Source organism: Megalobrama amblycephala, linkage group LG11, assembly GCF_018812025.1.
Source record: "Megalobrama amblycephala isolate DHTTF-2021 linkage group LG11, ASM1881202v1, whole genome shotgun sequence".
Lineage (NCBI taxonomy): Eukaryota > Metazoa > Chordata > Actinopteri > Cypriniformes > Xenocyprididae > Megalobrama > Megalobrama amblycephala.
In genome coordinates this window covers 21,176,856-21,248,944 of record NC_063054.1, presented here as the reverse complement: position 1 = coordinate 21,248,944, position 72,089 = coordinate 21,176,856, and the positions used below count along the sequence as shown (strand labels likewise).

General features: G+C 37.1%; 2 protein-coding genes across 2 annotated transcripts; both read left to right on the top strand.

The window, feature by feature from the left end:
• Positions 1-22,114: 22,114 nt before the first annotated feature.
• gsx2 (GS homeobox 2) lies at positions 22,115-25,221 on the top strand. The gene is made up of 2 exons (XM_048206675.1): positions 22,115-24,097; positions 24,374-25,221. The coding sequence occupies exons 1-2, from the start codon at positions 23,710-23,712 to the stop codon at positions 24,712-24,714; spliced, it is 729 nt and encodes a 242-aa protein (XP_048062632.1). The 5' UTR covers positions 22,115-23,709; the 3' UTR covers positions 24,715-25,221.
• An 8,179-nt stretch (positions 25,222-33,400) lies between these two features.
• Positions 33,401-64,665, top strand: pdgfra (platelet-derived growth factor receptor, alpha polypeptide). Its single transcript, XM_048206673.1, has 29 exons — positions 33,401-33,622; positions 36,114-36,192; positions 36,670-36,930; positions 37,020-37,271; positions 38,324-38,496; positions 40,421-40,583; positions 40,783-40,969; positions 41,548-41,663; positions 41,793-42,083; positions 42,235-42,501; positions 44,036-44,166; positions 44,299-44,467; positions 44,607-44,796; positions 44,993-45,108; positions 46,093-46,219; positions 46,420-46,602; positions 48,050-48,158; positions 49,379-49,511; positions 49,851-49,955; positions 52,378-52,488; positions 52,720-52,873; positions 55,716-55,876; positions 56,718-56,833; positions 57,709-57,831; positions 57,974-58,085; positions 58,183-58,282; positions 58,369-58,474; positions 61,695-61,936; positions 62,368-64,665. The coding sequence occupies exons 2-29, from the start codon at positions 36,135-36,137 to the stop codon at positions 62,510-62,512; spliced, it is 4,401 nt and encodes a 1,466-aa protein (XP_048062630.1). The 5' UTR covers positions 33,401-33,622; positions 36,114-36,134; the 3' UTR covers positions 62,513-64,665.
• Positions 64,666-72,089: the final 7,424 nt, after the last annotated feature.

Genomic DNA, 72,089 nt, shown 5'->3' with positions numbered 1-72,089 from the left:
TTTCAATGCATACAGTACATTTCCTATGAACTATTTTTTTTTAATGATTTTTTTTCTTTATTGTGGACAGTCTTATTTCCGTCTTAATCAACTGTAAGTGAAACAAATGTTCACATTTATTTTACATTTTTTAAATCAGTTTCTGTACAATAGAGTACCTCAGGGATGACATATTTTTGTAGGCCAACCCGGAAGTTAGCGGCGCACGAGTTCCATCGTTTGAAAGCCTATGCATTTTTCCCATAGACTTTTGGAAAATCGCAAAAAACAAGCTCATGTTTTGTCTATCAAGATAATCTTTACAAGTTAACACAACATTTATACATTTTGACCAAGCTTGCTCAAACTTGATTTAAAAACAACTTTATTTAAAAACATTCTCGCTGATTATGATCTGTGCTGTGTATGAATACTTTTCCACTTTTTCCCATGAGAAATGCTGTCCAAATGTCCTGTTTGTCATGATGACGTCTAAAGTCCCCACCAAAGATAGTAGTCCATTTTAGCAATTTGTTAGCAACCGCCATTTTTAAGACACAATAAAGGTTTAGAAAAATCACAAGCGGGTTATAACTGGTGTGTTTTATGTCATAGATCAAAACATGAAAAAATTTAGAGGCTTTGTTAACCACAGACCTTATTTCAGGCGATTAAGCAAAAACCCATTCAAAAAACCCATTGAGTTCGGGGCGATGGAAACGGAAGACCTAAAATGCTAACTCGCTTCCGGGTTTTGCCTACAAAAACACCTCATCCCTGAGGTACTCTATATGACTTGCTAGTGACTTCAGTAGTCTTTAGAGATGGACACGCATAAATCAGGGTTCCGGATTGATCTATGTCCTCTAGACAAAGTCATTGCAATGATTGTCAGCTGTAAAAACTGTCTAGCAGTAGTTGTTCTCTTGTTTTGGGGTTAACGATGCAAGGTCATGTGTGGCCCCACTGCTCTGGTAACATTTACACAGCAGCAGTGACAAAACCTGAACACACACAAGATAAGCAAGCAGAAACTTCCCTCCTGCATTCTAAATTTGCAGATTTTTATCGATAAATGTTTTTTTTATTATTATTATTCTGATTGAGTTGTAGCTGAACAACTGAGACAAGTAAAAAGTGAAAAATTCTGCAGGTGGGGTTGTTGGGGGGCGACTCATCATATAAAATCAGACGCATGTCATGACCTCTGACTTTTGGGTGGCTGCAGCTGGAGTGGGTGTCGACAGCTCTAGTTCCTGCCAGTTCCTTATTTAGCTGCTCTCTGATTGGCTGATTAAGATGGAGAATCCACAAAGTGGTTGCAAGATTAAAATCCTCTGCACATCTGGGCAGAGAAGAACATTGCAGTGTTTGTGGGACACAGGACGGAAGGGAGAGAGAATCATACAAAAAAATAAATAAATAAATAAATAAAACAGAAGACATAATTCATGTACCACTCTATAAGGGAAAACAGAAAACCATTGAGGTCACCATTCACACCATAACTGCAACCAAAAATTACAGAGTGACTGACAATGGAGGGGAATAAACTAGGACAGTAAAGAGATATGTGTTGAAAAGATGCCTGGAACATTTCATGTAATTATCCTGCAATCCTGCAACCTTTTTTAAGTTATTGCACTCACTTCATGCAAATGTAATTTGTGAATGGTTTATTGGCAGCTAATCTCACTGAGGCTAATTTGGTGACCTAATTCAATTGATAAAGGGATGATTTTGTACATCCAGGGGCATGTTGTATATTTAGCCGCTCATTATTGTAAAATAAGCATTGACAGGGCTGTATCACTTATAACATGACAGCTTACCAAATAAATAAACGGATATTGTTCTGAGTTTAAATTATTTTATTAAGTGAGAAGAAAAAGCCTGCAGAATGATACAAGACCGTGAACTATCACAGCAACACAGGTAATCAGTTTCCTGGGAGTCCAATAGTCAGTTATACAGTTTAATAGCCATTATATATAAATATTTGACCACAGATTTGTCTGCTTGATTCTGATTGGTCAATCACAGAATTCTGAGAATTCTGCAAATGACCAATCAGATTCAAGAAGAAATGTCACACCCATTCAAACTGAGAATGTGGCCCCTCGAATGTTTGACCCAAGTGGATTTTTCAAACTTTCAAAAAAAAAAAAAAAAAAAAGCAAAATAATAAAAAAAAAAATTCCTTCAGGAAATTCCAGATTTATTGTAGAAATTCCAGTTTTTGTGCACATTTTACAAAATATTTGTTAATGCAAGACCACGAACGAGCGTTGGCATGTAATGAGATATTTATTATTTTAATTAATATTATTTTAAATATCAGCATATCAACTCAGGTCTCCTTACATAATACATGAAAATAATACCACTAGACTATTATTATGCCTTACAATCGTAGGGGAAGGGGTGTCCGGTGATCAAAAAAAAGGTTCATGATAGCCATGGAATCAAGTGTTAATGAACTTTTTTATTATTTTAATGTGTTATTTTCTTTCCTTCAAGGCTGCAAGTGGAGCTGACAGATCTCCTGAAGAGTGATGGGTATTTCCACATACAGTGTTACTGGCACGAGCGAGGAGAATAGCAGCTCTCGCAAGTCCACCTGTGAGTGTTTTCTGAAGAGAGGATAGAAAATACAAGAGGAGTGGGTGGTCACTGTGCTACTCGGTTTGTGTGTGCGTCTCGGTGAGCCAGCTCCCATGCTTGGTAAAAATCACCTAATTTTTCACTTGAGTGGCTCTCTTTGGGTAGTCCCCCCCCCTCCATCGACCCCTTCAGAGTAAAATTCCTCTAGTGAGTGTGAAGACTGCACTCGCAGTGCCCCCACTCCCCCAGCACACACCGAGGGGCATTGAAAATGCATTAACACCAAATCAATGGAAAACAGTGGAAAAAAAGCAAAAAGAGAGAGGGCGAAAAAAATCTCCTTAGCAACATAATCTAGATGGCCTCACGAAAGGAGAGGGGAAAGTGAAAAGAAAGGGGAAAAGGGGGAAAGAGAAAGGGGAGGGGGTAGCTGAGCGTTTAGTGCAGAATAAGAGACTGAACACTCAGAGGTCTTGCACACAGACAGCGACAAAATGGAGAATTAACACAAGAGAAACTGTTCCTATTTAACACCAGGGGAAAAGCGACTATATTAACACCCTCCCATTAGGGGGTAGGGGGGAGGAGTGGAGGCTGGGAGGACAGGATAGACCCCTGAAACGCTCTCCCAAGGGAACAGTGAAAGTCATGAATAACTGATCTTTTTTTTGAGGTCTAAATAATATAAAGTATTATTAATATAAAACAATATTTTTTTTTCTTACTGTTACCTTTTCAGTGTGGAACTTATATTATATTATATTATATTATATTATATTATATTATATTATATTATATTATATATTATATTATATTATATTATATTATATTATATATTATATTATATTATATTATATCATATATATTATTATAATTTTTCCATATATTTTGGCTTGGATCATATATATATGAAAATCTATCTCTCAGAGTTAAACTGTGTCAGAAAAAAATAATTTTAATTATGTCAGATAACACTTAAGAAAAACATGGTCAGGTCAAAGTGTCTGAATAATTTTTGGTTCCAAATTTTTATCAATTTTATATAGTGGTAGTCCATATGTCACAGTTTACTTTATTTTGCTATCCTCACTTACATAAATGAACTATTGTGTCCTGCACCCACTAGTAAAATAATATAAAAAATTATATATAATTTTTGGTTTGATAGATAGATAGATAGATAGATAGATAGATAGATAGATAGATAGATAGATAGATAGATAGATAGATAGATAGATAGATAGATAGATAGATAGATAGATAGATAGATACTGATCACATTATATATATACACATATACATATACATATATAAACATAACATATATATGTTTATATATGTTATATGTATATGTTTATATGTTTATATGTTTATATATATATATATATATATATATATATATATATATATATATATATATATATTTAATATTAGGAATTTTAGGAATCATTCTGGGTATTATATTAGTTATAATAAGTCAGGAAGTTCAGTTCAGCAAATGTCCTACTAAATTTTATTTTAAAAACTCTCAAGCCATGATACCAGCCTTGGTGTCCCTCACTAATGGACAAGGCAGAGAGTAAAGGACAGAAGGCAGATCCATTATTTTGGTTGGGGATTGATAAAAAGTAATGTACTCTGTGGGAAAAAAGGAAGGATATATTCTGCAAATAGGTATTCCCAATTCAATTAGTTCAGTGGTGGACACTGGTTACCAGTCTCTATGTAAATGACCTTTAACCTCCACTACATGATCTGGTCAATGGTGGGAGGGTTAGACTTAATTAGAAGGTCATTAAAACCTGCCCCCTGCAAGCCATTAGCTTTATAACTGCCCACACACATACCCACAGCTGACCCTCGGCTGTAATGAGTCAGTTCAGGCAACTTCATCAAGAAACGTGCTGGATTCTTTCCGTTTCACTGCATCTGCACAGATCAGATCCGAGATCTAATGTCCATAAGTGAAGATTAATTTGATGATATTATTTCACTTCAATCGCTTGAATCATGTTATTAAATGATGAAGTAACATGTCATTGATTGATGAAGTGGAATCATGCGAACTAAAATGTCGAACTAGATTCATATTTTTAAAAGGGAAAAACACATATTTTCCAGCTGAGTGTTTCTGGAGCGTTCGGGCCATTATTTTCTAGGCTGCATTAAATTACTGTAGCAAAATGTGTTCCCATGCTCTCTGCCAAGCCGAAGTTAAATAAAATGAAAAATAAATTTGCGCGATAAGCGTACAGGTTGGTGTGTTATAGACTGCGTTGAGAATAAGAAGCTTTATAAACCTATTTGTGTACGTTTGTAGATAAAAGTTGGGCAACAAAATCCGGTTAATGGAAAAAGCGGTGGCGTTCAGGTGAAGATTCCCTGGCGTCACTCTTGTCGAAGGAATCTGGTGCTAAGAAGGCCTAATCTAAAGACTGAAAGATTAAGATAAAACAAGGGAGACTGAATGAGAAAGAGAGAATAAGTGAAAGCCGACAACTTCATCTACAGAGGCATTAACAAAGACAGTACAAAGGCGAAAGGAGAGAAAAAGGGAGAGAGAAAAGGGCCAGAGGTTAGCTAAGACAGAGAGAGATGGAAAAACAGCGAGAGAGAGACAAGGCGTAAAAGAGGGAGAAAAGAGAACGACTGATGTAGATAAACAGTGAAGAAAAGGAGAGAAAGAGAGATTAATAAAGAGGCAGAAGTGGAGAAAAATAGAAACTGAGGGAGAAAGAAGGGACTCCAGCGACTCTCTTTGTCCCAATCGCCGATTTCACACCGACACAAAGGGCTCGGTGGACGTTTCATCCTTTCATTAACGTTTCTCTGGCGTTTATTCAGCGTTAGTCTGTGACGTTATGAAGTCAGCCCCATTCAGGCCACATTATAAATCACCTCTGCCGCTGCAGAGCGTGGCCAATCGGCCAATTACGCAGTGTGGCCGCCCCTGAACACGCAGGACAATGGCATCACAAGGCCAATAAACAAGCCTCTAATAGGGCGGCGGGGAAAACGCGCCCAAAACAGGCCCCAACCGCCCGCCGCACGCACGTATTCCATCATCCCCATGCCCTCGCATTTCCTCCCTCTAACGCTAGTGCACACACACAGCTGTGGAGGGAGCGAGGAAGGGGCAGAAGGGTAGTACTGGCACACTGAGAGAAAAATGACCCAGCGCTAGTGCGCCATGCAAACCCCCCCATAGCCCTTTTCAGGCTGGGAGCCAGAACAAAAGCATACTGTTGCCATACTGTGACGTTCATTCTAGCCAGTTAGCACAGCTGCAAGAGCTCACCTTGCGCTAGCGACTATTGTTGGCCTGTTTTAGAGCCTCTTCCATCCATCTTCTGGACTGGATGAGACAAATACAGACAGAGAGAGAGAGAGGGTTCGGCTGAGAGAAAGTGCTCGGGTGATGCAGCTGCAGCGTGAATGAATGCGAGAGCGTAAGGTGAAAAGGGGAAAACTGGAGAGACGGAGAGAGAGGTGTCAATGTAACAGACCGCAGGGTGGTCCCACCCACTCACTTACAGAGCAGCTGCCTAGCAGTTAAACAGTAACCAAAGAGATCAACCCTCCAATGATATTTGCCACCTTTTTAGCTATTTTTCTGCTATTTTAGCACCATGAAAAGCTGAAGTTGGATTTGAATGAATAATCTGGGTTCAAAACAAGTTAGGCTCAATTGACACACACACACACACAAACACAAAAAACTTGTCCCTTGTTTTTTTTTAAAGATAAACAAAAATGAAGCGCTGACCATTGAAGTGAGTGGGGCCGGTTTTTTATGGATTTAAAAGCAAAAAGGTGCAGCATATAATTTTATAAAAGCTTACATTCTTTTTCTGTTTAAAGGGCCGTTCACATCAAGAACAATAACCATAAAGATAACCAGTGTTGGGGGTAACACATTACAAGTAACTTGAGTCACGTAATCAGATTACTTTTTTCAAGTAACACATTACTTTTTCAATTTACAACAACATTTCTAAGTTACTTTTTTAAATAAGTAATGCAAGTTACTTTTTTTTTTTCACATTTATTGACTGACCGCTCTCCTGTCCAAATGTTGGTTGTGTGCGCTGTTTGAATATGATGGTTATTGTAGTTCTATACTAAATGTGAACATGCATTTACTCATTTCACTTGCATGAAAATACTCAGTATTCCTCAAATTGAATAAAAACAGTGAAATGCAATCTCAGAATTTCATGCAAACCTGTAATGATTAAAGGTGCCCTCGAATGAAAAATTGAATTTATCTTGGCATAGTCAAATAACAAGAGTTCAGTACATGGAAATGACATACAGTGAGTCTCAAACTCCATTGTTTCCTCCTTCTTATATAAATCTCATTTGTTTAAAAGACCTCCGAAGAACAGGCATATCTCAACATCACACCGACTGTTACATAACAGTCAGGGTGTACGCCCCCAATATTTGCATATGCCAGCCCAATGTTCCCAACATTATGAAAGGCATTAGACAAGGGCAGCCAGTAACGTCTGGATCTGCACAGCTGAATCAACAGACTAGGTAAGCAAGCAAGAACAATAGCGAAAAATGGCAGATGGAGCAATAATAACTGACATGATCCATGATATCATGATATTTTTAGTGATATTTGTAAAGTTGTCTTTCTAAATGTTTCGTTAGCATGTTGCTAATGTACTGTTAAATGTGGTTAAAGTTACCATCGTTTCTTACTGTATTCACGGAGACAAGAGCCGTTGCTATTTTCATTATTAAACACTTGCAGTCTGTATAATTCATAAACACAACTTCATTCTTTATAAATCTCTCCAACAGTGTAGCATTAGCCGTTAGCCACGGAGCACAGCCTCAAATTCATTCAGAATCAAATGTAAACAATATAACAGTATACAATACTCACATAATCCGACGCATGCATGACAAACACTTTGTAAAGATCCATTTGAGGGTTATATTAGCTGTGTAAACTTTGTTTATGCACTGTTCAAGGCAAGCGCGAGCTCCGTGGGCATGGAGCACGAGAATTAAAGGTCCAGTAGCCCTGAATCAGCTCATTTATAATGATGCCCCAAAATAGGCAGTTAAAAAAATGAATTAAAAAAAATGTATGGGGTATTTTGAGCTGAAACTTCACAGACACATTCAGGGGACACCTTAGACTTATATTACATCTTTTTTTAAAAAGTTCTAGGGCACCTTTAAATATATTACATTGCAAAAATATACTTTATGTGTTTAATCTCACTTTATTAACCAATGTCTTTGCTGCTGAGCTTCAATGATCTAATTCAACCATTCTAATAAGCAGAAATTACTTTAGATTAGATTTAGAAATAAGAGTGTTGAACTTCCTTCTCCTGTATCCTATTCTTCTTTAATCCAGAATGGCAGCACAGCTGAAAGGTTAGTTTGAGCTGCGCCCTCTACTATACAGGTGTAAATATGCATTTCCTTCAGCCTTAGGCTTATTCATTTGACTTTTGGTGTTAACAGGCCTTAACATTTGCCAAAAATAGATTTTTTTTTTTTGTTATTAAAAAACAAAAAAGCAAGGTGAGAAAATGTAACGCAAAAGTAATGTAACATATTACGTTTCATAAAAAGTAACTAACGCAATTAGTTACTTTTTTTTGGGGGGAGTAACGCAACATTGTAATGCGTTACTTTAAAAGTAACTTTCCCCAACACTGACGATAACTATAACAATGACTATATTAGTGTCAGCACCAAAGCACGTTAACATTCTGTTTATTATAAGCAGTTATGTCGTCTGCCGCTTTAAATGCTAGACTCTTTTTATCATTCAGACTGAAATCAGTCTGAAAGTGATTCCAACCATGTTGTTATTGTTATGGTTGTGGTGTGGACTTCCCTATTCTCATAGAATTAGAACAATTATTAAAACTTTCTAGTTATAGTTATCATCCTCATACAGGATTATTGGAGTATGTTTTACAAGAAAATGCTATTTCAATCTTTGTACTTCAAAATGTCAGTTTGTGTCTTGCCATTTCTGTGCAATTATTTGTGAAATTTGATAGTAATTTCTCTGTGAAAATTATATTAGTGTACAGTTGTTTTAGGGTTTCTAGTCTTCTGTTTTCATAGCAACAAAATTGTAATGTTGAATATAACTTTACACAGAGTGAAAGTTTTTTAGTAAGATTTTTGTTTTTCACACCAAAATCACATTAACAGACATTATTTACATCTTGTGGCTAAACTGTTTTCTCCTATCCACAGTACATACCTCACTGTAACCCAAATTTTTGCTTTTTTTAAGGAAAAGGAGGTACACATGGAAATTAAGTTTTGTGGTAATCAACAGTACGCCACAAATGCTGTCGCTAAAGCTTAACTTGCATCGAACCTGGAATATTTAATTAAACAAGAATGAAAGCGCAGGGGTGCCCGACATTGGCCCAGCTGCAAGTGTGGAAATGAGAGACAAAGGTCATCGGCACTACAAACTATCCTCATGAACCCTCCCCATGTACCAACAACCCTTGCAGAAAAAACCCACCATCACAAATCGGCAGTGTCCCGTCCTCTTACGCCCCATACAAACTTCATCAACGGCCTGCGTACCTCCGTGAATGCTCCCTCTCTAGATGCTCTCGCTGAAGTGTCTGCAGCTGCTAAGAGAATGTTAGTGTCATCTATTGGTTGAGTGAGACTAATAGCACTTGGTACTATGACACTAAATACCCCTCGCACAATTCTACCTTATTCATTAAAAAGACCCCAGGCACGTTACTAACCGACTAAATATCTCCACCACAATGCCACTTGCGCACGAAATTTCCACGATACAAAAACACTCGTGCACAAAATCTTTCCAATACATTTCTAAAATGCCCACTCGAACAAATCACCCTGTAGGCAATACCAACCAAACAATACAACTTCACACTCTTAGATCTCTAGGCTTCGGTCCTCAATTGCGTCTGTTCCAACATTTAACTGGTTTTCTTGCAAAACAGGGGCATTTGTTAAGCTAAAGTATAGCTGACAATTGTGTAAGCGCTTGGATGAACTTATAAGTTTAACTGATTGAAAAAATATAGTGAAAAGGTCATTAAGACTTGTAATAAATTTAAACTGATATTAGATTTTTTTTCATGTAATGACAGATTTCCCAAACAATTCCCAATATAATCGTAAAAAAAAAAAAAAAAACTCAAATATTAACCAGTAGTTTATGGTATCGACATTTTGTGCACCCCTAAACAAAACTTTCACAGTCATTTTCAGACCATTTGCTGATTGCAGATATGGAATTTTGGACACAATCAAGTAAAGACATCCAACATTTCCCAACTCTCAAGTCTTTTTGTATTTGTCTTTCTAACCCCAACACATTTCAGCGGGGCGACTTGATTACCATTCAGGTGGACGTCTGGCTGCAGCTTGTACTTGTTGGAAGAGCTCTTCGGAGTTGCTTAGAGAAGTGTGTGTCTGTGTGTGTGCGTGTGGTTGGAGGGGGTGGTGGTGCTGAGGGATCGATTTGATTCTAATCGGACCATGAAAAGAACATGATCTAACTGCTTTCAGCTGGGAGTACATTTGGGCCCTCTCCACTATTTGCTCTCCCTCTCTACTCCCCTTTTCCTTTCTTTGACGCGCTCTCTCGCTCTGTCTCTCGCTCTTTGACACACAATGTCTCTGGACGATTCAAAAAGCCTTGAATGTCTCATTAATGACTTTGTGAATACTGGGGTAGAGAGATTTGAGGATGGACGTGGGGCGGGAGGGTGGAAAGAAAAGGGTGGAGAAAGCGTAAAAAATTCCAGGGTTGTTTAAAAGGCTGGCTGAGTCTTTGCCATGGATTATCATGACAGCGTTTTAGAGGCTCAATGGGGTTGACCCCTTTGAATGCCTGTGTATTGGGCCGGATAGACACTCGTTGGCTTTAACCAGGCTCACTGACTTTGAAAGTTTGTCTTCTTTCTGCATTTTCCTTCTGTGTCCCGTCCCAGCATTTGTAGTCTTTTTCTGTGTGCCTGTCTTTCAAATTTTATATCCCCATTTCCATCTTCCATTGTCACTCTCTCTCGCTTTCTCCCTGTCTGTGATATCATTTATCCATATTTCACTCCTGTTCTTCCATCCACTTGTCATTGGGTGAAAAATATCTCCTCACTGTGTGATTTTCTCTCTCTCAGGATAAATCTGTTAAAGTTCCCTCTGCTTTTCAGCTGCTCCTGTCATCAGGATAGTTAACACAACACTGAGGGCCATAAGTCAGAAGCCAAAGGTCAAAGGTCAAGGTGGTCCTGAGGCTCTCTTTTTCTAAATTTCTATTTTATTTGGCTTTTTTCCATGAATACTTCACACATAGTCAAAGTCAAGACAAACAGTCAGAAGTAAATTATTTTTCATTCCCAGAGTCAAAGCAGATGCTATTTAAGTCTCTCCACATAATACTTCTACACTGTAAAAAAAGAATTGTTGGTTTAACTTAAAAAAGTAAGTTACCTGGTTGCCTTAAAATTCATTGAAAAAAGTTCATTGAAATTAAAAATTTGAGCTAATACAATGAAGGCGATTGGTTTAATCAACAGAAACTCAAAATATTATGTTATCTGAACTACATTATCTAAATTGATTTGACAAAAGAAAAAATGTTATGATAACAAATCATGAAAATATTTTTTCAGTGTAATAAATTACATAAATAGGCAGTCTTAAGGATAAAAACAGGAAAATGTTGTTGTTTTCACTATTGTTATTATTATTATTACCTGATTTTGCTGTTTCTGACTTTTTGTTTCTGTCTATTGATATATTAAGTTTCTTGTACTTCCACATTTAGAAAGTTTTTTTTATTAATAGAAAAAAAATATTTATTTATTGTTTAGTAATAATAATAATAATATGCAAGTTATGTCCTATTTCATTATTAGTTATTATTTATACCCCATTATTATTATTATTATTATTATTATTATTATTATTATTATTACATGATATTGTTGTTTTTGGCTTTTTGTTTGTCTCCTGAAATGTGTTTCTAAAAAAGTACAAGAAACTTACAACATTTAGAAAATACATTTATGTGTTTATTTATTTATTATAGTAATTCATATATATATATATATATATATATATATATATATATATATATATATATAAACATGCATCATATATGTATGTTAAAATGTATTTTAATGTATTTTCTTCATTTTAGAAATTCTATACTCATGGTACAAAAATTGATTCACGCATAATCTAATACACACACCACTCAAAAAGGATGAAACTGTGAATATTTCAGTAGACAAACAGCAGAGACAGAGGAACCAGGTAGTGACCTTAGAGAGGGCAAAATGAAAGAGATAGAGAGGAAGAGACAGAGATGGAGGAGACTTAGGCAGGTGCTGTGAAGCCCTCACAGATCCACATCAGTCAGCTTAACTTGAACTAGAGTCGCTGCGACGAGCAGGTGAGGGGATACAAATTCTAGTGGGAATGAGGGGGACTCCAACTCTGTTGCTTGCATACAAATTTCATCCCCCTACCCCCAAAACACTCACACACGCACACAGACAGACACAAATGGACTAAGGCAACACAAAGACGGAGCCACACTCGAAAGTCTCTTCAGCTCTAGTTAAACAGGACAGAGTGCGAGAGAGAGGGGCACAGCACAGCCCTTTCAGATCTGCCCACTCCTCTCTGTACATGCACAACATTAAGGTCCTCTGGGCTATTTATGACACAAGGAAGCACAAAACTGCCACAATTAGTGAGACACAGGGAAAACACCTTATCCCAAGGTGGCTGAAACAGTGCTGGAAGCTTTCCATACAGCATTAAAAGGCTTCCTTATCCTCAAGCTTGTATTTGAGACCTAAAAGAGTTGTGATAATTCAATTAGTCCTTTTTTCATACAGCTTTGTCAAGTGTACCCCAGACTGTAGTGTAGAGAGTGAGTGCTTTTGTAGTGAGTGCTTTTCTCTACACAAATTAATTGGGCTGCCACAACAATCACAACTTTTATAGTAGCTAGTATTCAGATTGTTTAGTGCTAGATGTTCTTGCGATTTTAGCATGTCCTGAATGGATACTTGTAGAGTGTGGTTGCGTGCATTGGCGCCGTGAGGGTGAATGTTGCAGTGGAAAAGGACTGAGTGGGAGATGAAAGTGTTTTCTAAATATTATTCTTTTGGCATAGCTAACAGTTTATACATCGATCAAAAGATTAATGGTGTTTTTTGCCTTATAGGGAAGTAAAAAGTAAACCATTTAACACTGGAATGAGGAACATCCAATCAAAATATGGTAAATTGTAAATCCTGTAGATCGAATCTTTAAAGTCGCAATGTAATGGAAGTAACTACGGGTTTTTTTGTTGATTAGTTGGACTCAGATGAACAAGAGCACAGAAAGGGGTGTGGTTTAAGCGGACTAGATGATTGGACAAGTTTGGCATACGTCACCAGAGAGAAGTCTGTCGTTTAATGACATTTTGACAAAAAATTAAAATGCTAAAAAAAACAAAACAAAAAAACATGCATGCATGAATCATTCACACAAAAAATAAATAACATGAATTTAGAAAACAAATAGGGTGAATTTTCATGGCCACTTTACAAAAATATTATGGGTTAATTCAAGTTCAGCTCAATCAACTCACAAATAAAAATTTTGAGTTATAGTGACATAATGTTGATTACTTCGAAAAAAATTTTTTTTAAAAAAGGCAAAGGAGGTTACGGTGAGGCATTTACAAAGTAAATGAGACCAATTTTGGAGGGTTTGAAATATGAATTTTATAAAAGCGCATTCCATATTCCCTCTATTAAAGACCCCCTGTGATGAAAATCAAGTTTTTAAAGTTGTTTATGTCTATGTGGTGTTTTTAATGTACTTTATGGCAAACCATGTGCAAATTCATCAGTCAACACCATTGCTTAGTATTTTCTCCTTAACGTCCCCGTGTAGTCGATAATTGTATCCCTTAAAACTCATCTTTGATCACCAAAATGACACATTTAAACATTTGTTCCTGTGAAAAAAAATTGTTCATGCCTTAAAATAGCTTGAATGTAACTCTACACCCTTGCTTTATTTATTATATGCAGATCTATGAATATGCTAATTAGCCCCGCCTCCACTCACTTGCACGAGCTCAGAGATCCACTCGGTTAACTTACTGAGGTTAACGTTGCATCACTTATAACAATGTCGGACACATAACGGTAATTAATATTAGCCTTTTGCTTGACAACATTATCAAACAGCTGCTAATAAAGTGTTTTAAACGCTTTGAATACCTAACGTCACTGGAGAAAGGCATATAGCTCATCATAACATTGTTATACATCATACACCTGTTATATTGCTAAATCTACCCGATTTTTTATATCAACAGAAAAATATACCAGGATAACCTGGCTTCTTGAGACTCTCCTGCTTCAGAGCAGTCATAGTTAAGGATATGCTAAAGCCCACCGGCACGTTGATGTTATTGGTTACAGAGTAGTTTGTGATGTCACAAACACCAGCAATTTCAAAAACTGCATTTTTGAGACTGTCTTAAGATCTCTGCAGTTTTAAATAGAAAATACTCAGCAATGGTGTTGACTTATGAATTTTGTGCATGGTTTGTCTTAAAGCATATTAAAAACACGATATGGACATATAAACAACATTAAAAACTTGATTTTCACCACAGGGGGACTGAAGTGTACCAAAGAACGAGGTTTGAAAGCGTCTGTCTCTCCATTTCCTACCGTCACAAACATGAAATCAGTCAACATGCGAGGCAGTGCTTTAACACAGCGAGCACAAGAAGGGACAGGAAAAATCAGGTACATATAGCAGTATTAATATCAGATGAATTGTGTAGCCTATATCATGTATATTATAATGTTATGTTGAATGTTATGATTATAATGATATGCCTTATGATGTTCAAAGTGTTTGGATGAGATGGTGAACGGGAACATGGTTTGTGTAACATTAGCAATACATAGCTGTTTGATAAAGTAGTCAAGCCAAATCATATCAATTACCATTATGTGTCTGATGTTGTAGAGACATAAACACAATACCATTCGACTTGTAGACAACCCTGTAAGCTATAATTCACTCTTCCTCTTCTTCTTCTGAATCAGTTTCAAACATATATGGCTGAATTAAACCAATATTTCCACTTGCCATTGTGCAGCTTTTACTAGAGTTGACCGAGTGAATCAGGTATTCTGAGCAGGTGCGATTAAGTGGAGGCGGGGACTAATATGCATATTCGAGCCTTCATGGATGGATCTGCATACAGTAAACGAAGAAAGGGTTAAGAGTTACATTCAAGCTATTTTAAGGCATGAAGAAATTATTTCCACAGGAAAGATGTCAAAGATGAGGGATAAAATTATTGACTTCAAAGGGACTATTATATTAATCTATATAATATACTTTAAAAGTAGGCTATATTATTTTAGCTGTATGGCTTATCTCATCATTTTCATGGTAAATTTAGGGTTTATGGCTTTGCGTTATGTCAACAAAGTTGTAAAATGATATGTAACACAGAAAATGTTAGTAAGTTAATTGTTTGTCTTGTGGGTATACTACCGAAACAGTGAGTATTTAACGTTTATGGATTTGCCCCATTTGCTTCCATTGTAAATGCCTGACTGCAACCTAAATATTTGCTTCTTTTTTTTAAAGAAAGAAAACAAGGGACGAGCTGAAATTATTTTTTGATATTATCAACATAATGACACAAATTCGACTGAGCTTAACTTTTATTGAACCCACCATATTTCTTTTTACCATAAGTCTATTTAAAGTGAAGGAAAATTCCAAACCAAACTTGGTTTTTCTTTGACATTATCAAGTTAAGTCAGGTGAATCATCTAACTGCCATACATAAAGTTATGCCTTTGTTGTTCAATAGGCTCCATTAGAGTTATAAAAGTTGCTTTGATATCTAACAATCTCCAACATTTGCATCTATTCCTATTTGTGAAACTTATGTAACCATGTATTTTGGAAAATCAGGAACAAGAATGCATCAAATGAATAAACCAACAGCTCTGAGGATAAAATCTCTAATCTAGGAGGCATTAAGATGTCTGTATGCAGCTCTAGAGTAATTATGTCTGTATTAAGCACACCATGCTAAAAACACAAGCACTTTAGTAACTTACCATAGATTTGGCACATTATCCTGCACAGCTCAATTCATTCCAGAACTACTTATCCTGGCTTCAAAGAGGCGCCTATAGAACACACAGGTTACTAGTGTAGGCTGATGTTTATGTAAACACAGAGAACCTCAAATGACTCAATAAGCAGTACGACCCACTGACGCACGATAGGCCCGGCTAACCTTGGGAACTGGATTAGGCATACAAACAGAGCTGAACTCTGCTTGTAAAGCATCACACTGCTGACACAATCTTGTTGGTGTAGTTGGTGTAGTACAAAAAGATTTTAGGCTTAATTTTATTTTTTAGTTGAAGAGGTTCCCCAACATGTAATCATATGATAGGAAAACTTATATCTTAGTCAGTCAATTTATCAATTTAGCAACTGCTGAGATTACATAACTTTTGTGTGTATGGTCTGAGCGCTTTATTCTTTGCATATTTTAAAATTCAGCATGCACCAACACAATTCTGCACTGTAAAACCAAAAAGTGATATTAATTAAATCAAATGAGTTTCACTCAAATAATAATGAAAGTTAATTTTACTTATAGAAAAAAGTAGCTTGAACTCATAATTTCCTTGTATTTAGGTGAACTTAATATGATTGAGTTGAGTTGCAGCAGCTGTCTCTTTACTTAAAAGTCCCGTTTTTCGTGGTTTTTTGAAGCTTTGATTGTGTTTATAGTGTGCAATATAACATGTGTTCATGTTTCGCGTGTAAAAAAAACAGTATTTTTCACATAATTTACTTATCTGTATACCGCTGTTTCCACTGTCATAAAAACGGGCTGATGACTTCCTTGTTCTATGAAGTCCCTCCTTCAGAAATACGTAGCGAGTTCTGATTGTGCCAGCGGTTCCTGTGTTGTGATTCGACAGCAGCTTCTGCTCCATCTTTCAAGAATAATCTTTGTGTGAATCCGGCATTAAACTGATTGAGATTTAGGAAGCTGTCCTCAGCAAAATGTGCTGCACATAGTTTTACATGTGGATTATAATTTTCGGGAACCGAGTTAAACATAAATTGTAACCATTGATCTCTAAGTACAGCGTCCCTGGGAAGGCCAAACAAAGGTGATTGGACTGCGGGATGAAAATAACAGCGTTTCGACGACATGGCGACAAACACACTCTACAAACGCAACTCTTGCTCTTCTCCGTGGGAGCGCAACAAGACCACGCCCCCTTTTTTGTGTATTCCTGTGGGCGGAGGTTAGTCAAAAAACTGTTTTAGTGACGTCATTAAAGAAGGAAGTAGAGGGATGTAGTCCAAACTGGCCGTTCGATGTAGGCGACTTCTGTTAAATAAAATATCTCGCTTGGCATTGAACTTTGAGCTTTAAAATTTTACAGATTTTATTTATACTCTAACAACAACATTACACACTAACTAAAGTTTGAAACATGGGATCACGAAGAACGGGACCTTTAAATGTTTTGAGGTAATACGTTTCCTCAAATATTTTGAGTATTCTGAACTTAAGGAGTTTTACAGTGTGGCTGATACCACTAAGCCAATAATTATGGTCTGCAGTTTGTTATGGCTTATAACTGATAAAAAGCCAATATTAAAATTCTACACCTTTTTGTCTTAATAAACACAGACACACACAAATCAGTTGTCTTAAATGCTACAAGAGAATTTAGGCATCACAGCATTATAACATACACTGTGAAGTTGGATATTCTTTTTGAGATTTGCCCAACATTACATGTAAAAGCGTTATTAAATATTAAAACACTGAAGTATTATTATTATTATTTTATTTATTTTTTTGCATGTATGTCCCAAGAATGTCTAGTGGCTAGAACAGACGTTTTCCAAAGCACATTTAAAGAAGATTGAGGGGGTTTTGGTGGTGCTGAAAATACAGAAAGGGCAAAACACAAGAAACACAAGAAAGAAAGTAATGACAATCAGAGATTGACAAAATGCCCATAACTTTGACCAAATATGCTCTGAATGGCCTGATCTCAATTTATGGCAATATCATGACATTCCCTCTTCTCTCAAACTAATCTCTGAAAATCACCCTCACCACTAACACAGATAACACAGCAGATAATATGTGAAAATGGCAGAATAAGCTTGTTTATAGCATGTGTGCCCTGTTCATCCAGAAAGGAAGTGATGGGGGAAAGAGTGTGTGAGAGAGGGAAGGGTTGACGGCAGTCATTAAAGTCAACTAGTGCTCCCTAGTAGGGCAATCTTGTAAGAATGGTGTGTTTTTGTGTGTAAAAATGCGTAACAATGTGCGGTAATGAGCCATGATAAACATTACTGTAATTGACAGAAAAACACCATTCTTACACTCAAGCCAATCAATAAATTGTGCATCTGCTCACAAAAGAGTGAACAGAGGAACCCCTCATCAGAATAATGGAACACAAATGAACATCAGTGTCTGCCGAATTTGTGTTCTGCTAACTTTCTTGTAGTTCATTTCTGACAATAGGAAACGGACTGGCCTTCTTATCTTTCCATGTGGTATTGTGAGCTTCTGTTTTATGTTGTTTATTTTTGCATTTTATTATTTTTGTAATTATTATTATTGAATTATTAAAAAAATTAAAATAAACCAAAAGTAAAAGAAGTGTTATTTTGCGTCCTATATTATAAATGATAAATGACTCATAATAGCTTTAATTTCAATGTGAAAGCATTAATGTTAATGACCATGTATCCCTCAACTTAGGGAAAACTTAAACTCCATACCAGAAAAAAACAAAGAAAAAACATGATTTCATAACAATTCTAATAAATTTGCTAAAAATGAATTTATAATTTAATTGGCATCTTATGTTAAAGACTGTGGCAATGTCTAATATTCTGATAATATTAATGTTTATTTATTGATTATTCATATAATTCCTATTACTATATTTTTTCAGATGCCTTTTACTGACAAACATTAATTTAATGATTGATTCTAAATCGTTTCATATAAAAATGATTTTTGATTGAGATTTATACATGAAGTCAAGGATTTCAACTTGTACTACGATTTAACAGATGAAAATAACATTTTCTGTTAATAAAATTATATCTTAAAATCTATATAGATGCCAATTCAAGTTTATTTACATTTACAACGGAATTAAATTGGAAAAACATGAAAAACATTTGATTATTATACTGTGGTGCTATTCATCTCGGACCAGTAAACGTCTATTGTGGCTAAATTGCAGCACCGGACATCCCAAGTAGGCCTGCATATTTTTAAAGGGTGTCTTGGGTCTAACTCTGCAGCTCTCTATGGCCCTTTGAGTAAGGCCTTTACATATTTACAAGATTTTATTTCAGCATGTCAAGCGAAACGCAATCGGCATAAGGGCTATTTGATCCTGCGTCTCGCCTGTTGTTGTTTAGTCATGAATGTTTGTCTAGTCGTTTGGAAAGAACTGTTGGCTATTAGGAAGAGTTGTGCGCTCTAATAAGGTGATGAGGGAGAGGATTTTTTTAATGAGGTTAGTGGAGGTTCTGTGGGTAACGCTGAGTTCAGCATCACCGAATCTGTCGGCATTTATCTTGTTTTTCTGCAGGCCTCTCCTAATTGCGCGTTGTTTACGAGGCTTCTCTTTCAGTCTCACCCATTCTTTGTGTGTTTATTGAAAAATAAACTGTCTTAATCAACATATCCTGTCATTTAATCGTGAAGAAAAACGTTGGGAGAATAAGCAACAGTTGCAGTTTGCTGTAGAAATTCCTATGTGTGTGGCTCCGGCTCCTTTTCATAAAAATCGTATCCGTCATTAAGACATAAATTAGATTTTGACACACACAGGCAATTGAATTTAAGTCCCCCACTCAGCCCCCCAAACGATGAAATGAAGAGCAGGCCCTGCAGCTGCTATTCAGATGAAGGAGATAATTGGCAATGAAAAGTCACTGCGCCGCATTATGTTGTCTGCGGGATCATTGTTCATTTTCCCCTTGCTATTGAAGACTATATTGAAAACCCGAGTGTTTCTTTTCAGTTTTCAGTATTCACCGTGTGTTGCTTGGTTACTGGGAATGGGGGGAATCACCCACTGTATCAGTCGGGATGGGCCGCAGGCTGGCCCCTTGCGCCACAATGCAACTTTTGTGAGAAGGCGTTGACACAAATTAATGACACTTATGCAATACGGCAGTTATGGACCGCTTATAGTGCAATATTGCACGGGACTGAAGGTGAGAGCTTTTGCCACCATATACGCTGACAACTGTGTTCATTTTCAATAGCCTACATCACATTATAGAGATACCCACATATACCCACAACAATTGGTAATAACAACAGTTTTTTGTAAGCAGTTTCTCCCGATAATTACACATTAATATTGTCCTAAGAAACTGGAGCTTGCACTGTGATCCTTGAATTTAAATCCATTTAAAATGCTTGCATGTTTCATAAGGGCACAACATGTCTGGTTTAACGTTATTGAACCCAAATATATAGGAAACTAACATTTTAATCAATAGCTACTGATAAAACAACCCTTTGAGTAATGAGTAGGCTATTAAATAATTTTGGAACACAAGTTCAGCAGTCGCTTACCCTTTTTACCCGTTTATTTAACTGTATTATTTCACAAAATAAACTCCATAATTTGGACCCAAAAATCCATCCACCCCCTCTTATGCAAAACAATTTTACAGGTGTTTATGGTGTAGTACACTCTAAAAAAATGGTTCTTTGAAGGTTCTTTACACGTAGAAACAGTTCCGCATGACCCTGAAGAACACTTTACGTGCTGAAATCGTTCTTTGTGTTAGAGTTTGGGGTTCTTTTTTCCCGCTTTTTTGTTTTTCAAATCTGTAACTGTCAAAGCCACATCATTACTGTTTTTCTGGAGCTTAGCCATTCAATTACATAGACTGTCAATACACTCTCAACAGGTAAATGATTTCTTTCTTAAAATGTCTACAGATTTTAACTTTCAAATTGTAACTGGTTTCCTACCAATCACCTTTATCGCACTATTGAGGTTCTATAGCACTTTCAATGCATGGTTCTTTATGGAACCTTATAAAAAGGGTTCTATTTAAAGGGTTCTGCTGTTGTTACAAGCCGAAGAAACCTAATTTGGTACTGTTTAGAACTATTTTTCTTTAGAGTGTATAGTTTTTAAGAGAAACTATATTTTTTGTTTTGTTTTGTTACCTCAGGTGGCCTTTGCCATAGAATAGAAAACATGTGTAAGGGGCAAAATCTTTTTTTTTTTTAAGAGAGAGAGGGGTGGGGTTGGTCTTTACTGACTTGACCAATAAGGATCACAGTTATTTTTATGAACAAGTAATTTTTTCTGCTTTTATTGTCTTAGATGTTCTTGACATGTCACATGAATTGGGTCCAGCGAGTACCAAACACGATGTGGTATTTATCCTTTAGAAGACGGATCAAAAATAATCTGAGGACAATACAATGGGTATTGATATAAGCACACTGAACATTTCTTTTACTCTGCAATATAAAGTCAGAACTTGGGCTTCATAGGCCCAACTAACACTAGGCTATAAAGTATAAGTGAAAGAAGTTTTAAAATACTGATTAAAATCTTCACAACGTTTTATCTGTAATTTAACGGTATTCAGCCACAATCGTTTCTTTTTGAAAATAGCACATTGCCACGCATTTGTTAGACTCTCTGTCTTAACCCAAGCAGACAAAGATGTATTCCTATCACCCGAGCAGAATGAAAGGAATCAAAGGATTTTTTCCTTAAATGGGCTAATTTTCCCCTTGAATTATGAAAGTAATGGCTAGGTAACACTCTGTGCACAGTACCCGACGGCTTAAGTCTTAAATCCTTCCACGTGGCCCGGCTAGTCGTGGCAATTAGAGCTCATTACAGACTCATAAAGGCTCTCATTTGTGGGATTACTTAATAGACAATGAAATTTTATCGGGAAGAATTATGGAAAGAAAAAAAAATAATATTGAAGACTGGACGGTATGATGGGCGCGCGCCGCGAATCATTCCGCATGGCTTGTCATTCATTCTCTCTGTCTCTCTCTTACTCTTCTCTCATGTCTCATACGCCGTGTTTCCACCATTACATCAATTACAGCCGGAATGACAGATGTGTTTGTTTTTTCGCCTCTCCAATTCAGCCCATTTAAAATCATATTTTACCTCGTTTAAGAATAAGAGTTGCCGCTGATTTCACCAATTAAATGCCTATGAAAGCAAAGCACCCAGTAGCATCTCCTCTTGGTGATATTAGCGCTAAATGCTGATATGAAATCGTCATTACTGCGCTTGAACTTTGCCCTCAATCATCATTAGTAGGCTGAGAGCTCATTTTACTGTGTTTTACATGTTATTGAAAAGCTCAGGTGTCAGGCCTGTAATTGAGTGTGAGCAGAGATAATTGCAGCCTACATAGCTAGAGCTCGTATAGATTGACAGCATAGCTTTTTCAATGTAATCTTCAGATACTATTTGACGAGGTTAAGTCTCTCCTGAAGAAGTAGGAGGTAGACTAATACCAGACCTACCGTTTTGGCGAGACTTAACCTCGTCAAGGCTCGCTCGCTTGCGCCACTGGCCTCCTCGCGCAGTGTCTGGAGGTAAGAGGCGTTCGCGCGCAGATGAAAGTGGAAGCTCAACCCGCTGCTGACCCGCCGAGAGATCAAACCTGCTAATTATTGTCACAAGATGAGGGATTAACGCATTTCTGAAATAGCTGGCTGTTTATCCACTCCAAAAACCTCTACAATAAACACTTTCTAATTGAATCCTAATCGCTATCAAATTGCAAATGCCCAGACTCCACTGAGAATCATACATCTTTAATTGCCTGCCTGAGATCTTTCCAAACAGACTTGAACCAATAAGATTATAACTGCATTTGGTTTACATTGTACTCGAAGATTCAGTTTTATTAGATTAATATCCTAAGCTTATATCAGAAGTTCATTATTATTCACCATTGGTTGGACTATACACTGTTTTCCTTTGTTAAACAGTGTCTATAATTTCTCAAATAAAAACAATTAAATAAAAACTGTAAAAACAAATGAGGCAACTATTTGCATCAGATTTCTAAGTATTTTGAACTCATTTAATTTGTGTTTGACTTAATTTGACCTAATTTAAGTAATTTCAACTAAATTTTCCTTATAAAAACAACTAAAATACTAGCAGAAACATAATTCAACTGAGTAAGCACCATGTTTAAAATAACTCCAGTGAACACACTTTAATTTGACATGCATTAGTCATATTTCACTGTCTGTTTTGCTTTTTTTTTTTTTTTTTTTTGCAGCCTTTTGTTTGTTGTAAAGAAACAAATCCGTCGATACGTCGTCTATTATTATGCATTGTCTATTAAGTTTAAGTTTAAGGTTAGGTCAAGTTAGGGATGCTCTAATAGAGATTTTAAGCCTATATTAGAGCACTATGGATGAGGGAAGATTGTTAACTTCTTATAGACGTGGCATTTAGTTTGGCCAAATGATCCCTTGTGTCATTTATTTGTATAATTTGACAACTGAGGTGTAATTTACCATTTGTGCTGGAGAAGGTTATTTTTTTTTAATTCGACACACACAGACAATGTATAGCTCAGTTTGTGAGGCCTACCTCTCTTCAACATCATCTTGAAAATCAAAATATGAATCTATTAGACCGGGAATATAATAGGATAATTGTTGATATCTCAGTAGGAGCCAGAGCTGTTGTGCCACTTTGTGAGCTAACAAGACTGTATGGGCAAAGATTTGATTGGAGGCTCGCCTGGGCATCACGTGTCTCGGGACACCAGAGGTACTAAAGCCCCTAGGCCGTGAGCGCACGTGGGTGACGTTAGGGCCGGCCCTCTCCGGGGTCCCTTTTGTTGAACTATCAAACATAAGCCAGCTCCCGAGGGCTTCAGAACAGTGTTAAGACCACTGTGTACTGCGCAAGTCCTTGGAGCAACGCCATCAGTGTGGTATCACTGTCACACCATCAGCATCTCACGCAGACAGGAGCAATCATGTCGAGGTCTTTCTACGTAGACTCTTTGATTATCAAGGATCCCGCGCGTCCGGCTCTGAGCGAGCACACGGGGCAGGACTTTCTCATCCCCATTGGCATGCACTCTCCCGGCGTGATGAGCGTCACTGCGCCCGTTTGCCCGTCCCGGAAGACCGGCACCTTCTGTGTCTGTCCGCTGTGCGTAACCTCGCATATCCACTCTCCCCGCGGCGCAATCCCACTGCTGAAGGGACAGGGCTTCTCCGCCGGTGACGCGGCTTTCTGTCAGAGGGTAGCACACCAACAGAGCCCCGCGTTAGCGCACCCGGGACACGGACATGCGCCTGTCTGCACGCCCACAAGCTACAGCGTCACTGACCCTCGGAGGTATCACTGCCTGTCTCTAGGTGAGTGAGTGCGCGCGCATGCTACTACACCTGTTACCTACGCTCGACTATTTGACATAGGAAAATTATTATTTTGTTGAATACAAAATGTTACTTTTTTATTTGTTTTACTTTTTTATTTACGTTATGTTTTAATTAACTATATTTATCTGCAGTTTAGCACATTTAAATGTCAAATAAACAAACTGGCGTGGTAACGGCATTCGTTGAATTATTCTACAAAGTTACTAGGCATTGACGTGATTTTAATATTTTTTTGCTTTTTTTTCCATATAGGTGCGTCTGACAACAGCCACATACAGAACGGCAAACGGATGCGCACTGCCTTCACCAGCACACAACTGCTTGAGTTGGAGCGCGAATTCTCATCTAACATGTACCTCTCCCGCTTACGCAGGATCGAAATAGCCACATATTTAAATCTGTCAGAGAAACAGGTGAAAATATGGTTCCAGAACCGCCGCGTTAAACACAAGAAAGAAGGCAAAGGTACGCAACGGAGCGCGCATGCAGGATGCAAATGCTCGGGCAGCCACTCACACTATCCGCGCTCAGAAGATGAAGAATCCCTGTCACCTGTATCAGCCACAGAGGAGAAGGAGACTTCACCGATCTAGGAGCGTCACGAACATCATAGACTTAAGTTTGGTACCTTACATGGCACATTTAAAAATACGGACCCTGTTTTTTGGGACACTGTCTTCCGTCTTTAAATAACCACAAAGTGTGGAGATTTAGCTACTGCCAATTTCTTCCCACTTTCCTTTCAAAGTATTGTTTTACCCTGACACTCAAGTCAGTTGTTTGTCTTATCTATACCACAAATTGTGAAATAATAGTTGTTATGCAAGTGATACAATTCAATAACCTTTTACAGTTTGTTAAGTGAAACTTTTCTTGAAACGACCACCTGTAATCTATTCTGTCATCCCTGTTCCTTTTAAGGATAAATGTTAGACAAATGGAGAAGATAAAAAACTCCCTGTGTGATATTGTAAATATGCAGACTGTTAATCCAATCTGTCCTAGACTACTGAGAAGCTGTTATTTTTTGAATTTTATGTGCCTATTAAAGAAAATGTGTATATTTGTATTTATTTAAATAAATCACATCTGTAACTACACTAATCAGTTCTGAAATGTATTAATTGCAACAATACACCTGTTTAAATATTATAGAAATTATCTATACATTATCTTAGATACATAAACCTTCATGTAGCCACATAATGAAATGAAAATATTACGTGCATATTTATATTTATATGGATATATTTAATTACATGGTTGCCAAGTTGATCAAATTAATATTTAATTGACAAGTTTAAATACGATCAGCATTGAAAAAGTTGGGTTGGGAAAAAGAGAGCCAGGTTTGATGCGAACCGTATTCCGTACAATACACTCACAAATACACTCGTTCAACCTCATCAATTCATATTCGACATGAATAGAACTTTGAGAGCCAAACTGCAGTACTTGAAGTTCTGCATTTGTATTTGTGTCATAGTGTAAACAAATGAGACAGTTTTAAATGTGTTTTAGCTAGACGCCAAACGCATTTGTTTTATTAAGAAAACACTACAAAGCCTTCTGACCCCTTGAATACTTTTCAAAGAGAACAAGGGAATCTCTTTGTTTAAAAGCCTCCTGAAGAAAACTGATATATGTGAAACTCATTTATAGGTTACATACAGTTTCTGTTCTTCTAAAAAAATTATGACATTTTTTTTTTGGATGTTTGTTTAGATCTTTCATTTCAACTGCGCGGGCTCACTTAGTCTTTAAGCACCATTTAAACATTATATGCGATATATTTTCACTTAATTTCCACTGTTCTTCTCATATATTCCCTCCTAGTGCACAGGCCACAAAAGGCCTATAGCAGAGAATTTCTATCTCACGAGCCAGGTGATAGTCAATTATACGTCGACCCTATTCTGTGTGTGCTTTTCAAGAGACGGTTGTCCCCCTGTTCAATTAATCCGAAAGGAGTTTAATTGCAGTTTTTGTCCCACGTTGGTTGCTTATGTAGCAATTCCTTCAATACGAACGAGGAAAAAAAGCTACGCAGAGCTGGCCAAAGGCTTTGACAGGTTAGATTGTCCTGCCAGGAACTCGCATTTAGCCGGCGGACCCCCGACGGCGGCGAGCTCAAGGCCTTTCACGAGACGTCTACAGGGTTCCTCCGCGCGCGAGAAAACGATTTAGTCACTGTTTCATTAGGCACTATTTGAACCTTTCAACTTGGGCCAAATTGAGGGGGCATGCTGAAAATTGAGGGATTACGTAGGAGGGGTGATAGGAAATTAGCGAACGCTTAATTTAACTCGTGTTCCGTCAGAGTTTGGGATACATTCCTAATTGAGAGGGGAAGCAGGTGAAATTTTGGTCCCACGCAGGTCCTTTCAGAGGGGGAATAAATGGCCTCCTTTCACGTTTCGCTTCACGATCATATATTATCGAGGGAAGGCACCTAATGAATATATATTGAATTTCTTATTAATCGAATTAGACTTCACCCCTTGCAGGTGTGAGAGAGAAAGACCTCCCGACAAAAGAGTTTTCAGCCGTTTCAGGCTGACTCTCGTTTTTCAGACGTGACACGGCTGACCCCGTGACACGTCACTTTACTAATATCAGATTTAAGTTTGAGTTTGGAACTTTTGAAAATTTCATATTTAACTGGGATATTGAAACTAAACATATATATTTATTTAATTATTTATTGGGTTTGGTTTGTATAGTTACGTTGTATAAAATTGTTTCAAGCTGTTTGGGATTTGAGGCAAGGTAATGCAAGCTTCCATTTGGTGTTATGGCATTTAATATCACTTGTATGAGTGGTGCAGTTGAGTAGCCTACCATAGCTATATTTGAGAATCCGATGCTTAAAACTAAATAATAAATGGAAACAAAGTACAGCTCAGCTTTTAAAAGATTACGCTCTGTCGCAAAATGGGCAATTACGCATGACAAAGAGCAATTAATAGAATCCCCATTTAAGCGCTTGCAGCTGCTTTCGCCTTTGGAGAAGTGGGGCACTCGGGCAATGAATGCCTCCCAAACCTGTTTTGTCTTCAGTCGCGGAAATCGCTTCTTTAATAACTTCTTTAAACTGCAAAGTGCTATGTTGAAAACGCGCTTGATATGACACTCTCGTCGGGCTTTTCGGCATCGTTTGGGCTTCTCTGAGTTTCCATACAAAACCGATTGTTTCAAAGATGATGGAACTGCGAATTCTAGACACGTGTCCCATCAGTGCTGTCCATGGTAACTTAATTTAGTGGGAACTCGGTCATCACACAATATGTCCCGAGCGCTTTTGTCGCGCTCTCTAGAATGGGCCCTTTCTGAGACGTGTCAGCTCCTCTTTAAGGCGTCCCATTGTTGCGCCTCTGAGCGTGCCCACTATATTATCAAGTGTGCTTAGTGGCTTTGCTGGATTAGAATGTATAGCCGTTGTAAAAAGAGGTCAGGTTTGAATGAGATAATATATGATTATAGGCTATATCTGTCACACAATGTTAGAGGAGAAAATATTATTCATTACTTTGGCCAACTTATTCAGGTGGAAATATGGGGAATCGGGGTCTGGTATTATCTTCTTTCTGATGAACACAGTCGGAGGTATATTAATAAATATCCTGACGCATCCGAGCTTTATAATGGCAGTGAGCAGGATCAACAAGTATGAGCTGAAGAAAGTGTCTCCATCCATCATAAACATGTACTCCATACAGCTCCGGGGGGTGAATAAAGGACTTCTGAAGCGAAACAATGCATTTGTGTAAAAAAAAAAAATCCATATTTAACAAGTTATGAAGTAAAATATCTAGCTTCCGCAAGACCGCCTTCCGTATTCCAAGTGTAAAACTCTTGCAGTTCAAAACCTTACACTACGTCCCACATATTCCCTACTCAACTTATGGAAAAAGCTTAATTGACATGACGCCAGTTCTGTTTTGTCGTATCTTGAATACGGAAGGCGGTCTGGTGGAAGCTAGATATTTTTCTTTATAACTTGTTAAATATGGATTTTTTTTTTTACACAAATGCATGGCTTCGCTTCAGAAGGCCTTTATTAACCCCCCGGAGCTGTGAATATGTTTATGATAGATAGATGTGGATGGAAGCACTTTTTTTTTTTAGCTCATACTCGCTGATCCCGCTCACTGCATTATAAAGCTTGGATGCGTCAGGATATTTATTAATATATCTCCGACTGTGTTCATCAGAAAGAAGAAAGTCATATACACTTAGGATGGCTTGAGGGTGAGTAAAGCTTGGGGTAATTTTCATTTGAAAGTGAACTAATCCTTTATGTGTTCACAGTATCAACCCAATCACTTTATTTAGCTTTCGGATTCATCAATCGCAATGAATTTATTCAGATTGAAGCAAAAAGTGTGCGTGTAAACATAGCCAGTGACGTTACGTATGTAATTTTTGGAGTAGAAATTAATAAAATGTCTTTGCTTCCTCTCTCTTGACTGATGTTCTTTATTTGTTGATTATATTGAAGTGGGAAAGCAGGTTTGAGGTCTGTGAGAAATAATCTGAATGAATGCAGAAACATATCAGTGCTTATCATCGTAATCAATTGTATGTTGTCCTTTAAGCAAGTATTGTGATTCTTTGAATGGCTACATTTTAAGAAATTATTTCTGTGAGGACAAGCACAAGAGGAGCCAGACCGAATAAACAGTATAGGCCTCCGCTTTTGGAACTGGAGAAAGTGTTTCAAGGCATTCTGGCTGTAACACTAAACCTGACTGAACAAGATTTCAATATGTGGTTCCAGAGCAGGTGGATGAAATGGAAAAAGACAAGGCAAAGAAACAGAGGTTTGGTAAGACAAGAACAAGACTGCAATGTCAAAAATTCTGATTTTCATCTCTGTTTGCCAAATAATCAATATATACCTAACTTCATGTAGAAAGGGCCTATTGAAAAGGAATTGTGGGGAGATTTTGCATAAAGATGTGAAGTTGGTGTTTAGTGACAGATTATGTTAAATGTCAATGGCCATGTGCAATTAAAGGCTGCTGAATTTTGATTGGCAGTTTATTTGTCAAAATGTTATCAGGGGCTATAGTACATGCAGCAAAGAAACAAAATAAACCACAAATTTAACTTCCTTGATAGAATTTCGCCATCAAAAAAGTAAGCACGTACTGCACACGCACGCACCGCTGAATTTTTGTAACCGGACTGAATTGAAACTCATATTTTTGACATGACAGTCTTGCTCTTAAAGGGATAGTTCACCCAAAAATGAAAATTCTGTCATCATTTACTCACCCAAACCAGTATAAATTTCTTTGTTCTGTTGAACACAAAGGAAGATATTTTGAAGAATGTGGGAAACTGAACAGTTCTTGGGCACCATTGACTTCCATAGAATTTTTTTCCTACTATGGAAGTCAATGGTGCCCCAAAGCAGCCTGGTTACAACCTTTCTTCAAAATATCGTCCTTTGTGTTCAACAGAACAAAGAAATTTATACAGATTTGGAACAACTTGAGGGTGAGTAAATGATGACAGAATTTTCATTTTTGGGCGAACTGTCCCTTTAACTTACCAAACCTCTGTTTCTTTGCCTCATCTTTTTCCACTTCATCCACCTGCTCTGGAACCACATTTTGAAATATTGTTGTCAGGTCGCACATGCGCATTTAATTGTTTTGCAGTAATTCGTTTATCCACAAGGTGGCAACCTTGCCCTGGGGCGTTGATTCACAAGGTAGTCAAAGAAAAACTGAATAAACAGAACAGCCCGAAACGCATGCAAGCTACAGCGATGATTGAGGCCTACACATAAAAGTATACCCAGGGCTTTATAAGCGTTTTTCGGTTATAGCGCCCTCAATGAGCAGAACTTGACGAACTTTGGTGCTTGTCCTCAGAATATCCTGTTGACAATGCAAGCCAAGTTTAATGCAGATTGGCCTTTGTAGACCAACAGATATCCCTCTGCAGCTCTTGCCTTGCTTCCTTGAAACCAGCAGAATTGAAGATCTGGAATAACCGCAGATCAGACATTTAGGAAAGAAAATCATAAGCTAATGAAACTCTGGACAAAACGAGGGTTGTTATAATTATTAGGGACCCCATGTAACAGATTGTATATATGCAGAATACATACTGGTTTCATCACCCAATAAATTTTGTCATACAGATTTGAACAAAAAGTGAATTTTATTGTTTCACTTTTGCTTTGAAATCTCTGTGCATCCCAAACCCAATGGAAAAGCGTGTCCTATAAGGTTAATTTAACATTTTACACCCTCCCGGGATAAGCGCCTATGCTGACTTGGTCTTCTGCGCCTTCTATTCATTCTAAAGTATTTCCTCCGCGCAGAGCAAGTACCGCCTCTGCCTCGGCCACACGCCCACAAATATATAGCCGATATAGAGAGGGGGGAAAACTGCGAGCTTCAGCACGCTGGACAGCGCGTGTGTGAAAACAGCGCGTCAGACTGAGCCAAGTGACAACTGACCATTTAAAGAGTCTGACTCCATATCAGCACCAACTACTGCTCACTAGATCTGATACCTGTTCGAATTAATGCACAGTAAACAAATAGTAACAGATTAAGAGTCCGAGTTCGATGTATCCATTTCTCATCGTTTTGTTATTATAAAATGATCAAATTAATCCTTCTCAAATTTCTTAAAAACAGTATGTTCTTTATAAGATAAAATAAAACAGAAATGTATCAGATACTTATTCACAGATAAATAGCCACACAGTTAATGAGTTTCTGAGAGTGAGGATTAATCTCAAATTTACCTTAAGAAAAGTTGACATTGATCTGAATTGTGTCTAAATTATTTGCATTTGTGTTAAGTCAACTGACAACGCTATAGTAGAAAGTACAATGTGCTAAAAAAATGATTAGTCTACTCTTTTCCTGCCCGTATCGTTTCTTTGAACACCATGAAACATTGCCATTCTCTCTCTCTCTGTCTCTCTCTCTCTCTCTCTCTCTCACACACACACACACACACACACACATACAGAGAGAGAGATAGAGACGTAAACTATTGGCCTACAGTACATGTAAAATGTCAAACCTCAAATCTTTGCTGTTATTGCAACCTTTTTTTATAAATAGTTGCTGTGCTAATAAAGTTAAAGCCATTTGTTTTGATGTGGTTTGTACTTCGATTCCATTTTATTACTCCTAGAGGGCTTTCGTTCGCGCGCGCTCCCTCTCTCTCTCTCTCTCTCTTTCTTACTGAATAGGCTTGAACTAACGACAGGAGAGAGATGGATGTGGGCTATCTCACCGATGGACATATACGCCACCATGTGGTTATATCTTTTAAAAAAATCAACACACCGCCTTTCTTCATTCAGAAAATGAAGGTTAAAACCTCAGCTCTGCCGAAACATCAGAAATGGCTGTCTCTGTATGCATATGTGCATCCGAAACGATTTATTCATCTTGGCGTCAGACATACTGAGAGGAGGTGGACTAAATTACTGGTGTCCCGTAGCTGAGACACATTCTCCCTCCCGCTCACGCATTCGTCCAATACTGGACATTCTTCTAAACTGATAAATAGCCTCATTATCGCTCAATGTGGAATATTTAATGTTATCTTGGATTTTCTCTTTTATTAATGAGAACAAGACCTGTTGTACCGTCAATGTTTTGTAGCTGAGGAACCCATTTTATTAAATAAAATGTACAATTTGCATTAAACATTATTATTAAATAAAAATCACAGCACAGTCGGAAAACTGGAAAATTTTGATTGAAAAGATGGCTTAGTTTTACACAGCAACTTTTCAGGATACTTTTTGAGACTTTGTAGAATCTTTTCATTATCATGTATCTCTATTTGGCGTAGTTGGCATGTCTGTTTAAGCTCGTTGATTTATACCTTTAATGCAGACATCTTAACTAAACAATAACAGACCTGCGTAATTGCACGTATTCCTTGCCAATCTTTTGCTCACTTCAGTGCATTTAAACGATTCCAAACTAAAGCACCAATCAAGGTATCCCGCGCTATTTCTAAAGACTTCAGTTTTAGTCTCAGAGATTAGAGTCTTTTGTTTCCAGAACAAGGGACTCTGTTCTTTTGAGCGGCCGGGCGGCACGAACATGTGGAAATAATTGTGCTGAGCAACTGGAGATGTGTGTTTCTCTGCGAGGGTAAACTGCAAGGCGGGCTCCTCTGGACCGGCTGCAGGAAGAACGGAGAGGGCTAGAGGGGGGCCAAGCCTGCCCCGGGGCTTCGCTCACCACATACCGGGTCAGTCATCTGCACAGAGAGCTGCGAAACACCGTGTGCAGGGACACGTAGAGTACTAATTCATAATGAGCCATTATCTGCAGCCTGGTATGTCCTAAAGAAACGCTGAAGCAGAAAAACAAGAGAAGAAGAGGTGGTGGCGTTTTTGTTTTTGAGGGAACTTTCCGCACTTTTCGGATATCGAATACAAATGAGCCCTATATAAAGTTCAAATTTCACGAGTAGTGATGTCTTGGTTTATTTTAAAAAAGTAGGCTAATAAATGCGAGAGAGAGAGAGAGACCGAGAACGACTGAATTTGTTTCTTATGTTAGAGCGCCCCCTTGCATGCGTCAGCACGTCCCTATGATGGATCCACAATTTTATGATTTTCTCTGCTGAATGACCCATTTCACAACAACATTTCACTCGTCACAAAATTAAACAAGCCTATATTATCTGAGAATCTCAGGCTTTAATCGCAGTTGATCAATATACTTACTGGCGTAAGATTGGAAATGACTGAATAAACACTGCAAAAGTCGCAGAAATGACAGAACAACCACAAATGAAAGTCAGTTTAAATCGAAATATGCATAAAAGAAAGTGAAAATAGCTGCAGCAGCAGCAAGCACCTCTGAAAAGCGCAACCATCAAAAAGTTGAACATGAAGAATGAAGCGTGATGACAAGGTTAATCGAGTTACTGAATGTAATTGGCCATTCCCAATTCTTTGATTTCTTTCCTACCTAAGCCTCTATAAAAACACTTTTAATGGGTCACTTGACTTCATTGTCACCCCCCAAAAAAGATCCTTTTATTCCAAAAGGGCCCCTAGACTTACAAAAAACATATGGTCCTTTTCTTCCCCGCTCAACCTCTTTTCATGCACCTCCTTCAGAACTGCAGAGCACGGAGTAATCTGACTCCTCTTCGGAGCTGCAGTGTGAAAACACGGACTCTTATTTTGAAAAGGACGCCTGGGGCAGCAGGAGAGAGGGGAGGGGCTGTTTCCTGAGAGTTATTTACTTTGAGCCAGATGATTAGTTCTCTGGGAAGGATGGACTGTAACATTGAATCAATTACAGGTTGCTCTTGCAGAGGCGCATTTGTGTGAGTGGCCGTGGAGCAGGACGGAGGAGCACAGCACAAGGGAGAGGATTACTACTGCTTTACAACTGAGGACCCTTGGACTGATTAGAGTATTTTACAAGAGCTTTGCCATTCATTTTGGCTGTTCTTTTATCAAAGGGAACAACCAAAAGGGATTAAAAGGTATTGTATGTTTAAATTAGTTTAATTAGTTTCTTTTGTATTTTCTTTCTTGCAAAGTTTCCATCAGACGTTCAAAACCATTTGAACCTTTGAGCACAATTGCACTTATTCAGGATTAGACTAATTAAATATGCTCTTTTATTTCCTTTTTAACAATTGCGGTTTGATTTAATTCGTTTTATTTCAATTTCTGAGACGACTAGTAAAAAGAAAATAAATAATAATACATTTAAAAAAAACACTTAGCCCTATGTGAACTCACTAAATTATTTTACTTTTTAATGATAAGTGGATTTTAGTTTTTTTTTTTTTTTTGTTTGTTTTGTTTTGTTTTTTTAACGCTCACAATGGACAAGTCAATCATTCGTTTCATCTCTGAAAAAAAAGAGACGGATCTTTACACTTTGATTCTGGACATCATCGAGGAGGATTATAAACTTTTTTCCCCCCATGGAACCGCATTATCATCCGTAAAGTCAAAGCCTGGTTGTTCTGGATCCCAGTTGGAGCCGCAGGCGCGCAGCTGGGGGTGTCTCAGCCCGTGGAGAGGCGCAGCACTGGCATCTAATGGCAAACACGTTTCAGACTGGATTTTGAACCTTTTTTGAGCCTGATTTACCCATCAAAATTTACTGGAATACCATTCGTTGGATTAGTCAGCGGGATGGAGATTTATTCACGACTGAGGAGTTTAGAAAAACTTTTTTTTTTTTTGCCGCTGAAGTCCGAGTCGATGATGAATCTACATGAATGGGGAACTTCTCCCACATCTGGATTAACTTAATACAATTTAGGTAGTATTTACCAAGGATCAAGGAGACCATGTTGCGTTGACTAAAATCAGGCTGGAACTGGATAAAATAAAAGATTTTTTTTTTCTGCATCGATTACAACTGCTCTTAGAGACTTCACCTCACCAGGCTATCTTTAGACCACTTTCCTTTATTCCCATGGAAATCGCTTTTACGCGTGGAGTAACCGGGTGTTGGATGGCACCCCTTGCTCAGCTGTTGCCCGAGAGTGTCAAGCGCAGCGGATCGGTTGTGTTTGGCAGCCAGTTGCGCATCTGTGTGTGGGCGCCTGGTGTTGGGGGTGCTGGCCGAAACTTGCGCTCCTTACACCGCTGGACAGATGAGCGGTACCGAAAGCGCACCCGTCTGCCATACCAGAGTTGATTCCCACGGCAATCCAATGGATTCCCAAATTGCGGCACAGAAAGGGGTCGACTAATTACAGTCTTACTGAACACCCCCGGATTCACCAAGGATAATTAGCTTGAGAGGGCTGACATGAGCAAATGGCAGAGCTTCAGTCTTCTCTGGGCTGTAAAAAGTTTTTTTTTTTTTTCCCTTCTCTTTGAAGTAGACCTTGCGGTACCATTTCTTCACAAACAATTAAAACTAACCGGACATGCTTTCATCAATTATTTACCTTGATTTTTATTTTTTATTTTTATTTATTTTTACAGAGGACCAGTTAAATAAGTGCTGCATTTCTTTAGGATAATTGAGTTTTGCAATATAACAGAGCTGACCACTTCAGATTGAGTGACACTGACTGTCTGCTGAAGCGCTGATGGAACCCAGGGGTCTGAGGATTAGACAGACAGAGATAAAACACGCGCGCGCGGAATGTCTGATTAGAAACTCGGCAAGGCAAGCGTTTAAGAGCAGTGACGAGACTTCTGAAATCACTGGAACAAAGACGGAATGCAACAAACTGTGCTGCTGCAGCACTGTATTCTTATTTACGCTCTTTACTCTCATCGCTCTGAAAAAGTTTGAATATAAATATAAATTCAGATTCAGGTCAAATTTAATTGCATATTCATTTAGAACGATAAAAAAAAAAATAAACCGACAACCCCTCATAATACCCGTTCAGAGTCTCATAGATTAAGCTGTACAAATAGGAACAATCTTAATACTGATATGTATCCATATGAGTTGTTAGCTATAACTTATATTTGGCTGTATCCGTATATTTTACTAATGTAAACACCATTTTTTCTTAACTTTTGGAACACTGAAAAAACTCGTATCTGTTGATTCTACTCTCTGTGGTTGTCTGTTTGGGATACTGTGTACTGTGTCTCCACCTGGTGGTCAAACTAAGCTGAACCGATCAATTCAAGTGCTCCCCCCTACAAAGAGTCTGGCGTTAGTTTACTGACTGAACAGCGTCCAGACTCTTTAAAGACATTTTATGTCTTGGCACTGAACCTTTCCAAAATTTTCTGCTGCCGATGATTCAATGGTCTCTTCAGGCTACCTGAGCTATTACTGGATAGAGGTCCATCTTTTACACTGGATAGTAAACCACAAGACATCAAACCCAGAACTGACAAAGAAATGGGCTGTACTTGTGTTTGGAATTAATTTTATGTATAGATATTTTTTTCTTTGTCGTTTTTAAACCTTTGTCTATTTTAATTCGATTTTCATGTTTTCTTTAAATGTTTAAAATCGTAACATCTTTTCTCCCTTTTCAGCTGAGCACAATCTAAGTGACCATGGGATTCCTGGAGACACATCTCGTTTTGGGGATTGTCTTACTAGGGGTGTTTTCAGGTTTGTTTCAGTTTGTTTCATTAAAAAAAAACATATATATGTGATTATATGGGATATAACTATATATGGGATTGTTTTTTAATGTTTTTGAAAGAAGTTTCTTCTGTTCACCAAGACTGCATTAATATTGTGTAATATTGTGAAATATTATTACAATTTAAAATAACTGTTTTCTATGTGCATATATTTTAAAATGTAATTTATTCCTGTGATGGCAAAGCTGCATTTTCAGCATCATTACTCCAGTCTTCAGTGTCACATGATCCTTCAGAAATCATTCTAATATGCTGTTTTGATGCTTAATAAACATTTATTATTATTATTATCAATGTTGAAAACAGTTTTACTGTATTATATATATATATATATATATATATATATATATATATATATATATATACTAATATGTATCACTGCTATCTTAAAGCTACAATACTACAATATAATTAATTAAATACATGAAATATTTCCCTGCAGATGTTTCAAGACCTTGGCCAGTTATTAATTCAGACAAAGAGGAATTTATTCTGACACCTCACTCAGAGTTCAACATCACTTGCTCCGGAGTAAGCAGAGTAAGATGGCTCGAGCCATTACCGCCCAACAGTGAAGTGCATTCCGGCTTTAATCACAGTACTTTGGTGATCACTGACGTTGTGGCCTTAAACACGCGTTCCTACTTCTGTGCATGTGTGGATCAACCTGAAAACTACACTGATATCTACATTTTTGTTCCAGGTACATTATTGTCCACGATTACTGAATATATTACAAATAATTAGCTCATTATGCATTTGTAAAAAGAACTCCCACCTCTTGTTCCACAGATCCTGAGGTTCCATTCGTGTCTGAACCTATTTTTGAGACAGACGATCTGGTCGTAACTATCCCCTGCCTCGCTACAAACCCAAATTCTCAAGTGATTCTCAGAGACCTGCAGAGTGGGAATGAGGTTTCTCTGTTATACGACCACAAAATGGGCTTTTTCGGCATATTATCACCAGGCCAATACGTTTGCGAGACGAGCGTGAATGGCAAAGCAGTTCAGAGCAGCGTTTATACTGTGACAGATGACACAGGTAATTAATGCACAACAAATAATTAAACATTCAGAGTGTTTATTTTATTAGGTTAAACTTTAGTCCACTTTAGACATACGGACACCGCGATTTTGCCAAATAAGATCAAATATATTTTGTTGATCCTGGAACAACATTCCTGTCCGAAAATGTAGTCCTAACCCTATCCCTACCTCTAAACTTAACCCTACCCATAACTTTTCCCTAAAATCAGAGGGAAATGTTAAGTGAATAACACTGATGTAGAAGCACCTAACCCTGGTTGTAAGCCTAAACTTGACATTAACTGTAAACTTGTCCCTCAAATCTGATTGGAATGTTGTTCCAGGATCAACAAGGATGTTTATCCAGGAACATTATCTATCTATCTATCTGTCTATCTATCTATCTATCTATCTATCTATCTATCTATCTATCTATCTATCTGTTTACGAACTTTATTCATCTAGTTAGAGTATTAGTAGACTGTTGGGTTAGGGATAGTAGAACAAGTTTACATGTACTTTAAATACTTTACTCATATACTAATACTCTAATGACTGGTAGTTGACATGTAGTTGCAAAGTTACTTATAGTTAGTAGAATGTTTAAAGTGGACTATCGGAATAAAGTCTTATCTTTTATTAAAATTTCAGTCGGTATAGTGGGTCATTTTTGTCAAGTGAAACATTAGTTCATAGCTTTGGCATTACATGAGTACCAAGGGAGATGACAAATTCTTGTTGACGAAGAGTGATGACATTTTGATTTAGGGTGGGCTTACACACACTTGCTTCACTCTGGATCATCATACACTGTACGTAACTCATGAGAAGAATATTTAGAGGCTGTTGAAGGCCACAGCATAAGGAATTTTTACAGCAATAAACTGAAATGATTGAAAGACTGATTGGGTGTTTCTGCATTGGTCTTGGACTCAGTTTAAGTCCTTGCGTCAAGTAACTGTTCCTGTTTTCACTTACACATGTTTTTATTATTAACAAGACTATTAAGCATAAATGAGTTTAATCGCAGCATTGTTCATTTTTGGAATGATTTTGATTGTATTGAAGATGACGATGATGAAGATCAGGAATGGAATATAAATGAAGAAGAAGCGCAGGGCTTCTACATACAACTAAGAGCCAGTATGGAGGATGTGAAAGATGGGGACTCTGTCAATCTCACCTGCGAGACCCCTCCTGGGAAGGATTTCCGCCAGCAGTGGCTGCATCCCCAAAAACAGGCAAGAACCTCATCTGTTTTTTTTTCTCTCTCTCTCTCTCTCTCTCTCTCTGTTTTGTACTTACCTAATATAAGCAAAGCAGGCTTCTCTGAAACTCTTCTCCTTCAATCTTTATGTAGCAATAGGAGGGAAATGAAAAATTTCATCTTTAAAAAGGTGAAGGTAGAAACCTCAAAGGAAAGAAGTGACACTAATTTACTGTGTACTTTGACCTATGACCTGCACGTCCTGTGAGGGTTCAAGACAGATGTGTGTTTTTTCCGGTCTTGTGAATCCACATGTGTGTGGAAACAGAGAAAAAGTTGCATGAACATGTTTATGGAAGGATTCTTCCGAAATAAAAGATGTCTGATTGTTAGTTTTAGTTAGTTTTTAGTTAATATTTTTGTGTGTTTGATCATTAATGTGAGTTTTAAATCAAAAGGTGTTTGTTTGATTGTTAGTTAGTTAGTTAGTTGTAATTTTTGTATGTGTTTCATTAAGAATGCAAATTTCAAATCAAAAGATTTAGTTAGTTTGTTAGTTGTCATTTTTGCAAAAAATGAATGTGAGTTCTAAATCAATTAGTTAGGTAGTTGGTTTGTTTGTTTGTTTGTTTGTTTGTTTTAGTTGTTGTAATTTTTGTTTATTTGATGGTGAATATGAGTTCCAAATCAAAGTATTTTTGTTTGTTAGTTGTATGTATTTGATGATTAATGTAAGTTCCACATCAAAATATTTAGAGTTATCAATGAGTATTTGATGTTGAATATGAGTTCCAAATCAAAGTATTTTTGTTTGTTAGTTGGTTGGAATTTTTGTATGTATATGATGATTAATGTGAGTTCTAAATCAGTTAGTTCGTTAGTTTTTGTTTTAGTTGATGGTTAATATGAGTTGCAAATCAAAGTATTTTTGTTTGTTACTTGTATGTATTTGATGATTAATGTAAGTTCCACATCAAAATATTTAGAGTTATCAATGAGTATTTGATGTTGAATATGAGTTCCAAATCAAAATATTTTTGTTATTTAGTTAGTTAGCTAGTTCGTTAGTTAGTAAAGCCGAGGACACACTTAACGATTGTAAGAACGATTATGAATGTAAATTGATACTTATGACTGATCGCACTCAAACGGGTCCAGTCAGAGCCAGTTGCGTTCAGTCGGCGATTACAGTCGGTGTTCAAATTCCTTGTGTAAGTATTTAAATCTGCTTCAGCCGCAAGAAACAATCGCTGTGTGTTGAGCACAGTCTTAGAATGTTTTAGCTAGTCGTTAAATGTGTGTCCGGCTTTAGTTAGATGTAATTTTTATGTTTATTTGGTAGTTCCAAATCAAAAAATGCCAGTTCGTTCGTTCAGTCAGTGGATGGATGGATGGATGGAATTTTTATGTTTATTTGGTTGGGAGTTCCAAATCAAAAATGCCAGTTAGTTAGTTCGTTCGTTTGTTTCATTAGCTTTGTGTGTGTTTGCTTGAAAGTGTGAATGGATCATGTAGCTCACCATCCATGTTTGTTTTAAATGAGTCTGTCAGAAGGATTATCTGAGAGGCATTGGTTTTTGAAAACAGTGTCAAATTGTGTAAAGAGGTTCCAAGTCCTTGTCTGGACTGGAGCCGTGTCGGGTTCTGCTGGGGATGTTTATGATGAGTTTGCTGCGCTTGTCTGATTACAGCCCTTTAAAAGACTCGTGTAGAGCTGATTTATCTCCAGCAGTTTGCACTGAAATATGGATACAGACTAGTCCTGGAAGAAAATATGTGTTACAGAGACTAAAGTACATCTTTGCAAAGTAAAGGCTGATATAAAAATGGAGTAGATAAAATAGATTATAGAAAAAAAAAAGAAAAATCCTGCAACTGATGCCTATCATCATTCAACATCCATAATAAACATGCAATGTGTGTAATATTGCTTTTTACTTTGTTCTCTCACTATTCAGGCCAGAGAGGCTGTTCCGATAAAGTTAGCTTTCCCAGACAAGGTTCAGTACATCCTCAAAATTCCAAAAGCCTCTGTGGCAGACACTGGACTCTATGAGTGTGCTGTAACTGACCAATCCACTGGACAAACCAAGTCCATCAGCCTGGGGATCACAGTCCACGGTATGTACTTCCCTTTCTCACTTAGATTCTGCACACCTCTGCTTTCACCATTAAAACCAGTAAACGGAGATGGGATGAACAGATGTGGGGAAGACAATCAATCAATGTTCTTTCTTTCTTTCTTTCTTTCTTTCTTTCTTTCTTTCTTTCTTTCTTTCTTTCTTTCTTTCTTTCTTTCTTTCTTTCTTTCTTTCCATAGAGAGCTCTTTTGTGGAAGTAATATCTAATGGTATCGGGCCAGTGGAGGTTACGTCTCTTCTGGACGAAAAAGAGTTCACCATTTACATTGATGCTGACCCTGAGCCAAAGGTCAGGTGGTTTAAAAATGGCATTCTGCTGGATGACCGCTACATCTCCACCAAAACCACTCATCTGAGTGGCCTCAGGTAGAATTTCACAGAATTGCTCACAAAATAGACAATATTTTAACTGATTTTTACTGATAATATTTCTATGAAACATATTATAATATATGAATATATTTCTGTTAAGGTTTTATGGGCACACTTTTTATTAACCTAAATAAATAAATAAATAAATGCTATAATTTTTTGAATATTAAAAATTATTATTTTTTAATATTCAAAAATTAGCATAAAATATTTAATAAATAAATACTGTAGAAATGTATTTTTATATATATATATATATATTTTTAAAAAATCAAATAATAAATACTATTAAAACTATTTTTATTTAAAAATGAACATTAACCTAAATAAATTAATTAATACTGTTAAAAAAGTTTTTTCATTTTTAAATATTCATGCAACTTCAAATGTTATAAATATATTAGTATATATAGAAATGATTATACATTGAGTTAGATTAATAATAGCTATATAAGTTTTGTTAGTTCATGATATCTATAATACATTAACCTTTGTTAACAAACTGAACCTTATTGTAAAATAATACCACTGAAAAAACTGTAATGATTACAGTATGTCTTTTTCTTACGAAGGTATGAGAATATTCTGGTCCTCCACCACCCCATAGAGGAGGACAGTGGCATCTATGAGGTTGTTGCGTCGACTGGCTCCAGGACTTCAAAATTTGCATTCAAACTGCTGGTTGAAGGTATGATTATACAAAATGAAGTGCCTGCAATGATTCAGAAACCCAAATCTAAAGCACTGGTATTTATGACATGTGTATAAGAAAATCAAATACTTGTTCATCTCATGATCAAAGTGTTTTTTTGTACAGCCATGTACCCAGTGCTGCCACAGTCAGTGCTGGCTCCAGTGATGTGGCCCCAGAGGGAGAGCATGGAGGTGTCTCTCCACTCAACTTTCCGACTCACGTGTCGAGGTCAGGCCGAACTCGCTTGGCGCAGCCCTGTTTATCTTCATGATCAGACCAACTCTGAAAAGAAAGGACTCTTCATCTCCACTGTGACTATTGACAATGCGACAGCCGCTCATACAGGAGAATACATCTGCTACTATGAGTTCAGCAACAACACTGAAGAGACTATCATCTACATTTATGTGCCAGGTAGGTACTGATTTGTTTTTTTGCCCCTCTTATTGTACAAGCTGGATTGTTGCAGTGATGTTGTTTGAAAAAATATATATAATATGTTATTATGAAGGCTTTTGTATTGAATTTCTTCCCTGAAAACATTTTGATCCATCAACACACACAGATCCACAAACGCCGTTTGTACCATCCATGGCCCCTTTTGAAAACCATGTGCTGACGAGTCATGATGAAATGGAGATTCCGTGCCGCGTGACAGACCCCAGCACCAGTGTCTCTCTGATTCACATTGACACCGATCAGGTTCTGCCCAGCGTCTATGACAGCAAGAGAGGTTTCGTTGGCCTCTTCGGCGCTGGGACATATGTCTGCAGGGCCCTCATTAATGGACAGGAGCATGACAGCATACAATACATTGTTCACGGCTGGACAGGTGAGAATGCGTTTGATTTTGTGAATGGCAGGTGGTATCTTTCAATGCAAAAATCAGTGCTTTTGTTTTATTTTACATTTAAAAAAAAATCTAAATATTCTATTGTTAAAACATTTGCCATTGGGTTAGAAACACACACACACACACACATATACATATATACATATATACATACAATACTGTGCAAAAGTCTTAGGCCACCATTAGATGTTGTTTTAGCAATGATATAATGACCATATATAATTATTTCTCAGTCTTTTTATTAGAACATAACCAGAAAATACAGTACATTTGTATGCAGTATTAAAAAAAACAGAAGAAAAAAAATCAGAAAAAAATGCTTTTATTGGCTAAAGTGGCAAGTATTTAGTGACTTCCCCTTACAATTGAGCAATAGCAGGAACCTGGCATTCTTAAACCTAAATGGAATGGAAAAGGACTGGAAGGCCATGAAAACTTTCAAAATCTGATGAGAAGTTTTTTTTATTTTTTTACATTTTGTGTACATATTTCATTTGTATCTTAATAAAGAGACTGAAAAATAAATATGGATGGTCATTAAACCAATAAAACAACAAAGCTGGTGGTGGCACACTACTGAATATATATATATATATATATATATATATATATATATATATATATATATATATATATATATACAGTCAAACCAAAACTTATTCAGACATTTTTGATATTTTTGATATATTTTTACTAGTGGGTGCAGGACACTATAAATCATTTATGTAAGTGAGCATAGCAAAATAAAATAAACTGCGACATATTATACCCAAAAATTCTTCATACAGTGGACTACCAGTAAAATTGATTAAAAAAAATTGGAACCAAAAATTATTCAGACACTTTGACCTGACCATGTTTTGTTTAAGTGTTATCTGACATAATATATTTATTGATTTAACTCTGAGATCTTGTCATATTTTATTATTTTTTTAAACTATAGTGAATAAACTGTATTAATGAACGAAATGTTCAAGGTGTCTGAATACATTTAGGTTTGACTGTATATATATACACACCTAGTTCAGTCATGAAACTCTAGAAGGTGCAGGCTGATAGGTCCTTTACACGCAATCTGCAAGCAGTCACACCTCATGGCACAAGATGATTGGCCTCTGCTGATCCTGCAGCCAATGAGATTGCTTGCTCAGCATTGTTTGCTGTAAGCTAGTCCTGCATCAGAGTTCTTCTGAAACCCTCCACCTCCCCATCTCCACCTCCTTAGATCAGGATTGATGTATGTCTGTTTATGCAGCAGCAGCATATCCCACATACTCACAGCAGTGTGTCTGTGTATCTGTTAGCAGTAGCAATTCCATACTTGATCTGCAGCAGCAGCGTAGCCTTCTAGTCCTAGTAGCCTCCTAGTCTGCCAAGACCAAATACATTAACGTTGCCATATTCAATAACATGCGAGTTGTATGAATTGAATGAGATTGAATGAATACGTTTTGTGTCTTCCCCTACCATGTACTGAACCAACTGAACTTGAAGTCATTATATTGTCTCTCAGGAGGGTCTGATTTGAGAGTCGAGCTACGAGCAGAGAAGAAGGCTCTTCTGGTGGGTGAGACCATCACTGTTGACTGTGTGGCCAGAGGCAGTGAGATGTTGGAGGACCACTGGAAATACCCTGGGAAACTGGTAAGATAAACTGCTCCAAAAAAGCAAAAACAAAAAAAACAAATACACTTCACATTCCTACAAATCTTGTTTAACCTAGATAAAATAATAAAAAAAATACATTTATATTCTGCCTCTGTCGTTCTCTCTCAGGCGGATCGAGGAGTAAAGACCGTAAAGGAGAATAAGCGAGATCTTGAGATCCATTATACTCTGACAGTGTCTAATGCCTCACCGAAAGACAGCGGCGTCTACGTCTGCTCCATCACTGACATTATGAGCAACGAGAGCCAAACCAAACATCTCACTATTACAGTCTATGGTACAGAGATCACATATACATTCACACAGGCACACGCTATAAAATACACATGATTTTCAATGCGTATGGCAGATTCGCACATATGCTTCATTTCAGTGACAGTGATTAATTTGCAGTCCTAATCTTCCCGTATGTGCAGATCATGAGTTTGTGCACCTAAATCCAGTGATTGGTCCGGTGGAGACTGCTAGGCTGGATGAGGTGCGAGAGTTCAGGGTGGACATAGAGTCCTTCCCTGCCCCCAAAGTCACATGGTTAAAGGATGGCTCCATCCTGGGAGATGTTGCTGCAGAGATCAGCTCCAACCTCCAGAAAATCGGCGAGACCAGGTGACCACGACTTCCTCCTCACCAACCTCATTTAAGCACTGTGGCTTGCTTACATGTTCTGCATTTACAATGACTAAAATTGCTGTACTTTAACATTTTCAATAATTAAAAGCTATTTTTGTGCTTAAATAGACAAAAAACACATCAACATTTATTTTAAAATTGTTAAGTTAAAGCTGTTGTGTGGTTTGTTCAGTTACCAGGGTGTGTTGACCCTGATCAGGGCTAAAGCGGAGGACAGTGGGAACTATACCATCAGGGCAGAAATAGGCAACCTGACTACCAGCTACAATTACTACCTTCAGGTTAAAGGTGGGACCTTTTCTTTTTTTTCTGTACCTGCAAATTGTTTCTGTCACTCTTTTCGTTTACCTACATTTACATGTGTTTGCTTTTGCCTCTGCTTGCTGTTGGTTTATCTCGGTGCACCTCTATATCTTTCTTCACCACTTTTTACATACATTTGTTTATGTTTTTCTTGTTGTCAACTGGAGGATCTTTGTCAAGCAATCTGTAGCTATGTGTACTTACAGTATAAGTGCAGGATGTCTTTGTTCTGTATGCGTTCAAAACAGAGGTGTAGAAAATATTGAAAATAATTACACCAAGTAAGGGTTTTTGCACAAAATAAACATTTAATCACAATTCAAGGCTCAAAAATAAAGCTGATATTAAATGGAAACTTCTGTCATGAAACCTGTTTGCTAAAGCATCAAACAAATCAATAATGTTTTGCACAGTATCATTTTCCAAATAAAGTGTATGAAGTCATAGCTTCCATGAAGTTATATTTGTATGCATTTCATTTCAAATTTTAAAAAAAGTAATAATTTATTTGTATTATATATATATATATATATATATATATATATATATATATATATTTTTTTTTTTTTTTTTTTTTTTTTTTTTTTTACTTTTTTAAACTTTTTTATATATTTTTGAATGTATTTGTAAAAGTAATTTATTTCTGTAAGGGCAAAGCATTTCTCCAGTCTTCAGTGTCACATGATCCTTCAGAAATCATTTTAATATGCTGATTTGCTGCTCAATGTTGAAAACAGATGCATAATGTTTTTATGGAAAACAATTTTTTCAGGGTTCTTTGATAAATAGAAAGTTCAAAAGAACATAATTTACTTGAAATATAAATACTTTATTGTCTTTATTGTCACTTTTGCATCTTTGCTGAATAAAAATATTAATTTATTTTTGTTGCCCCCCCCCCAAAAAAAAAATGTGGTGGAACCAGTGAATATGTTGGCAGGGGAAGTAAAAATCTGTCTCCTCTTACAGTTCCCCCTGTGATTGTGGACCTGATGGACATTCACCATGGCTCTGCTGCAGGTCAGGAAGTGGTGTGCACTGTTGGCGGCTCCCCGGCCCCTGACGTGGACTGGTATATCTGCAAAAACATTAAACAGTAAGCTTTCTTTCTTCTTGTTTTGCTCTGTTACCCTAAATACAGGTATTTGTGTCTTCCTTCCTTCATTCAGTCATCATTTCTCACTCTTTCCTTCTATAAAAGCAGTCCAAAGTAGGTGACACAGTCACATCCCTAGAGATTAAAGTCAAGTCACCATAATGACATTATGCTGACCTCACTTTTCTTTCTTCCACCAGCTGTGCCAACGATTCCTCCCAGTGGATGCCGCTTCCGATCAACTCTACGGACATCACTGTGGAATTTCAAATGAATGTGGACAACCACATTGAGAGTCACCTCATTTTCCACCATCTTGAGAGCACGATTGCTGTGCGCTGTCTGGCCAGGAATGACATTGGTGCCGTTTCACGGGAGTTAAACTTGTGTCAAATGGTAAGAGGCCTGTTCTTGTCTCTTTAGAGACTGCTGTTTGTAATTTTAAGAGTCAAAGTTGATTTTATAAACCAGTCCATTCATCTGAAGTTCTCTAAATATCTTAGTGCCACGGTTTGTCATGTGTTCACAGGGTAAACAAAGTTTCAAGCTGATTTGAAACTAATTTGAATCACAGGTGTACAGTTTATTTAGGGATGAATTCCTGGGAGTAGATTTGCACTGAGGTTATGTTTTGTTTGTTGAAATTTCAGTCATTGTAATGAAACGTCTCTGCATTTATGTGTTTGTGTGCGATTATTTGTTCATCATGGTGCTTTAAACTCAGCAAATGGTACTTTAGTAGTCCTTACATCTGTTAGCCTCATTTCATGCCTGTCTTATCGGGCTCCCCATGTCATTTTCCTGTGATAGATTCCTCAGGTGGACCATCCACTGCTTTTAGAAACAAATCCATATGTGTTTACACTAGTTTCTGTTGGCAGGGGTTTCGCTTCACTAAGTTACAGCTTAAATGAATTGCTCACACTGGGCACCTTGATTAAAGGGTTAGTTCACCCAAAAATTAAAATTCTGTCATTAATTACTCACCCTCATGTCGTTCCACACCCGTAAGACCTTCATCTTCGGAACACAAATTAAGATATTATTGATAAAATCCGAGAGGTATATGACTCCTCCATAGACAGCAATTTAACCACCACTTTCAAGGTCCAGAAAGGTACTAAAGACATCGTTAAAACAGTCGACATGACTGCAGTGGTTCAACCTTAACTTTATGAAGCGACGAGAATACTCAACAATCTCTTCTCTTCCCTGTCATTATCCTTTTGCAGTTGACGTAGTAAACACAGTGGCTCAGTATTGGCCGACACTGTTTACTTACGCAGCACAATGCATGCATGTGATGCTGACGCAGTAGCCGGCCAATAATGAGTTGGCGTTCTGACGTAGAACCTAGAAAAATGCTGAATGTAAAGAACATATGAGAATGACACAAAAGAGAAGATATTGTTGAATAAAGTCGTTATTTTTGTTTTGTTTTTGTGCACAAAAAGTATTCTCATCGCTTCATAAAATTAAGGTTGAACCATTGCAGTCACGTCGACTGTTTTAACGATGTCCTTTCTGGACCTTGAAAGTGATAATTATATTGCTGTCTATGGAGATTTCATCAAAAATATCTTGTGTTCCGAAGATGAATGAAGGTCTTATGGGTGTGGAACGACATGAGGGTGAGTAATTAATGACAAAAATTTCATTTTTGTGTGAACTAACCCTTTAACCAATATATGAGAGTGATGCAGTTCAAAATGTTTATACCTTTATGATGGCATTATAAGGTACATTAGTTTAGCTTTAGCTTAAGGAGTTGTCATATATCAGTTCTGTACCATATCCTTCCATATTTCCACCCTCCACTTCTTCATTGATGCTGGTGTGTTCAGGTCCGCACTCGGAGCTCACTGTGGCTGCTGCTGTTCTGGTGCTGCTGGTCATTGTCGTCATCTCACTCATTGTGCTGGTCATTATCTGGAAACAGGTACTCACTCATTCATCCACTCACTCATTCACATTGGCTCATTTATTTACTCTATCACTTGCCCATTTACTCATTTATTCACACTGACTCATTGACTCAACCATTTACTCAACCATTTACTCAACCATTTGCTTACTTACTCGACTATTTACTCACTAAGTCACTCACTGAAACGCTTATTCAATTGTTACTTGCACTGCCAATCAAATGATTGGTGTCCGTAAAAAATTAAGAAATGAATACTTTTATTCAGCAAGGATGCATAAATTTGATCAAAAGTGACAGTAACTCATCAAAAATGTATTAGAGTTTACACAAAAATATTAAGCAGCACATCTGTTTAACATTGATAATCAAATCAGCATATTAGAATGATTTCTGTAGGATCATGTGACACTTAAGACTGGAGTAATGATGCTAAATATTCAGCTTTGCCATCACATGAATAAATTACATTTTAAAATATATTCAATTAGAAAGGTTATTTTGCACTGTAATAATATTTTACAATATTATTGTTTTACTGTATTTTTGATCAAATAAATTTAGCATTGGTGAGCGTAAGAGACTTTCAAAAACATTGAAAATGTTACTGACCTCACACTTTTTTAATGGTAATGTACCTGTTTACTCATTCACTCACTCATTCACCCACCAACTTATCTGTTCAGACATTCACCCACTGATGCATTCACAAATCCCCAAATTCACTCTCTTATATCCATTCTTGTAGTCACTCATACACATTCAAGGTATGACTAGATATAAAGGGATAGTTCATCCAAAAATGAAAATTCTGTCTACATTTACTCACTCTCAAGTTGTTCCAAACTTTTAAACTTAAACAAGATATTTTGAAGAATGTCAGTAACCAATTTGATGGGCCCCATTGACATCCATAGTATTTTTTTTTTTCATACTGTGGAAGTCAGTGTAAACCATCAACTGTTTAGTTACCCATTTTCTTCAAAATATATTCAGAATTTTCATTTTTGGGTGAACTATCCCTTTAATGCATTGACACAGTCATGTTAGCTTGTCTGAGGGTGAGATTCAGTGAAATGAGATTATAAATTGCACATATGTCACTTTATTTGTGTGTGAATGACACTGCTCACCTCTCAGCCTGAGTGTGGAACAGCTTGATTGTCCTCCAGTATCTGTAAGCTCTGTTACGGAATATATAAGAATCACTCTCTCCTTCTGCACCTGTGTTACAGAAACCACGTTACGAGATCAGATGGCGTGTGATTGAATCGGTCAGTCCGGATGGTCACGAATACATATATGTCGATCCCATGCAGCTTCCATATGACTCCCGCTGGGAGTTCTCTCGGGATAGCCTTGTTCTGGGTGAGTTAAAGTTGTAGTGAATCAGTCCACCATGATCTTGTGTGGTTCAGCCATCTTTAAGTGACATTTTGTTGTGGTTGTGTGCTTGATAGGATTGTGGTTTTGTAATCCGTCCTCATCACAATCTACTGCACAGATTCTATTTAGGTGATTTGTGTGGTGACTGTTTGAGGTTTTTGACTCAAACATCCAAAATGGTCTTGCACAGGAAACCACTGTGGTAATACTGAAAGTTACAGAAAGCGCTTTGTGTTTGCATGCTCTCTTACACTAGATAATGTTTCTGTGGCATCCTCTGGTTATGCAAATGAATGAAAAGTTTGTGTGTGTGTATTGCAGGCCGTGTCCTGGGCTCAGGAGCATTTGGGAAAGTGGTGGAGGGCACTGCTTATGGACTTAGTCGTTCTCAACCTGTGATGAAAGTGGCAGTAAAAATGCTTAAACGTGAGTTAATTGAATATTTAACTAGTAGTTCTGATTTGCCATATATAAAATGCATGGTGGCAGACAGTCTTTGGGGTAACGCATTACAAGTAACTTAAGTTACGTAATCAGATTACTTTTTCAAGTAACTGGTAAAGTAACAAATTACTTTTCAATTTACAACAAAATATCGAAGTTACTTTTTCAAATAAGTAATGCAAGTTACTTTTTCACATTTACTGACTGACATCTCTCCTGTCCCCTTGTTGAGAGAAATAAAGTGCAGAGGTGTGGTGTGCGCTGTGTGAACATGATGATTATTGTAGTATACTAATAAGCAAAAATTACTTTAGATTAGTTTTAGAAATAAGAGTGTTGAACTTCCTTCTCCTGTATCCAATTCTTCTTTAATCCAGAATGGCAGCATAGCTGAAAGGTTTGTTTGAGCTGCGCCCTCTACTGTACAGGCGTAAATATGCATTTCCTTCAGCCTAAGGCTTATTCATTTCACTTTTGGTGTGAAAGGGCCTTTACATGTGCCAAAAATATAACTTTTCTGTTGTTATTAAAAAACAAGGAAGCCCAGCTTCAACCAAAAGTAACGCAATAGTAATGTAACACATTACTTTTCATAAAAAGTTACTAAGTAACGCAATTACACTGAACAAAATTATAAACTAACACTTTTGTTTTTGCCCCCATTTTTCATGAGCTGAACTCAAAGATCTAAGACTTTTTCTATGTACACAAAATATTGTTCACAAATCTGTCTAAATTTGTGTTAGTGAGCACTTCTCCTTTGCCGAGATAATCCATCCATTTCACAGGTGTGGCATATCAAGATGCTGATTAGACAACATGATTATTGCACAGGTGTGCCTTAGGCTGGCCACAATAAAAGGCCACTCTAAAATGTGCAGTTTTATCACACAGCACAATGCCACAGATGTCGCAAGTTTTGAGGGAGCGTGCAATTGGCATGCTGACTGCAGGAATGTCCACCAGAGCTGTTGCCCGTGTAATTGAATGTTCATTTCTCTACCATAAGCCGTCTCCAAAGTCGTTTCAGAGAATTTGGCAGTACATCCAACCAGCCTCACAACCGCAGACCACGTGTAACCACACCAGCCCAGGACCTCCATATCCAGCCTCTTCACCTCCAAGATCATCTGAGACCAGCCACCCGGACAGCTGCTGCAACAATCGGTTTGCATAACCAAAGAATTTCTACACAAAATGTCAGAAACCGTCTCAGGGAAGCTCATCTGCATGCTCGTCGTCCTCATCGGGGTCTCGACCTGACTGCAGTTCGTCATCGTAACTGACTTGAGTGGGCAAATGCTCACATTCGATGGCATCTGGCACTTTGGAGAGGTGTTCTCTTCACGGATGAATCCCGGTTTTCACTGTACAGGGCAGATGGCAGACAGCGTGCATGGCGTCGTGTGGGTGAGCGATTTGCTGATGTCAGCGTTGTGGATCGAGTGGCCCATGGTGGCGGTGTGGTTATGGCATGGGCAGGCGTATGTTATGGACAATGAAAACAGGTGCATTTTATTGATTGCATTTTGATATCGTGATGAGATCCTAAAGGGCCCATTGTTGTGCCATTCATCCACGACCATCACCTCATGTTGCAGCATGATAATGCACGGCCCCATGTTGCAAGGATCTGTACACAATTCCTAGAAGCTGAAAACACCCCAGTTCTTGCATGGCCAGCATACTCACCGACATGTCACCCATTGAGCATGTTTGGGATGCTCTGGATCGGCATATACGACAGCGTGTTCCAGTTCCTGCCAATATCCAGCAACTTCGCACAGCCGTTGAAGAGGAGTGGACCAACATTCCATAGGCCACAATCAACAACCTGAGGAGATGTGTTGCACTGCGTGAGGCAAATGGTGGTCACACAAGATACTGACTGGTTTTCAGACCCCTCCGGACTCCCCCAATACAGTAAAACTGGCCTTTTATTGTGGCCAGCCTAAGGCACACATGTGCAATAATCATGCTGTCTAATCAGCATCTTGATATGCCACAACTGTGAGGTGGATGGATTATCTCGGCAAAGGAGAAGTGCTCACTAACACAGATTTAGACAGATTTGTGAACAATATTTGAGAGAAATAGGCCTTTTGTGTACATAGAAAACATTTTAGATCTTTGAGTTCAGCTCATGAAAAATGGGGGCAAAAACAAAAGTGTTGCGTTTATAATTTTGTTCAGTGTAGTTACTTTTTAGGGAGTAACGCAATATTGTAATGCATTACTTTTATTATAACTTTACCCTACACTGGTGGCAGAGTATTTGTTTACAAGCAGATAATTTGATAATAACAGCAATACCTCATCTATGCATTATGATGATTAATGATACTGAAAGCTCATTTTTGTTGACAATATGGTAATATAACTGGTAATATGATTGCTTCCTCAGCGACAGCACGCTCCAGTGAGAAACAGGCTTTGATGTCAGAGCTGAAAATTATGACCCACCTGGGCCCTCACCTAAACATCGTCAATCTTCTGGGAGCGTGCACTAAATCAGGTGAAAATGCACAAACACACAGATAACAAAGACAAACAGGCGGTCTCTAGGGTGGTGTCTTCTTGGTTTGTGGGTTTTTATTGTGTGGCATTTTAACGGGCAGAGTTAAGTGCAATGTAGAACTTTAACCTCCTGCTTTTAGACATTTTACAAGTCTCTGATAAGATTAGACTAGTTTTATTAACACTGCTCTCACTCTTTCTCTTTCTTTTTGACCATTTCTCTTTTCAGGACCAATCTACATTATCACAGAGTATTGTTTCTATGGAGACCTGGTGAATTACCTGCATAAGAACAGAGATGGTTTTCTCAGCCGCCACACAGAAAAGGGCAAGAAAGATCTAGACATCTTTGGCATCAACCCAGCCGATGAGAGTAGCAGGAGGTCAGCCAACACATACACCCACACAAAAGATGTGATTTGCTGCATAATAAGAATGTAGTTTTTAGGTCAAAACATGATGTTAGGGATTTTTTTTATTTAGCTCTTTAATCTGATTGAAGATTAAGAATGTCAGGATTTCAGTCTAATTGGGTAAGTGAAGTTATTTATGAGAGGAGAGAGATAACAGACAAGTAAAGAGGTACAGTGAGCTGCCTCTTCGTATTGCCTATATATAACACTATCCTTAACCCTCTTGTGCTCTTTGTGTGGTTTCAATGAAATCAATATACTATATTTAAATCCGATTTACTTTTTTTTTTTTATTTAATATTCTGTATTTTTAGGGGATTTTATGGTACTAAATTATATTTATTCAGTAGTTTTGAGCATAGACCTGAAAATGAAATTTCCAACTTAAACTGTCATAAATCTTGAAAGCTTTGGAGCACAGACTTAAGTCTCTTTTTAAAGATGACACTTGGCAGATTATTGCTGAAGTGAAAAGTAAAGTTTAAATAAGTGAACTTAAAAAACAGTTATAGAATTTTACGTTCATTGTTATGAAAAATGCACAGAAATACTTTTTTCAATTTTTATATGAAATATATATTTTCCAAAAGACGTTTGACTGTAAAACTGCATGAAAATCAAATCCATAAATGTAAACAAGTTGTTTATGTCAATTTTGCCAATTAAGTCAATTTTGAGCTTGATATCTCAAAAAATGAGCTTTCAGTAAGATTTTGTTTGGGCGCAGTATAAAAAATTTACACTAGATGAAATTTGTTTCTCATTCATTTCCAATGCGGTCATTTTTGACTGCGAGGAGTACAAGTGTGATTATCAGGACTGTTTAAGCATTCTCTAAGAGGTGATTTTTGAATTATGTCCATGATTTTTTTTTTTTTTTTTTTGTGTTCACATTGCAAGTGCCAAAACCTTTACAAAGTTTCGTACCATTCCGATGAAGTAAAAAAAAAAAAAAAAAAATGAAGCATAACATTATTCTGTCAAAAAGCACAAGAGGGTTAAAGACTTCCTCTTTTATATAAACTACAGATTTGGAATGCTCTAAATTGCCGGTATCTTGCATGGCACAAAAATAGCCCAGGAAACTCAACTTCATAGAGTTAGACTTCCAGTACTTACAGCATTAGTATGTTGCTAAGCTAATACACACACACACAAAAAAAAAAAACACTGCTCACACAAATATTGGCAAAATAATCTATTTATTGACACTTTTTATTTATAATCAACATTTCTCTGAGGCAACGTCATTATAGTATTATATTATCTTTAATGTATTTATTTTAAATTAAAGTATTATATTATCTTAAAGGTGCCCAAGAATGCTTTTTCACAAGATGTAATATAAGCCTAAGGTGTCCCCTGAATGTGTCTGTGAAGTTTCAGCTCAAAATACCCCATAGATTTTTTTTAATAAATTTTTTTAACTGCCTATTTTGGGGCATCATTAACTATGCACTGATTTTTTTCAGCGCGCCGCCCCTTTAATTCGCGTGCTCCCTGCCACACGAGCTCTCGATTTATATTACAGCACATTTACAAAGTTCACACAGCTAATATAACCCTCAAATGGATCTTTACAAGATGTTCGTCATGCATGCTGTATGCATGCTTCGAATTATGTGAGTAAAGTATTTATTTTGATGTTTATATTTGATTCTCTATGAGTTTGAGGCTGTGCTCCGTGGCTAACGGCTAATGCTACACTGTTGGAGAGATTTATAAAGAATGAAGTTGTGTTTATGAATTATACAGACTGCAAGTGTTTAAAAATGAAAATAGCGACGGCTCTTGTCTCCGTGAATACAGTAATAAACGATGGTAACTTTAACCACATTTAACAGTACATTAGCAACATGCTAAAGAAACATTTAGATAGACAATTTACAAATATCACTAAAAATATCATGCTATCATGGATCATGTCAGTTATTATTGCTCCATCTGCCATTTTCGCTGTTGTTCTTGCTTACCTAGTCTGTTGATTCACCTGTGCAGATCCAGACGTTACTGGCTGCCCTTGTCTACTGCCTTTCATAATGTTGGGAACGTGGGCTGGCATATGCAAATATTGGGGGCGTACACCCCGACTGTTACGCAACAGTCGGTGTTATGTTTAGATCCGCGTGTTTTCCGGAAGTCTTTTAAACAAATGAGATTTACATAAGAAAGAGAAAGCAATGGAGTTTGAAACTCAATGTATGTCTTTTCCATGTACTGAACTCTTGTTCAACTATGCCAAGGTAAATTCAAATTTTGAGTCTAGGGCACCTTTAATAGTATTATAGTATTATATTATCTTTAATTTATTTATTTTAAATTTTAGTACTTCAACTTAAACTCATTTTATTTACATAAGTTGCCAAGGCAAAATCTCAAATTTTCACTGAAGTTTTTTAAGTTTTTTTTTTTTTATATAAAATATTTATATTTTATTTAATTTCAGCCATGAGCAGAATATATTAAGTGCTGCCTTAATTTGACCAAAATGTGGTATCTTAGGAGGCAACATTATTAAGTTGCTCACAAGGTTTTGGAACAAAACAAAAGTGGTACATATGTCACCTTTCAGAGAATGCTCAGGAGGTTACTGGCCATATGATGTAAACCACTGTGAGAAGATTGGTGATCTAATCTCTGCACATTCACTTACAGAACACATCAGATCTTTCTGATGACCTACTATAAGATGATCTAATCATTCATTAGCATGGCCGACAATACACATAGTCTGAGTGTTTTCATTTGACATACACAGCATGATGTTCTCCCCTGACTTATTATTTCTGTATTTATGTGTGTGTGTGTGCAGCTACGTCATCCTGTCTTTTGAGGGGAAAGGTGATTATATGGACATGAAGCAGGCAGACACCATGCAATACGTCCCCATGCTGGAAATGAGTGAAGCTTCAAAATACTCTCCCATCCAGAGATCAGACTACGACCATCCTCCCTCTCACAGACAGTTAAATGGTAAGAGAACAATTTTAAAGGAATAGTTCACCCAAAATTTAATATTCTGTCATCATTTACTCTCCAATCACTTTAAAAAAGTATGCAAAAGCACCATAAAAGTATAAAAGTGCCTTCTGAAGTCATATGATAGCTTTGAGGAACTGATCAACCGATTCATTGAAAAGATCTGACTCCATGAATTATTTATTCCCGAATCATGAACTTTCACCAAGCAGAGCACATGTCAAGATTAAGAGCAGAAAAACATCTAAATTTGAGACTATTAATTATACAAATTTACAAAGCTATTGTATGACTTAAAGAAGTTTGAAAGTTTGAAAGCTCATTGAAATTGCATTGAAAAGAACATGAAAAACTATTTTCTCCCTGTGTGTTGTCTGGAAAAAAGAAAGTCATACAGGTTTGGAAGAACATGAGGGTGAATAAATAATGACAGAGTATTTATTTTTGGGTGAACTATGTCTTTAACTATAAATCACATCTCCTCCTCTTTCCTTTTCCTGTTCTGTTTTCTCATTCTTAATCCTCCTGATTTTTTTCTTTTGGCACTTTATTTTTCGGTCAAACCCTCGTTTACTGCACGTACTCTGGTAGGTTTGGCATGTTGTGGTCTGGTTTGGCTGGTATTTGTAGGACACACACACACTGATGTTTAGCTAGTGATAGCAGAGAGGTCCACCCATGTCACTGCAGTCTGTGCACTCTGCAATTACAGATGGTAATTGTAGCTCAACCGTCTTAATGCATACATCTGCCTGCCATTCCTCAGACTTTACACTCACACAAAATCATTTTAAGCATGTAGTTCTCATTCAAAATGTGTTTGTGTGAACAACAGACAGTGAAGTTGAGAACCTTCTCTCAGATGACACCAATGAAGGCCTGACGACAGTGGACCTCCTCAGTTTCACCTATCAGGTGGCTCGAGGGATGGAGTTTTTGGCCTCTAAGAACGTAAGTTAAATCCTGTTTGTGCAGGATAACTGCCTAGTCAGTTTAGTCTGTAAACATTTGCTTCAAAACACTTTTGATCTTGCTTATACGTGCAGTTTAGACATAACATTGATTGAGACGTTACATTAAAGTGATTCTGGATGTCTTTGCGGAGGAGGCGACTTGATGGCAGGTTTCTATATTTGAGAAAATGGTCGCCTGTGGCTGTATAGTTAAAATACATAGGAATGAGGGTTTGCAGAACTTCCCTGGTAAACCGAAACCTCTCAGGAGAGAGGCCCAGCAGTGAAAATAATGATGCTGCTATCGTTTCATGTTATAGCAACTATTAATTAGACCTCTTGTTTAAAATTTGGTAACCTCATCTTACAAAGGTGGACTCTAGACCACCCTTGAAGAAAGATAGAGAGTGAGACTGAGGGAGAGAGTTGAGGAAAAGAGAGGAATATTCTAGAAGGACATTAGCTTCTAGATATTTCTTTGTTAAACTTATAAAATATTAGGACTGTTAAATAAAATAATATTTGAAATAAAACTGCTTGTAATTAAAAGAAATCCTGATAAATCTAAGTCTGTTAATCCTTTTGTGGTTTAAAAATGTCTTAACATTAATGATAATACTAAATTATATCAAATATAATGTCGGTATAGTATAAAGAGCTAAACAAATTTTTGAGCCTTTTGATGGGGCTGTAAGGGTACATGACAAAAGAACTGCGTAAGACTACATGGGATGAAGAAAAATGGGAAAAGATAAATAAATATGTTTGACCATCTCAAATAAATAACTTTTTCTATATAATACAACCCACTAAAACTGAACTGAAACTCTCTGTTCCAAACACACTCACTTGTTTATTCTGTTTTTCCCTCAGTGTGTACACAGAGACTTGGCTGCACGTAATGTCCTGCTGTCTCAAGGCAAGATAGTGAAGATCTGTGACTTTGGGCTGGCCAGAGACATCATGCACGATAACAACTATGTCTCCAAAGGAAGTGTGAGTGGTTGTCTTAGTCCTAATGTGGTGTTTTTGATTATTTGTTTTAGATTATAGATATTCCAGTGTTTTAACATGTCCAATTTTGGCAAAAAGAGCTGGAACAATCATCTTCTAATACTTTTTTGTCTCTCACAAACAGACCTTCCTTCCAGTGAAGTGGATGGCCCCTGAGAGTATTTTTGACAACCTTTACACTACACTCAGTGACGTCTGGTCTTATGGCATCTTATTATGGGAGATATTCTCTCTTGGTATGCTTAATATGACCATAGATTTGCTTAGAATTTATTTCCAAACTTTACAAATGACAAATGCACAGTACAGAATGTGTTTTTGTCGTTTCTGTAGGAGGGACGCCTTATCCTGGTATGGTTGTGGATTCCAGCTTCTACAACAAGATCAAGAGCGGATACCGGATGGCGAAACCCGAGCATGCTTCCAGTGATGTGTACGTTCCGTCTCGAATGTTTTGCTGCGCTTGGCTCTGGCTGGCGCAGATATCTAACCAATGCGCTGTTGTTTGTCGATGTGCAGCTATGAGCTTATGATGAAGTGTTGGAACAGTGAACCAGAGAAGAGACCGTCTTTCCACTGCCTGAGTGATATGGTGGCCTCTCTGCTGCCCTCAGGATATAAGAGGGTAAGTCTGCAACATGAACACTAGATTTCAAGTTTTCTCTCTTTTTATCATTCTCAAATAATCTCAGTTTTCTTTGAGATTAAATTATTTTTAGGAGAATATTTATCTCACCTTCTCACTCATTTACTAAAACTATTTAATTATTTCTGTAACTAAAATATTTGTGCTATAATTATAATTAAAGGTGCTAAAGAGGATCTTTTCGTCGACTGAGAAACCAAAGACTGTTACTGAGTTTTTGAAATGAGCGCATGCGTAAGAATTTCGAGGGAACGCCTCCCAAAACTCGTGCACGAGTATTGGAACATGAGTGTTTACCACCGGCATTCGCGTAAACGATTGGCTGATGTTTTTAAGGCCCTACCTCGTGCACAGATGATGTATATTAATATTATTACTTTCAGTGCACCTAATAAATAGTCTTTTATCAGTTAGTAAATACAGTTTCAAGTAATATTGCAAAAATGTATAAAGCAAAACATCCTCTTTAGCACCTAGATTTTAATATATATATTTTTTTTAATTCTTATCTAAAATAACAATGATTTTGAAAAAAATGAACAAATATGAACCAAAACTAATAAAAAAAAAAAATCTGATGTAGTAATTAATCTCTTCGAAGACATCTGATCCATGTATTTTGCCAAAAAGAACCACCAAATTAAACAAGATTAAAATTAGACAAAGTTATTGCGACTTTTTATCTCACAATTCTGACATTTGCAAGTTCACATCTCACAATTCTGACTTTGTCGAAATTACGTGATATAAACTCGCAATTGTGAGTTATAATGTCAGAATTGTGTGATATAGACTCGCAATTGCAAGTTATAATGTCAGAATTGTGAGATATAAACTCAGAATTGGACAGAATTGGACTTTACAGCTCACAATTGCGAGTTTATATCTCACAAATCTGAGAAAAGAAGTCATATCTTGCAATTCTGACTTTATTTCTCAAAATTGCAAGTTTATATCCCATAATTGTGAGTTTATAACTCGCAATTCTAACTTTATTTCTCAAAATTGTGTTATATCTTGCAATTCTGACGTTTATAACTAGCAATTGTGAGTTTATATCTCGCAATTCTGAGAAAAGAAGTTAGAATTGCTGGATGTAAATTTGCAATTGTGAGAAAGAAAGAAAGAAAGAAAGAAAGAAAGAAAGAAAGAAAGAAAGAAAGAAAGAAAGAAAGAAAGAAAGCATTTATTCCTTTTCTTTCTTTCTTTCTTTCTATTTATATTCCATTAAAACTATATAAAACTAAACTGAAAATGAAAACTATAATATAAAAATAAAATAGTGACATTTTATAAACTATAATAATATATCCCACCATGACCTAATAAATGGCCCAGATAAAAGTACGGTGGAAATGGCTTCCCACTTCCTGTAGCTTAAATGCAGTGTGTCAATCTAGGCTTTGAGGCCTTGGCCATGTCTATGTCATCATTGGCAACACCACCAGACCGCTAACAGAGATTAGCACACCAGTGCTCCAGCTGGCTAACGCCCCAACGCGGCAAAACCCAGCAGTGCTAATGACCAGGAGCATCCATTAGCGTCCGCCAGCTAGCCATAATTGCCCTATTAAACAGACACCACACGTGGTACTTCAAAACTCTGCTTCCCAGAGTCACATGGCCCAGGGAATAACTAGCTCCTGTTATAGCACCTTGGGCAGGGGTGTGGTGGGAAATGCGGTTCGTAAATAGGCCTGTAAGCCCTCAAGTAACCACAGAACGCTTGCAGAAATGGGGCAGAACATCACGGTTGAGCCGTGTTTATGGTGGCGTTGAAGTGCTATTTACAACTACCAGAAATTATTCAATTTCTCCCTCATTTCCTTCAGTACGGTGCATTATAAGAGAGAATGGCAAGCTTAATTTGAGATTAACTACAATGTTTATGTCACATAAACATAATCACTTTTCTATTCTATGCTCCTTTTTAAGGGTCAAGCCTCGAAGGGGCAAAGACCCCTAATGAAATCGTTAGTTTTCTTTATTATTATTCTGCTCATGAGTCTATGGCAGCCCATAGAACTGTATGGTAAAAAGTTTTGAAATTTGGCACACACATAGAGGACAGTCTGAAATGTTACCATAGCAATTTTGAGTTGCGTCCCAAATGACACACTATACACTATGCACTTATACACTATGTACTTATGCACTATGTACTCATCCATGTAGTGCGTGAATTGTATAAGGTTATTTAGTCATTTTTCAGTGTGAACACACTACTCGCACTATTTATACTTAAAAAAGTAATAGAATAGTGCATTAGTACGCAAATTGGGACGCACCTTTGGAGTCTCTACCTCAAACCCTCTAGCGCCACCAACAGTTCAAAGATTCACTCACAAAATGTTGGTTTTTTCGTCAACGAATTTGACTGCGAGCACGCAAAAATGGATTCGATGCTGTATCTTCACATTGATTTGATGTATTGACACCACACTTGGTATATGTCATTACAGGCATGACTTGGGGGTACATGCACAGAATTGTCACAGCGCCACCTACTGGTGCCGAGATAGGAAAAATGGCTATTTTTGCTTATAACTTTTTAATGTCTTGTCCTAAAGTCATGAGAATATCCAGTTTTCTTTGGTCGGCCATTTTGGGCGTCGGCCATTTTGAATTTTGTCATAAAATGCTGTTTTACAAATGCATTAATACATCGTTACGAAACTTGGTATGATTCATCAAGGCCAAAATTTGTCCGATTTGTATGAAATTTGGCATGTAGCATCTACAGACACTCATGACAAAAAGTTATTAAAAGATTTTTTAAAGACCCAACTGTTGTTTTATACTGCGTCAACAAATTTGACTGCGAGCACATCAAAATGGATATGCGGCTGTATCTTTGCAAAAGTTTTGTGTATTGATGTCATCACAGGCATGACTTTGAGGGTGCATGCAGAGTTTCGTCATAGCGCCACCTACTGCTCAGAAGTTATAAACCATGTTATTATGTTATAAGTGCTTTAACTGATGTAATTTAAACAGCTTTGAACCTCATGATCACAGATGTCCACAAATATTTCCTTTTCTCCCCTTATTCGGCTTGACCCCGTAATTGCTGTAATACTCTTTTATATTTTATTTGTATTATTTTTATATATTGCATTTTTTATATGATTTTTTTTTACATATTTGAATATTATTCAATTTATAACTTTTAATATTGTATTTATATTTCCCTTCCCAGTGTTATGAACGCGTGAATCATGACTTCCTGAAGAGCGATCATCCTGCTGTGACTCGGGTGCAGTGTATTGACAGTGATGATGATGCATACATGGGCGTGCTCTACAAGAACCAGGGCAAACTGAAGGACCGCGAGAGCGGCTTTGATGAACAAAGACTCAGCTCTGACAGCGGTTACATCATTCCTCTGCCGGACCTCGACCCGCTGTCAAATGAAGACTACAGCAAGAGGAATCGCCATAGGTACCCACCAATTACATCATATTCTCACTTTGGGGTATTAGGTTAGGATGATGATTCTTAAGAATTTTGGACATATACACTACAGTTCAAAAGTCTGGGGTCAGTAAGGATTTTTTTTATGAAATGGATACTTTTATTCAACAAGGATGCATTAAATTGATCAAAAGTGACAGTAAAGACATTTATAATGTTACAAAACTTACATATTTTAGTTTTGAACTTTCTGTTTCTCAAAAAATCCTAAAAAATTGTATTACCGTTTCCACAATAATATTAAGTTTTCAACCAAATCAGCATATTAGAATATCTGAAAGATCATGTGACACAAAAAAATTACTATTGACAATCTCATATCATAAATAGTATCAAAAAATTTCCATTACTCAGTACAATATAAAAATGACTGAATTGTCCTCTCTTTTTCTCTGTAGCTCTCAGACGTCAGAGGAAAGCGCAATAGAGACAGGCTCTAGCAGCTCCATGACCAAGCGTGAAGGAGAGACCCTGGAGGACATCACCTTGCTGGACGAGATGTGCTTGGACTCAGGAGACCTGGTGGAGGACAGTTTCCTGTAAGAGAAAGATGCAAAGAGAGAGAGAAAGACATCTTCAGACAAACATTCCTCTGATTCATTACAAGTTCATGGATCTCTCTCTGCATCCTTCCATCATATTTTCCTCACTACACTCTCCTGGAGCCTTCAGAAGAAGAAAAAAAAAAAACTTTGATGCGTGAATGTCATTGATGTTTTTGGATTAGACATCGCCCTCTACAGGTCTGGAGGAATGAGCAGTGCACCACAGGACTTTATGAGCTCTCTTGATGAGACTCAGTAAGTGGTTAAGTGACTCAAATGAAGCTAAGACCAATGAAAAGGGGAAGTGGAGTAGATATTTGTTTCTGTATATCATTTCACTTATGTTTGTAATGTGATTGTGTTTGTTTGTGCGTGTGTCAGTGAATTATATGATCTTTATTTTGACGGGCATTCCGATCAGCAATATAAGCATGTCATTTAAAATTATATCAGTGACCTGGTGGTTTCACAACTGCTACCTTTCAAATGAATCCATCTGAGCTACAAAAAACCACTATAAACATTTAAAAGTGCAATGTGTAAATTTTAGGAGGATCTATTGACAGAATTGCAATATAATATACATAACTATGTTTTCAGTGGTGTATAACGACCTTACATAATGAACCGTTATGTTTTTTTATTACCTTAGAATGAGCCATTTCTATCTACATACACCGCGCCGGCATGTTTCTACAGTAGCCCTAAATGGACAAACAGAGCACGTTTGCTTGACTAGCTACTCTCTGCTGTCTCAAACGATGACTTCTTTGTCCTGTGCTGGCCACCATAGCTTCTCAATATTGCAATTCACAACCTCACCGCTAGATGTCGCTAACATTTACACACTGCACCTTTAAAAAACAGCATAACTGAGTCAACGTTCACCTATTTTGAATCAGGACTGTTTTTTCCTCTCACTCCCACAGGACCTTATGTAATTTGAGGAGCAGTACACCAACTAAACAGCACAAACCCTATAAGACATAGGTTTAATGTAACTGATCATATATTGTCAATGTCTCAATAAGTGTGGCAGTTTGAATTTTATTTTTGTACTGTTTGGATAGTATGGATATATTATTTGTGAATACTGGGTTTGGAAATGATGTAATCCTAAATGAAGAAAATGGCAACTGTGTTTTGACCTGCGAGTCACACGTATTTTTGTGACATCAACCTTTATAAGATGCTGATATGACACTATTTATGACATCTTTATGTGTGGCCAAAGTTTTTACCTAACTGAAGTGAAGAATTTTCTGATTTCTTAACTAGTATGTTAGTCTGAGGCATTATATTCAAAGCTAATCTCTTTAAAAAGATTATCCAAATGAAATGGCTTATCTCATGAAGTTTCACATCATCTTTTTGGGCTTTTACCTAGATTTGAAGCTTGTACTGCAGTATAGTAATGAGGAAAGACTTTGTGAATCAGTGAAATCATGTTGTTACATTTTCAGTTTTCTCGGGTTCTGCTCCAAGTTCTACCTTCTTGTTAATTGGATTTCATATCAACCAAAGGGAAACAGAGATAATCATGCCCTGCCAGAAGTGCTAGTTTGCTGCTTGTGAAGATTTGTGTGTCCCCCCCCCAAGAACAAAGCAATTGAAAATCATAGTGTAGATTTACACATAGCCAAATCCTGTAGTCTTGAAGCATCTTAGAGACACGTCATTTAGATTTTCTACTTTGATGTTATACATCACTGTTTGTTGTAAATGTGTATCATTGTATAACAGGACTTCAGCATATCACTGCCTGCCCCATCTTCACCCTCTACTGTGGCATGTCGAGAGGAGAGAGATATATATTAAAAAAAAAAAAACTGTTGCACTTTTTAAAACTCTTCTTTTGAAAATTTTATTCTAGCATTTCTTATTCTGCTTTTAGTGTGTGTGAGTGTGTAGACGTTCAAAATTTGTCTATGCTGAAAAAGGAAGGCAAATGATTCTTAAAGAGACAGTAGAGTGAATGTTCTTGTGCAGGAAGAGGGGAAACAAGGGAGAGGTATGAAGTATATTCTATGGTACAATATGTGTAATTCTAGGTAGTTATTCCCTTTAACAGATGTTATTCTTTTGCTATAATATGCATTATGACCATGTACATTCAAAAGATTTATATTTCAATAAATGAGATTTAATTGACTCTGTAGTTGTGCATTTCTATCTTTCAGTTTTGTTTTTATTTTATTTCTGATTATAAATAACTGATGCAAGAGTATCCAACCAGACAGATATTTGGTTATATATTGCTATAGCACAATAAAGTTGGGGCAAGTTGTCTTATGTTGTAAACTATATGTAATTTTAACTTACAGAATTTATTAAATATAGACTTTGTTGGTCAAAACAATATGTTATATTTGTATTTTACCTTTTTAAATTTTTGTTGTTCAGTAAATAGCTTTGTGTCGCATGATTGTTTACTGTTAGTTTTATTTTAGCAATATACATTTAAAAAAAAAAATATATATATATATATATATATATATATATATATATACATATATACATACATACATACATACATACATACATACAGTACATACAGGTGCTGGTCATATAATTAGAATATCATCAAAGTTTAATTTATTTCATTTCAAGTTTAATTTATTTAACTAATTCTATTCAAAAAGTGAAACTTGTATATTATATTCATTCATTACATACAGACTGATATATTTGTTTATTTCTTTTAATTTTGATAATTATAACTGACAACTAAGGAAAATCCCAAATTCACTATCTCAGAAAATTAGAATATTGTGAAAAGGTTCAATATTGAAGACACCTGGTGCCACACTCTAATCAGCTAATTAACTCAAAACACCTGCAAAGGCCTTTAAATGGTCTCTCAGTCTAGTTCTGTAGGCTACACAATCATGGGGAAGACTGCTGACTTGACAGTTGTCCAAAAGACGACCATTGACACCTTGCACAAGGAGGGCAAGACACAAAAGGTTATTGCAAAAGAGGCCGGCTGTTCACAGAGCTCTGTGTCCAAGCACATTAATAGAGAGGCGAAGGGAAGGAAAAGATGTGGTAGAAAAAAAGTGTACAAGCAATAGGGATAACCACACCCTGGACAGGATTGTGAAACAAAACCCATTCAAAAATGTGGGGGAGATTCACAAAGAGTGGACTGCAGCTGGAGTCAGTGCTTCAAGAACCACTACGCACAGACGTATGCAAGACATGGGTTTCAGCTGTCGCATTCCTTGTGTCAAGCCACTCTTGAACAATAGACAACGTCAGAAGCGTCTAAAGACAAAAAGGACTGGACTGCTGCTGAGTGGTCCAAAGTTATGTTCTCTGATGAAAGTAAATTTTGCATTTCCTTTGGAAATCAGGGTCCCAGAGTCTGGAGGAAGAGAGGAGAGGCACACAATCCACGTTGCTTGAGGTCCAGTGTAAAGTTTCCACAATCAGTGATGGTTTGGGGTGCCATGTCATCTGCTGGTGTTGGTCCACTGTGTTTTCTGAGGTCCAAGGTCAACGCAGCCGTAACCAGGAAGTTTTAGAGCACTTCATGCTTCCTGCTGCTGACCAACTTTATGGAGATGCAGATTTCATTTTCCAACAGGACTTGGCACCTGCACACAGTGCCAAAGCTACCAGTACCTGGTTTAAGGACCATGGTATCCCTGTTCTTAATTGGCCATCAAACTCGCCTGACCTTAACCCCATAGAAAATCTATGGGGTATTGTGAAGAGGAAGATGCAATATGCCAGACCCAACAATGCAGAAGAGCTGAAGGCCACTATCAGAGCAACCTGGGCTCTCATAACACCTGAGCAGTGCCACAGACTGATCGACTCCATGCCACGCCGCATTGCTGCAGTAATTCAGGCAAAAGGAGCCCCAACTAAGTATTGAGTGCTGTACATGCTCATACTTTTCATGTTCATACTTTTCAGTTGGCCAATTTGGGATTTTCCTTAGTTGTCAGTTATAATCATCAAAATTAAAAGAAATAAACATTTGAAATATATGCGTCTGTGTGTAATGAATGAATATAATATACAAGTTTCACTTTTTGAATGGAATTAGTGAAATAAATCAACTTTTTGATGATATTCTAATTATATGACCAGCACCTGTATATATATATATATACATATATATATATATATATATATATATATATATATATATATACATAAAATAAAAAGCTATAGAACTAAATTAATTTAAAAAAAAAAAAAAAAGATCAAATAAATTTAAATTTTAAGGTATGTGTCTACACAGAAATTGACTATCAATAAAATAATTTTACCTTGAAAAATATTCACTGGAGTACAAAAGTGTGACAACTAGCCCCGTGTGTGACAGTCTGCCTTACATACGCTCACTTAACCTTCTTTTTATGAAGAAGGATGTTGTAGTGAGACCATATAGTCCACTAGAGTGCGCAATGACATCATTTGTGAGTGTGCGTGCGTGAGCGTATGATTGTCTGTCCTTTGCCTGGTTTGTTTAAATATTGTTACAGCTGGAATTCTAGAGGCACCGCCTTCGTCTTACCTTGTGATACCGAAGTTAAACATTGAGTGAGTTTCTGGTTTTACAACAACAGGATATGCAAATATATGGATTAGGGAAGAGAGCGAGAGAAGGTTGATAAATGTGATATGGGTACTGTGAAACGCTGTTTATTTAAGTCCACAATTATTTAAAAGTAGTCATCCCTAAGCCTATTTGGGAAAAACCCTTTAAAGGATGTCTCTGAGGAAATATGGATGTACAACCAAGATGCAGACGACATTAGAGAGTTTACAATGTTGTTATTGTGTAAGCATATTTTATTGCTTCGTTATTTTGTGCAAACAGATTTTATTTCAAATGCATAGCCTGTGAGGAGAATTATGGAAGTGTTTGAAGGTCTAGTGGAAAGTGTCCAGTGGCTGCACTCTTGTAAAGGTCATCATGAAGGGCCCTTCACAGCAAGCTCTTGCACACATTTTAGAACGCGCCGTAAATGATGGCTGATGACGTTAGTTTCTGAAGGGCCCTGTGTGGGTGTTCTAAAATCTCATTTTGATTTCAGGCATAATCATTTTTTTTTTTAATTGTGACTTGGTTCAGTACTGAAGATGTCACGTTTACAGTTTGTTTTTCATCTGTTTTCATGTTTTCCCCTGTCTTCAGTTTCCCAGTGTTAATTGTTTCAGTTCTCCTCAGTTCACTGTGTATATATGCCCTTAGTTTCACTCCAGTCTTTGTCCTGTATTGTTTATGTTACACTGTGTTTGTAGTTATTATTTCCTGGTGATTTTCCTGTTCCTTGTTCCTAGTGTTCCAATAAATGTTATTTGAAGTTATCTCCTTTGTCATGCACTGAATGTTACAACACCAACCGTGACAGAATACAGGACCAACAAACAAGATGATCCTGGCTGAGGACCGCCTGTGGGGACTGAGGCAGAATGGTCGTCCTTTGGAGAGGTATGTGGAGGAGTTTCTTGAGCTCTCCCATCAGGTGAGCTGACCTTACGCCTCTCTCATTGTGTGTTTTCGCTTGGGTCTGGATGAGGATACTATTTGCTATAGCGAACCTGCTTGTTATTTCCCTCTAGTCGAGTCTATTAATCTTATTTTCTATTTAAATGGTTCTAATTTTGAAGTTGAAGAAGTTAAAGAAAGAAAGTATCTTCCTCATCCAGCCCCATCAAAGACACACATGGCGTCAGCAGCTCACCCTAAGCCGGTTCCCTCCTCATACCCCTCCAATGGATCTGTCTATTTCTGTCCTCCTGCACTTCCCCAAGTCCTCAGTCCAGTGATAAAGATGGCCACCGTCCCTAAGCCTCCTCGCAAGATAGCCGCCGCCACGCCTGAGCCCTCGGTCAAGATGGCCGCCGCCACGCCTAAGTCAAAATACAAAAATAATCATTTTATGTGAACAGACATCCAGGGCCCCGTTTCAGAAAGGAGGTACAACTAACTCCTGAGTTGACTTACTCTGAGATAGGAAACTCTGAGTTTTCAGTTTCAGAACAGCTGAATTGAGTTAGTTCAATCGATTCTGAGTAGGTTGACTCAGAGTTAAGCGCGTGCACCACGACTATGAAAAGCCATCATTGATGGAGCTCCGATATTATGATTCACCATGGCAACAGCATGTGACAAAAGGACATCCGCATACTTCTGAGACAATGCAAGTTTAATTCATATCACTGTTATAATATCAAAGGTGAAAACTGGTAGAATGGTAAGTTATTGAACTAATATTCATTTTCATGGTATCCTACATGCAAAAAAAGAAGAAAATAATAATGCAGGATGCATTAATAAGAGTGTAAATGATTTTGATTCAAACCCAGTCAATTGCATCACAAGTTAATTCTCCACACCCAACACACTATTGCCTACACCACTGCAGCCACAGGAATGTATGTCAACTTTAACCTGATCTGACATTGGTGGGTGGAGCTACTGTAAATTTGCATTTAGTAGTGCCCAGGTGAAAAAAAAAAGTGTACTTGAGTGCATTAAAAAATACTTAAATACAAGCAAGTACATTTGTAGTACATTATTTATTTTGGTGCTAAATAAAAGTATCAAAGTTATACACTATAAATACTCTAATTCAATGTATATTTGTACTTCAGTAGTACTTAACTGCACTTGGAAAAGTATACTAAATAGCACTACTACTTAAATTGATTTTTAGTGCAATGAAATAAATTTATACAGAGGAGTTTTATAGTGTATTTGTTAACGGTGTGCTTTCAATGCTTTAAAATTAGTTCAATCTTAGTAGACTTTTATATAGTAATCCTAAATTTAAATGACATTAATTTTCTTACAAATATATTACTAATGTACTAGTTATAAGTACATTTTCCCCCAGGTGAAAAAAAAGTGCAGTAAAATACAGGTGCTGGTCATATAATTAGAATATCGTGAAAAAGTTAATTTTTTTATTGTAAATTATTTTTAAAAATGAAACTTTCATATATTCTAGATTCCCTACATGTAAAGTAAAACATTTCAAAAGTTTTTTTTTTTTTTTTTTTTTTTAATTTTGATGATTAGAGCGTACAGCTCATGAAAGTCCAAAATCCAGTATCTCAGAATATTAGAATATTTCCTAAGATCAATCAAAAAATGGATTTTCAAAACAGAAAAGTTCAAGTTCTTTAAAGTATGTTCATTTGTACACTCAATACTTGGTTGGCAGCACATATTACAGCAAATGACTTGCTCCTAGCACAAATTACAGCATCAGTGAAGTGTGGCATGGAAATGATCAGCCTGTGGCACTGCTGAGGCACTACTGAGCCTTCACATCATCTGTATCTTGTTGGATCGACTGTTTCTCATCTTTCTCTTGAAAATATCCCATAGATTCAGGGGTCAGGCATGTTGGCTGGCCAATAAAACACAGTAATATCATGGTCAGCAAACCACTTGGAAGTGGTTTTTGCACTGTGGGCAGGTGCTAAAGTCCTGCTAGAAAAGGAAATCAGCATCTCCATAAAGCTTGTCAGCAGATGGAAGCATAAAGTGCTCCAAAATCTCCTGGAAGATGGCTGCATTGACTTTGCACTTGATAAAACACAATGGACCAACACCAGCAGACGTCACGCCCCCCAAATCATTACTAATTTCAGAAACTTCCCACTAGACTTCAAGCAGCTTGGATTCTGTGCCTCTCCAGTCTTCCTTCAGATTCTGGGACCATGATTTCAACATGAAATGCAAAATTTACTTTTATCTGAAAAGAGGACTTTCGACCACTGTTCACTGTCCAGTTCTTTTTCTCCTTAGCCCAGGTAAGATGCTTCTGACGTTGTTTCTGTTTCAGAAGTGGCTTGGTAGTCCTTTTCCTGAAGATGTCTGAGTGTGGTGACTCTTGATGTGCTGACTCTGGCTTTATTTGACTCATTGTGAAGCTCTCCCAAGTGTCTGAATCGGCTTTACTTGACAGTATTCTCAAGCTTGTGGTCATCCCTGTTGCTTGTGCACCTTTGCCTACCCAATTTCTTCCTTCTATTCAACTTTGCATTTAATATGCTTTGATACATCACTCTGTAAACAGCCACCCCATTCAGTAATGACCATCTGTGACTTACTCTCTTTGTGGAGGGTGTCAATGATTGTCTCCTGGACCATTGCCAAGTCAGCAGTCTTCCCCATTAGTGTGGTTTCAAAGAACAAGAGATACCCGGAATTTATACTGTAGGGATGGTCATTTAATGAAACTCAAATGTAAATATTCTAATATTTTGAGATACTGGATTTTGGACTTTCATTAGCTGTACGCTCTAATCAACAAATTAAAAAAAAAAAAAAAAACTTTTGAAATGTTTTACTTTACATGTAGGGAATCTAGTATAAATGAAAGTTTCATTTTTTAAAATAATTTACAATAAAAAAATGAACTTTTTCACGATATTCTAATTATATGACCAGCACTGTACACTTTATTTTAGTACACAGTACATTTCGATAAGTGCTCTATTTTCGTGCACTTATTTTGTACTTAATATACTAAAAGCTGTACTTTAGTACTTCTAAATATAATCTTAAGAACATCTAAGTGTACTCAACTGTGCTATTTTGAGACACCATGAATTTGAACTAAAATGTGCTTTTAATATACTATCTCTGTATTTAAAAAAAAAATTAGTTGCCACTTGTAGTACACTTGAACCCATCTTTCCTACACCTTTAAATGTACTCATCAGACATAGGAAATACACTTATGAATTATTTAAAATATAAGAATAATATATGATAAATATATACAAAATGTATTCGTAATGTTGTAGGCAATGAATTATAAATACATTTTGTATATATTCATTATATATTAATCTTATATTTGAAATACATCATAAGTCTATTTTAAAAGTGTTCAAGTGTACTACAAGTGGTAACTAAATATTTTTTAATACAGAGATAGTATGTTAAAAGCACATTTTAGTTCAAATTCATGGTGTCTCAAAATAACACAGTTGAGTACACTTAGATGTTCTTACAGTTTTTTTCGATTGCTAAACGACAGTGGGCACAACTGGAGTCACATGTGCAAAACTCTAACTACAGTCTGCACAGCAGCAGTTCATGTGGACCAAACTCTAGTTTGTTTTTCATTGCTTGAACACAGTTTTCAAAACTCTACACACTTATCCCATGACTTTAACCACAACCTGCACAACACTGTGGATTTACAGCACTTTGTTCAAATGCTAACACACTGCTGTCAAAACTGTGAACCACACATTCAAAACAGAATAGATTTCAGCCTTGTGCCTTTCAAACACTGCTGATTGCAATTTTGCAGGATTAGCCCCTCAATTATTTGTTCGAATTACAGTATGTACTTTTAGTTTCTACCTTTTTTTTCTCATTACTGTAATTCCGTAAATTACTACAGACTATTGAAGCAAACTGCTCATTTTCATTTACCTTAAAGAACTGTTATGTTCTAAAAATTTAAATAAATCATGTGAAAGAATGTCACTCTTTTCTTTGAAGAAAATATTACTTTGTATGAAGTCACTGAAATTGTTCAAACTGTAAAGATGAAAAGTTTGTATTTTCTGTGTTGGAGTTTGAT

Excerpts from the sequence above, each read along its gene's own strand:
- gsx2 (XM_048206675.1), top strand. The coding sequence starts at position 23,710 with ATGTCGAGGTCTTTCTACGTAGACTCTTTGATTATCAAGGATCCCGCG. Across the intron at positions 24,098-24,373 it reads GTATCACTGCCTGTCTCTAG|GTGCGTCTGACAACAGCCAC; the intron begins GTGAGTGAGTGC and ends TTTTCCATATAG.
- pdgfra (XM_048206673.1), top strand. The coding sequence starts at position 36,135 with ATGGGATTCCTGGAGACACATCTCGTTTTGGGGATTGTCTTACTAGGG. Across the intron at positions 40,970-41,547 it reads ACTCATCTGAGTGGCCTCAG|GTATGAGAATATTCTGGTCC; the intron begins GTAGAATTTCAC and ends TTTCTTACGAAG. Across the intron at positions 41,664-41,792 it reads ATTCAAACTGCTGGTTGAAG|CCATGTACCCAGTGCTGCCA; the intron begins GTATGATTATAC and ends TTTTTTGTACAG.